At 38.9% G+C, this 72,089-nt stretch overlaps 6 pseudogenes; all 6 read left to right on the forward strand.

Moving 5' to 3' along the window:
- The first annotated feature begins 19,366 nt into the window (after positions 1-19,366).
- On the forward strand, positions 19,367-20,968 carry LOC149184884 (putative E3 ubiquitin-protein ligase ARI2 pseudogene; annotated as a pseudogene).
- A 188-nt stretch (positions 20,969-21,156) lies between these two features.
- LOC149184885 (alpha-mannosidase At3g26720 pseudogene) lies at positions 21,157-35,268 on the forward strand (annotated as a pseudogene).
- An 8,983-nt stretch (positions 35,269-44,251) lies between these two features.
- LOC149184886 (putative E3 ubiquitin-protein ligase ARI1 pseudogene) lies at positions 44,252-45,159 on the forward strand (annotated as a pseudogene).
- Positions 45,160-45,496: 337 nt separating this feature from the next.
- On the forward strand, positions 45,497-46,891 carry LOC149184887 (alpha-mannosidase At3g26720 pseudogene; annotated as a pseudogene).
- Positions 46,892-48,319: 1,428 nt separating this feature from the next.
- LOC149184888 (putative E3 ubiquitin-protein ligase ARI2 pseudogene) lies at positions 48,320-51,716 on the forward strand (annotated as a pseudogene).
- Positions 51,717-52,284: 568 nt separating this feature from the next.
- On the forward strand, positions 52,285-53,507 carry LOC149184889 (alpha-mannosidase At3g26720 pseudogene; annotated as a pseudogene).
- The last annotated feature ends 18,582 nt before the right edge of the window (positions 53,508-72,089 follow it).

Below are 72,089 nucleotides of genomic sequence, written 5' to 3' on the forward strand. Positions count from 1 at the left end.
AAAATATTCTACCACTTTAACCAAACTATCTTTAAAATGAGACTCACAATGTGAAAAAGCATTCTGTCGATCCTTATGTTGTTCTTTTACAACCATGAGTACATATTTCTTACTTGAACTTATTAATCACTTCATTTGATTAATTGAAACTAAATCCAAGTGTGATTTGTGTTTATGTGCCTTGCCAATATATTCAATCCCATCTTTCTTAAGGTGATATTTATGCTCTTTCCTATGAAACATTGCATCATGATCATAGAGATAAGGACTTCCTAGCACTACTCCACATATGTTTGTTGGAATCACATCTAAATCCACTTCATCAATGTAATTAGTTATAATGGAAATTTTTAAATGGCATTTCTTTGTGACATTAATCTAAGTTTCTTTATTTAGCCAACGTAACGGGTATGGTCTTGGATCATTTTGTGCCTCCAAACCCAATTTATTAACTAAATCTTCAAATATTAAATTTTCCTGTGATCCACTGTCAATTAATGTATCTAGTTTCTTGTGCTTAGAATTTATCCTTATATGAAATAATTCAACCCTTTTATCCTCATTCAGAGGATTTATGTTTGAAGAAGGTGAAGAAGTACTAGAACTTGAACCAGTGTCATAATCTTTACCTGTCGAAACCATTGCGGTTATTTTACCTTCATCACCTAAGTCAGAACCCAAATCTTTTTGGGTTGCTGCATTATCCTTCTTTTCACCTTTTTCATTCTAGAAATTCTTTGGTTTGAGTTCTAGGTGAAGTTTCCAACATTTGGATTCATCATGTTCGGTCCTCTAGCAATGAGTACAAGTAGGTCTTTCACTTTCCTTTTGAGTTGTTGGTGATCTCTTTCCCTTCAAATTTTTGTTCCTCTTACTGTCTTTGGAATCCTTGATTTCCAACTATCTGGATGGTTTCTGTGAAAACTTAAATGGTCTGCCACCTGATTCAATATGTATGACTTGAACACACACTTCATCAAAGTCATTAGGATTAAACATCAATAATGTATGCTGTAAATATGAATGTAAATTTCCAATGTACTTTAATAAAGTTTCACATGTATCCAATGGAATACCAAGTGCCAAAATCTTCTTCCCGAACTCCTAAGTAAACTCCTGAACATTCTACACCTTACCTTGCCTCAAATGTTTCCAATCAATAATAGCTTGCTACATGTATCCCAAAGGATAGAATTGTTTCCTAAGATCTTTTAAAAACTTAGACCATGAAGAGATGACTTTACCTTTCCGCTTCACACCTGTTTGAATTTTACTTTCCCACCAGATTAAAGTTGTTCCCCCTGTTATAGACATTTTTGGGCACTGCGACACCAATCATACATGTCCATAAACCAAGGGCTCCTAAGTCCCTAAAAGTGTTGCTTCACACCCTAAAGGAACAAGGTCAACTGATTATATCATCTCCGAGAAGTTCTCCACAGAAAATTGCTCAGAACTGGTCAACGCTGGACCATATAGACTGCCCAATGCAGAGGGTGTGATGCATCTCACCTGCTCAGTGAAAAGGGTGCGATGCATACTGGAAAGCCCTTCTGCAGGGTGCGATGGGCGAGAGTAGATGAATGGCAGAGACAGTTTTCAAGGTGGATCATCATGGAATCTTCCAGAAACTTCTCCTGTGACACTTGCCTCTCTGAATTTTCCCAGGATGAGTAAGAGATCATCAATCTCCAAGTGGAATCAAGAACTATCAGAGAGAGGACACTAATCAAAATCCCAGAAGCTGACTCACCCCCCTACAATCATCTATATATGGACGCCTCATCCCAGAGATCCACAAGCTGGAATTTTGTATCTTGTAAGAAAGTGTTGTTGGTTTCTTTGTGGAATATCATAGTGTTGGGTGATCTAAGCTTTTCATGAGGTGAAGAAGGGCTTTCATGCTGGGAGGATGACGCTGGGTTAGAACAATTGGTTGTAATCATCTTTTCTATTCTTGATATTAATAGAGCTATTCAAGTTTTCCTCCACATTCTTGTATGTTTGATGATATATGCATTTGTGTGGTCAATATATTTGGTCCTATATTGTTTATGATTTTAGATCTCTGTTCTTTGATAGCATTGTGCTACTTTGATCCCACAGGCGCTCTTTGAAGCTGGGTAGACAGAGGAAAAGTGGAAAATATCTGTCAGAAGGGGGAGGAACCAAGCGTAAGACTAAGGTTGATGTCCTTTGTTCCCCTCTTATCTACTTCTCATAAAGGAAAGTGAAAGTAGTTTTAGTTTGTTTGTTTCTAAGATAGATACCAGTCTTAGTGGGACTAGTAGCTCTGAGTGGACACTTGATTTCCTGGTAACAAAATGGCGACTCCACTGGGGAGTGAATAGATTGTTTGCTTGTCTATATTTGTTTGTTTTATAAATTTATAGACGGAGCCTGAAGTCAAGCTAGCTAGCCTTCGAACTGCATTTTTTATGCAAGTGCAAAGTAGATCGATGCTGCTTCAGTTTATCTCCGGGTTTTGTTTATAAACTAAAAAATTGATTTGAAAACCTTCTAATTTCCCTAGTGGTGGCTCTAGTAACCTCATTAGATCAACCCATATGATTTATATTTACTGACCATCACTTGCTCAGCCTAAATCCCTGAACTGAGCTACAAACTATGACCAAAGACCAAGTAGAAGTCTCGTCCTGGTACCATCGCACCCTCTCTTCAATGAAGTTTGTATGCATCGCGCCTCCCATGTGTAGTAGGTGGGATGCATATTGGTTTCCCTATGTAACAGGTGCGATGGTCAGAAATGGCTAATTTTGCCTTCAGAATTTGGTTTTTCTTCACTCTCTTCAGCTCTATTCAAGAGTTTTTCTGTCTGTGATCAGTATACCACTGTGGAAACCTCCTTCCTTTCCATCATTACACCTCCATTATGCAAAGAATTGTAAATTTTTTTTATGTATTGTGTGCCATTTACAGTTCTCTTTTACAAAAAGTAGCATAATCAAACTGTCGTCTTTTGATTTGAAAGTGTCGCAAGTGTCATTTTCAGTCAAAGAAAAGAATTCTGTTGTTCTTAATGGTCGATTATATAGTTACTCTTGTATTTGATTTGAATTAGTAGTTTTTCAAGTGTCGAAAGTAGTTTTTAATTCAAAATAGCAAAGTGTCGTCATTATCTTCCTTTCGTTTTTGAAGAGAAATTTGTTAGTACTGTCGCTTTGAAAAGATAATTTAGATTTGTACTTAACATTATTCTTGTCATTCACACATTAAGAAAGCTGAAAACAAATACATGCATGTGCATTTTCATTTAGACTGCTTGTTGGTTTGATTTAGGATATTGCATCTAGTGTGTGCTCTCTGCTCTATGTTGAAAGAATATCATCTCTCTTTCTTTAGTAGCTAGGATTTTCATTGCAAAAAGAAGATTAAACGATTGTTTATCATCTTAGATTGCATTTTAGGAATTGTATATCTACATCATGTGGTGAACGTGAAAGGCAAATTTCTTAAGAAAGATCAATTGTAAAATAAATTCAATGAACATAAAAATGCTTTGGAACCTAACACACAACATTTAGAAGTCTAGGCTAGCGACATATTCCGGCATCATAAAGCCTGGTAACTATCATTTTCACTGTTGGTTGGGTGATTCCTCCTATTTGAGATGACAAGAGCCAGTACAGACATGTGCTCCCACGTACTGTCGAGTATATATTGGGAGACTACAATAGGCTATATCCTTATCCATAGGAAGCCATGTCTGCCACCCTATCGATCACAATGCACTGAACACAGCATTCGGGAAGATTGACTACCATACCGTAAAAAGTATTCTGCAGTTTTGCGATTGGTTTGGTATCCCTCTGTCTAGATTTCCAGAGTAGTCCCTTTCGTTCCTTTTCAAACTCCTTAAAGGAAAAGGTCCATCTGAGCACTTGTCACTTCAGTCTCATTAAAAATCGAAGGTGACTAGAGTCATATTTTGTTTTTTCTCGACTCTTGAAAATTGAAAAAACAAGTTGTGTCAAAGTGTCTAAAATTTATTTTAATCGGAATAATATCACCATTCCCACGTTGGTCTTAGGTTGAGCAAAATGGAGTCCACCAACCAAGGATTTCCCCTTGGAGGAAATCCTAGTCCTTTCTCCTCTTGGGGAGATGTTGGTGCCCCTCATATGGCCACATTGTCACTTCCAGGATTGACGATTGGCTTGCCAATCTGACTCTTCTCGATCCCCGTCGTTCAGAACACTGTGATTACTGAACAATTGAGTCAGAAACTGGATGATGCTAAAGCTACCCCCAACCTTCTACTTCGTCTGATTCTCCCTCTCCTCCTTCCTCTTCACTTGATAAAGATGGTAATGAAAAAAGTCAAGTAACTAAGAAGGAGAAGAAGGGGAAGGAGAAGAAAGAGAAGAAGAAGAAGGAGCCGAAGGCGAAAAGGGGTAACCGGGCATCGTCTAGTGAAAATACACACACTGCACCGTCCAAGCCTAAATCTCCATGTGTCATTTGCGAAGGAGACCACTATCATCAAGATTGTCCTTGCATCCCTTGGATCTTAAGGGACTGGTTTTCTCGTTTGCACAATCCGGTGTCATCAACCTCTGAAGATCATGTTGAAAGTACACCATCAACTAGTGAAAGCGAAGCATTTGGACAGAAAAGGAAATGTAAGTTTCCTTGCAAACTGTGTGATGGCGATCAGGTCGTCCACCATTGTCCCTTCCTAAACGAAGCTAAAAGAGTCTTGGATAACCGTACTACTTCACCGCTACGGCTTCCTCCTAGATACAAGAAACTCTTGCCAAGTCCATCACTAGTTGAAAATCTGACCGACACGCCATTGAGGTCAGTCAAAGCATCTGTCATTGAAGATAAACCTTCTGAATCCATACCAGATGAAAGCCAAAAGGTTGAGGCGGCAGTTGACCCGGTCTTGTCTTCGGAAGGTCCATCTTCAGATGATACAACCATCGAAGAGAATGAGAACGACGCCGTTCAAATTCTTTTCATAAACACAGACTCCGATGAATATGGGGGCAATATACCGGTTCCTTTACCACAGGAAGGAAGTTTGTCAGAGTCATATCTGGTCATCTATTCGGTCCCACCTCCAAGCAACCTAGTCATTTCCTTCGATTGGAATCTACTAGGCAGACCCCGTTTACCGGCTAATGTGCCATTCCAAATCATTGTACAAGTTTACAAAATGATCATGCTAGGTACCATCATAGATGAAGGGGCTTTTGTGAGTATCCTTTCCTCAACTGCTTGGGAAGCGCTTGGTTCACCATCGCTTTTGCCTGAGATGAGAAATCTGACAGGCTTCAATAAAGGAAGTAGTCAACTGTTAGGGATCCTTCCCAATGCACCCATAACGTTGAGAAGGAAAACCGTTTATATGAACGTAATGGTAGTACAAGGACCTCTAGATTATAATCTACTCCTTGGGCGTGATTATATTTATAGGATGGGAGCCATTGTCTCCTCACTCTTTAGAGTAATGTGTTTTCCGCATGAAGGCTGAGTGGTCTAGCTCGTAGACTATCTTTCGTTCCCCAACTCAAACATCTCTAATAGTAAAATGCCATCCTTAAATGGTCTTTTCACGCAAGGAATGTCTCATCAATCCTTAGTCCGTCCACCTGAAGAGCGAGTGATTCGGGAAGACATGACTAAAACCCAGGGGGGCATGCACCCTGGTCTGTTTCGGCAGGGAAACCTTGGGCATAGGGTAGGTTTCTGTGGAGGATATATGGGTATTCTGACACACCCATTCGTTTAGGAAAATGGGACTAGACTAGCATAAGATTCCCTCGTCAAAGTTATGTGAGTGGAGGGGACCGCGCCACTCACCTTTGTCTATTTCGGTAGACATCGCCAAGGAAGTGTTTTTTCTGCAACGAGGATGGAGCAACCTTGCATATGCGAGATCTTTCATATGGTAAACTGGAAACTCTACTTCGCTATGCCTGGGGGAATGCAAACCTTTTTGCCTGGAAGTAAAGAGCGACCATTTATTTTCTTAGTTTGTAGTTTCTCAACCCTTTAAACTCGTAGGATTGGTCATTCCTAGCTTGCATAATGATATGATCCGGAGCAAAGTTTCGAATGGTGCAAGCTCCCTAAAAATTGAACCTATCGATGAGACACCCTTATTATACGACTGGCACGAGCATTTTTTATGTGAAGTTCAAGCTCGTCAAAAATTAAACCTTAACAATGAGCAAATGTTTCCCCCAGAGTTTAAGCTCATTAAAAAATGAACCAATCCCCGATAAATAACCATTGTGAATGCACTATCATCAACTTTTGAGCCCTGGTCATGTTCTTACCATCACCTCCACTCTGTTTTAGCCAATCATTCACCTCCATTTGATTGTTTACCCCTTTTGAGGAACAACAGTGAAGAGTGATCCTGTTAGCCATCCTTGTGACACCGCCGTGATTGGAAAATTCCAAACCTTACCTGGAATCAGCTGCTACCTAAAATTATAACTCGTTCCTCAAAAAATGAGTCTGCTTTAAGCTCTTTTTGTCTAACTCCTAAAAAATGAAAATATTTCTGAGTAGTTGGCCTCTCCAGCTCATTAAAGCTACCGGGAGTGCTATCCCTTCTCTAGATTTTAATCTTTTTGGACCTGAGGGATTATTACGCAAAAAGATCGAGCGCTTGTTTTGTTTAGCTCGTTAAAATTACCGAAAATTCATCCCTTTCTGTTACAGGGAAAAGTTTCTATTTAGAACTACTCTATCCCACTAAGGTGTGACAACTGCCTTAGAAACAAACAGAGAAAAACTACATTTGTATTTCCTTTATGAACTATAGATAGAGAGGAATAGAAAGAACCAACCTGTGTCTTGCGCTAATCCTTTGATCCAATCCCTCTCTTCTTTGACAGTCTCCAGCTACCTACTCCCTTACTTTCCCAGCTTCACAAAGTACCTGTAAGATCACAGAAGAAGAACACTATACAAAGACATGGATCTATATTCATAAACAACTTATGATCAGATTTAAGTTAACCATACAAATGTAACAAGCATCAATGATACAAAAGCATGGAGGAAAAACTCAAATAGCTTTTATTGATAAACAAGAAAAGATCCAGGAGGAGTTACAACCGGTGGTTTCTAACCCAGCATCAACCCCCTAGCAGAGAAGCCCCTCTTCACCTCTAACAAAGCATAGATCACCCAACACTTTGATGTTTGTCTCAAAAACCAATAGCAATTCGTTACAATATGCAAAATTCCATCCCCCGGATGTCTGAGATAAGGGATCCATATATAGATATGTGTAAGGAGGATGAGTCAGCTTGTGATTTGATTAGTGTCTTCTCTCTGTCAGTTCTTGCTTCCACTTGGGGACTGAAGGCCTCTTACTCATCCTTGGTCAAATTCAGTGAGGCAAGTGTCACAGGAGAAGATTCTGGAAGCTTCCATTGTCTCTCCACCTCACGGAATGACACTGCCATTTGTCATTTCTCGCCCATCGCACCCCACAGAAGGGACTTTTGAAATGCAACGCACCCTCACAGTGTATTTAGGTGCAATGCAATGCACCTAGCCAGTGGAGCAGTTGAAATGATCCTGTTTTGACTTATTCTGAGCAATTTCTGGTGGAGAACTTCTGGGAGAAGCTGTAATCTGTTGACCTTGTTCCTTTAGGGGTTAGAACAACACTTTTAGGGACTTAGGAGCCCTTGGTTTATGGACATTTCATGCTTGGAGTTGTAAGGCACAAAAATGTCTATAACAGTTGCCCCCTAAAGTATGAGGCCGTTAACCTTTTGGTGTCGGTTGAAATGCTTTATTATGAGGATCCGAAGTTCTTTCAATGCTGGGAGGAGACCTGTAATAAGATACAATACAATACATTATCTTCATACTGTTTTCATGATCTAGCTGAGGCGGGCATTCCCATGCTCAGCTTTATAAATTCATTTTCATGTACATAGGACAGACAATCGTCTGAGTGTAGACTGATGATTCTGATAGAGCCATCATCCTTTTGGTAGGATGATTATCTGTGCGTCAATGTTGTACATTTGATGTCTTTATTTCCCTGAATATATATCGCAGCCCGGATGGATGAAACTAGATCCGGAGTCTTCAATCTCGTCCGATCTTTACTCAAAGTACAAGTCGATCCATGTGAGAAATGTTTTGAAGTCGAACATGGAAAGACATCGCTTGATTACCAGTCAATGATGTAAACTGTTAACAAGCGTGAGAGGAATCACCGATAATGATAATGATCCTCAAGGTACTACAGTACAATTCACGTGGTGTGAATAAAGGACTTGGCATCGAACACCACACAAAATCTTTCGGTCGAAGGTCATTGATGTAAACCTGTCGTCGGAAGTGAGAAACTTGCCATTGAGGCATGCAAGCTTCAAAGTACTGAATGGGGTGTTCCCAGACCAACTTCTTGGATAATGAGCTGATGTCGACAAGAAGTGATCCGTAAAAGGAGGGCCTTAATGAATCCCACATCAATGACATGAAACGGAGCAAATGATTTTGATGGAGGTGAAAACAATCTGATGATATAATGTTCAGGGTGGCGGTCATGAAAGAATGGAGTATAATGTATGGTAGTGGGTGAGACACAGGTGACTTCTCTGGATGACTTCTCTTGAACATATCAGTGACACTGATGTGATGGATTGGTAGCATTAACCCCAATGTGGATGGTATGGCGTGACCATGGCGATGTGACCGGTGAATGAAACAACCCAACCCGACTCGGACACGGAGTGGAAGTGTCATGTTCAAGAGAAACTTGCTACCAATAAAGATTCTTTGAGTTTTCTTCCCAATTTTTCCCAGTCATTGCTGACCAGTTCCTCTTTATTTTTGTCAAGCTTGAGGAGGATAACATATGCTTGTTCTATAATTTTCCCTTCGGGCAAACCCATCGCTATGTTTTAACGAGCCTAGCGATAGTGAAACTCGTTCTCGTCTAAAGACAAGTTTGTCACTATTAATCTTTTTAACGAGTTTAACGACAAAGATAACTCGGTCCTTTTCAATTTTAGAGAGTCTGAAAAGGAACGTAAAGGTAACTCCAAAATTCATTTTTCGTCATCTAATCCCTTAAGTCCAAAAAAGTATAAAACAATACAGAAGGGATGAATTTTCGATAGTTTTAACGAGCCGAACAAAACAAGCACTCAATCTTTTGTGCAATAATCCCTCAGGTCCAAAAAGATTAAAATCTAGATGAGGGATAGCACTTCCTGTCCCTTTAATGAGCTGGAAGGCCAAGGACTTAGCAATATTTTCATATTTTATGAGTCAGTTGAAAAGAGCTTAAAGGAGACTCATCTTTTGAGGAACGAGTGATAAAACGGGTAGCAGCTGATTCCAGGTAAGGTTTGGAATTTTCCAACCACGGCAGTGTCACAAGGATGGCTAATGAAATCACTCTTCGCAGCTATTCCTCAAAATGGGTAAACAATCAAATGGAGGTGAATGATCAGCCAATGAAAAAGTGGAGGTGACGGTGCAAACACGACCAAGGCTTTAATGGCTGAAGTACTACATTCACGGTGGTTATTTACCGGGGAATAGTTCATTTTTTAACAAGCTTAAATGCGGGTGGAAACACTTGCACATGTCTTATGTTTATTTTTTAACGAGCTTGAACTATGTGCTAAAACTGCTCGATGCGGGTTTATTTTTTAACGAGATTGAACCTTGCGATAACACAGTTCAATTAATCCAGTCGTACGATAAGAATGTCTCATATAAAAATGACAACTTTTAGAGTTTTTCCACACATCCTTTCTTTATGCAAGTTAGGAAACAACCAATCCAAAAAACAGATAAATGATCGCTCTTTGTTTGCACTCCAAAAGGTTCGCATGCCCCCAGGTATAAAACAGAGTTTCAAGGTCACCTTCTATTCGAGCTGACAAAACATTTGTTTTATCAGGAAAGGTATACCTCTTTCAGGTTACCCAAAGATTGTTCTATTCACAGCGCAAACAAAACACTTCTCTGGTGATGTCTACCGAGATAAACAAAGGTGAGCGACGGTGCTCGCCAGCTCACATAACTTTTACAAGAGGATCTTGTTCCAGTCCAACTCCCTCTTCCAATCACGGATGGGAGTACGGAGGTCATATTCTCTCGCGGAAACCTACCCTATACCCGAAGTTTTCCTGCCGAAGCAGGCCAGGGTGCATGCCCCCTGGGTTTCAGTCATATCCCTATGAATCACTCGCGCTCATCGGGAGGACGGACTGGAGATTGAGACATTTCTTGCGTGAAAAGACCATTCAGGGATGGCATATGACTATTTGCTCTGTATGATTCGGGAAACGAAAGCTGGTCCACGAGCTTGACCACTCTTCCTTCATGCGGAAAACACATTACTCTAAAGAGTGAGGAGACAATTGCTCCCATGCAATAAATATAGTCTCGTCCAAGGAGTAGATTGTAATCCAGGGGTCCTTGAACTACCATTATGTTCATGTGAATCGTTTTCCTTCTCAATGTTATGGGCACATCGGGAAGGATCCCTAACAGTCGACTGGTTCCTTTATCAAAGCCTGTCAAATTTCTCATCTCAGGCAAAAGCAATGGCGAACCAAGCGCTTTCCAAGCAGTTGAGGAAAGGATACTCACAGAAGCCCCCTCATCTATGATGGTACCAGCCATAACCATTCTATATATTTGAACGATAATTCGGAATGGTACGCTAGCTGGTAAATGGGGTCTGCCTAGTTGATTCCAGTCGAAGGAGACAACTAGGTTGCTTGGAGGTGGGACCGAATAGACGGCCTGGTATGGCTCTGACGAACTTCCTTCCTACGGTAAAGGAATGGGTAAATTGCCCCCATGTTCGTCGGAGTCTGTGTTTATGAAGAGAATTTGGACGGTGTCATCCTTGTTCTCTTCAGTGACTGTATCATCTGAAGATGAAACCTCTGAAGGAAAGACCGGGTCAACTGCCGCCTCGACCTTTTGACTTTCGTCTGGTATGGATCCAGATGGTTTATCTTCAATGATAGGTGCTTCAGCCGACCACCTGAGCGGGCCAGTCGGATTTTCAACTAGTGACGGACTCGACAAGAGTTTTTTATATCCAGGAGGAAGTCGTAACGGTGAAACCGGACAATCATCCAAAACTCTTTTAGCTTCATCTAAGAAGGGAAAACGTTCGACGGCATGATCACCTTCGCACAGTTTACAAGGAAATCTACATTTCCCTTTTTATCCTAGGGCTTCACTTTCACTAGTTGATGGTGTGCTTTCAACATGATCATCAGAGGTTGACGACACCGGGTTGTGCAAACGCGGAGACCAGTCCCTTAAGATCCGAGGGATGCAAGGACAATCTTTGTGAAAGTGGTCTCCTTTCCAAATGACACATGGCGATTTAGGCCTGGTCGGTGCAGTGTGTGGATTTTCGTTAGACGACACTCGTTTTCCCCCATTCGCCTTTGGCTCCTTCTTCTTCTTCTCTTTCTTCTTCTTTTCCTTCCTCTCCTTAGGAACTTGACTTTTGGCTTTACCAACCCCATCAAGTGAAGAGGAAGGAGGAGAGGAATAATTAGAGGAAGTAGAAGGCTGGTGGGTAACTCTGGACTTGTCTAATTGCTGATTCGATTGTTCAGGAATAGTGGTGTTCTGAACGAAAGAGGTTGAGAAGAGCCATACAGGCAAACCAATCGTTAGCCCTGGAAGCGACAATGTGGCCATATGGGGCGCACCAACATCTCCCCAAGAGGAGAAGGGACTAGGATTTCCTCCAAGGGGAATTCCTTGGTTGGCTGACTCCATTTTCTCAACCCAAGATCAACGTAGGAAAGGGGTAATGCATATTCCGTTTAAAATAAATTTATATACGCTTTGACACAACTTGTTTTTTCAGTTTTTAAGAGTCGAGAAAAAACAAAAGATGACTCTAGTCGCCTTTGATTTTTAATGAGCCTGAAGTGACAAGTGCTTAGATGGACCTTTTCCGTTAAGGAGTCTAAAAAGGAACGAAAGGGACTACTCTGGAGATCTAGGTAGAGGGAGTACCAAACCAATCGCAAAACTATAGAATACTTTTTACGGTACGACAGTCAATCTTCCCGAATGCTGTATTCAGTGCATTGCGATCGATAGGGCGGCAGACACGGCTTCCTAAGGATAAAGGATTTAAGCCTATAGGGGTCTCCCAAAATATACTCGATGGTACGTGGGAGCACAAGTCCGTAGTGGCACTTATCGTCTCAAAGTGGAGGAATCACCCAACCATTAGTGAGGACAACAATTACCAGGCTTTACAACGCCGGAATACGTCTCTAGCCTAGACCTCTAAATGTTGTGCATTAAGTTCCAAAGCGTTGTTAGATTCCTTGAATTTATTTTAAGTTGATCTTGCTTATAAAGTTTGCCTTTTGGATTCACCACGAGATGTAGATGTAATTCCTAAAATGCAATCTAAAGATGATAAACAAACTTTTATCTCTTTTGTGCAATGAAAATCCTAGCTACTAGAGGAAAAGAAAGACACAATCTTTTCACAAAGAGCAAAGGGCACACTGTAAATGCACTTTCCTAAATCAAGCCAAACAGACTGTCTATATGCAAATGCACATGCATGTATTTGTTTTTGAATTTCTTAGTATTGATGCTAAAAATAAAGTTGATGTACAAATCTGAATTTCTTTTCAAGTGACAAATATAAACAAGCTCTTTTTCGAAATCAAAAATAGAGATGATTACAACACCTTGCGATTTTGAAATGAACACTTGTTCTTGACACTAGAAAATCACAAATTCAGACCAAAGGCAATAGTAACAGTATAATCGACCATCAACAGCAATCAAACTTTCTCCTATGATCGAAATCAACACTTGCGACAGATTCAAATCAAAGGACGACAGTACGACTATTCTACTTTTGCAATGGAAAACTATAAACGACTCAACAAACACACAAAAAAATCTACAGTTCTTTTGTACAAAGGAGGTGGAATAACAACAAGGAAAAAGGGGTTTTAAACAGACATATACTGATCACAGGCAGCAAAATTCAGAGATAGAACTGGAAAGAATGAAGCACAAGAACCACAGCTGCATAGGGCTAGTCTGATCAGCGCACCTGTAACACAGAGAATCTGAAATGCAGCACAGGTTGCCCTTTCGGGAAGTGCGCTGAAATTCAGGATCTCTTAACAGTACCTGCGCTGGGCCAGAAACGAGAATCTGTCCGGGTTCCGGGTCACAGTTTGCAGTTCAGTCTTTGGTTTTTGGCCGAGTAAAAGCAATCAGTAATGCACAATCAGGGGTAGATCTAAGGAGGGTCTAAGAGCTAGCACAAGGGCAATTAGATAGTTTGTGAATCAGCTATTCAAATCATAAACAGATCCAGTGAATTGATTGAAGCAGCAGATGTCTACTTTGCATTTGTTATGGCAAATGCAGTTCGAATGCTACTTGTAAGTTTATGAAATAAACAACAAAGAATGATACACAAACAAACTAATTAGACATTCCCCAGTGGAGTCACCATTTTGTTACAGGGAAAAGTGTCTATTTAGAACTGCTCTATCCCACTAAGGTGTGACAGCTGCCTTAGAAACAAACAGAGAAAAACTACTTTTGTATTTCCTTTATGAACTATAGATAGAGAGGAATAGAAAGAACCAACCTGTTTCTTGCGCTAATCCTTTGATCCAATCCCTCTCTTATTTGACAGTCTCCAGCTACCTGCTCCCTTACTTGCCCAGCTTCACCTCCAACAAAGCATAGATCACCCAACACTCTGATGTTTGTCTCAAAAACCAACAACAATTCCTTACAATATGCAAAATTCCAACCCCCGGATCTCGGAGATGAGGGATCCATATATAGATATGTGTAAGGAGGATGAGTCAGCTTGTGATTTGATTAGTGTCTTCTCTCTGTCAGTTCTTGCTTCCACTTGGAGACTGAAGGCCTCTTACTCATCCTTGGTCGAATTCAGTGAGGCAAGTGTCATAGGAGAAGATTCTGGAAGCTTCCATTGTCTCTCCACCTCACGGAATGACACTGCCATTTGTCCTTTCTCGCCCATCACACCCCACAGAAGGGACTTTTGAAATGCAACACACCCTCACAGTGTATTTAGGTGCAATGCAACGCACCTAGCCAGTGGAGCAGCTGAAATGATCATGTTTTGACTTATTCTGAGTAGTTTCTGGTGGAGAACTTCTGGGAGAAGTTGTAATCTGTTGACCTTGTTCCTTTAGGGGTTAGAACGACACTTTCAGGGACTTAGGATCCCTTGGTTTATAAACATTTCATGCTTGGAGTTGTAAGGCACAAAAATGTCTATAACACTTTCATATTAGTTTATACATTTTCGGACTTAATGGATTATATGACGAAAAAGGACTATTGGAGTCTCCTTTACGTCCCTTTCAGACTCTCTAAAATTGAAAAGGACCGAGTTATCTTTGTCCTTGAACTCATTAAAAACCAAAAAGCGACAAACTTGTCCATATAGACAAGAACGAGTTTCACTGTTGCCAGGCTCGTTAAAACATAGTGACGGGTTTGCCGGAAGGGAAAATTATAGAATAAGCATATGTTATCCTCCTCAAGCTTGAAACAAATAAAGAGGTACTGAACAGCAATGACTGGGGAAAAATTGGGAAGAAAACTTGAAGAAACTTTATTGATAGAAAGTCACTCTTGAACATGACACTTTCACTACACATCCGAGTCGGGTTGGGTTATTCCTCTCACCAGTCATGTTACCATTGGTCCATCGCACCATCCATATTTGGGGTTAATGCTACCAATCCATGTCAGTGTCGCCAGTATGTTCAAGACAAGTCATTCAGAGAATTCACTTGTGTCTCATCCGCTGCAATACATTCATGCTCCATTCTTTCATGACCGCCACCCTAAACCCTATATCATCAGATAGTTTTCATCTCTGAAATCATTTACTCCGTTACATGTTGTAGATGTGGGATTCATTAAGGCCCTCGTATGATGGGTCAGTTCTTGTCGACATCAGCTCATTATCCAAGAAGTCGACTTAGGAACAACCCTTTTAGTACTTTGAAGCTTGCATGCCTCAATGGAAAGTTTCTCACTTCCGGTGACAGGTTTACATCAATGGCCTTTGACCGAAAGATTTTGCGTGGTGTTCGATGCCAAGTCCCTTTTCACACGACGCGAATTGTACTGTAGTACCTTGAGGGTCATCATCATTATTGGTGACTCCTCTCACGCTTGTTAATATCTTACATCATTGGCTGGTAATCAGGTGATGTCTTTCCATGTTCGACTCCAGAAAATCTTTCACATGGATCGACTTATACTCTAAGTGAAGATTGGATGAGTTTTGAAGACCCCGGCTCTAGTTTCATCCATCCGGGCTGTGATATATTCAGCAAAGTAAAGACATCAAATGTACATCATTGCTGCACAGATGATCATCTGAATCAAAGGATGATGACTCTATTAGAATCATCAGTCTACCACACAGACGGTTGTCTGTCTTATCTGCATGAAAATGAATTTATAAAGATGAGCATGGGAATGCCCGCCTCAACTAGATCATGAAAAATATTATGAATATAATGTATTGTGTTGTATCTTATTACAGGTCGCCTTCAAGCTCGAAAAAAACTTCGGATCCTCATGATAAAGAATTTCACCCGACATCAAAAGATTAACAAACTCATGCTTTAGGGGGCAACTGTTATAGACATTTTTGGCAACCCCAATCATACATGTCCATAAACCAAGGGCTCCTAAGTCCCTAGAAGTGTTGCTTCACACCCTAAAGGAACAAGGTCAATTGATTATATCATCTCCCAGAAGTTCTCCACAGAAAACTGCTCAGAACTGGTCAAAGCTGGACCATACAGACTGCCCAGTGCAAAGGGTGCGATGCATCTCACCTGCTCAGGGAAAAGGGTGCGATGCATACTGGAAAGCCCTTCTGTAGGGAGCGATGGGAAAGAGTAGACAATTGGTAGAGATAGTTTTCAAGGTGGATCATCATGGAATCTTCCAGAAACTTCTCCTGTGACACTTGCCTCTCTGAATTCGCCTAGGGATGAGTAAGAGATCATCAATCTCCAAGTGGAATCAAGAACTATCAGAGAGAGGACACTAATCAAAATCCCAGAAGCTGACTCACCCCCCTGGAATCATCTATATATGGATCCCTCATCCTAGAGATCCAGAGGCTAGAATTTTGTATCTTGTAAGGAAGTGCTGTTGGTTTCTTGGTGGAATATCATAGTGTTGGGTGATCTAAGATTTTCATGAGGTGAAGAAGGGCTTTCATGCTAGGAGGATGACGTTGGGTCAGAACAATTGGTTGTAATCCTCTTTGCTATTCTTGATATTAATAAAGATATTCAAGTTTTCCTCCACATTCTTGTATGTTTGATGATATATGCATTTGTGTGGTCAATATATATCTGGTCCTATATTGTTTATGATTGTAGATCTCTGTTCTTCGATAGTATTGTGCTGCTTTGATCCCACAGGTGCTCTTTGAAGCTGGGTAGACAAAGGAAAAGTGGCAAAGATCTGTGAGAAGGGAGAAGAACCAAGCAAGGAACCAAGCACAAGACTGAGGTTGGTGTCCTTTGTTCCCCTCTTATCTACTTCTCATAAAGGAAAGCGAAAGTAGTTTTAGTTTGTTTGTTTCTAATATAGCTACCAGTCTTAGTGGAACTAGCAACTCCGAGTGGACACTAGATTTCTTGATAACACCCCCCATTCTAAGTGTAGGTAACTGAATTTTTGTCTTTTCATCAGAAATGTTTTGAATACAACAATACACTTCTAACTACTTAATCCAATTATCTAACTTTTCAAGATTCATTTTGCCATCATAAATAGGTAGCTCAAATTTTACATCAAGTTTCAAAAGAGATGATTTCTTAGGTTTCTTTTCTGTTTCAGAATCTGAACTGGAAGAAGAAGAAGAAGAAGGAGATGATGATGGAGATGATGGAGGAGGAGGAGGTTTATCATCCTTGCCTTCTCCCTTGTCCTTATTTGATGTCTTTGAAGAAGACACTGCATCTCTCGCTTTCTTATCTTCTTAGAGTTCTCCCAACATTTGTTGCATGCTCAAAAATACTTTTTGAAACTGTTCCTTGCTCATCTTCTCTTTAGCACTTTTACCTGCATAAGATACTATCATTGTCAATTTATGAGTGATTTTTTTCTTTCCAATATCTTGATCAAACTCCTCAATTTTTCCTTCTCCACATCATGACTTAGACCTGTTTAACATTCACTAGAAAAAATTATACAAAACACAACCTACTCTAATACCAAATTATATGATCTAATATTGATCATAAACTAAATTGAAGTAGAATTGATTATTTTCCAACAGTGAATTGATCGTTAACCTTATATGTTGAATGTGGAAGACTGAAGGAAAGCAGTTGATTCAAGACTTAATCAAGAACTTAAGAAACATAATTAAACATGAATTTTCAGAAAAAACAGAGATAGAAGACAACAAACATTGATTACAGAGTTGGTCCCTAATGGACTACGTCTCTGAGTCTGCTTTTTAGATGGGCGTCTGCTTTATTAGGATTGATCAAAATAGGTCTGCTACACAGAAAAAACAATAGACTAAATGTGAACATAGGCACTTCTGGTCTCTTCTAATAGAAATCTCTCTCTCCTAGCTTTCCAATGTCTATCTCGGTTCCCAATTTCACCTCCGGACGACCAAGATACGCTAAAAACAATAACTTCCTCTCTCGCTCAGCATCTGCATACAAGTCTCAAAATTACTCCCCTCCCTTCTTCATGAACAAAAGGTTGAATTTATAACTCCTTAGGTTCATTCGAGGCCCTAATGGCTAATCTTAGCATGTATGGGTTGCATTAAAGGTTGAATGTCTCGGTCTTGTTACAAGAGGACACCTTAGGATAGGGTTACATGGTGGTTGCATTACTTTAGAACAAAAACAACAATAAAAACCCAAAATGAACTTTGGATAAGTGATATTCCACTAGTGGTCAGGAAAATTTGTAGAGAATTTAAACGGCCAACATGTGGCTGTCGTGATCTAACTGCAGGCTTCCACCCACCTGGCTTATCCCCAACAGTTCTAGTTGCTTGACAGTGACGGTGCATGTGACAGCACACACCTCCGATGGTTGTAGCTCCACTTGGTGGCTTACCCCTGGTTGTTCTAGTTAGCTATTGTGGCTTTCCCTTGGTGGTTCTGACACGGTTTACAACCCATTCACATATTCACTATAAACCTCCACTGCATTGTTACCCCTGGCGACTTCCAAAACTGTGGTGGTCTTCCTTTACCTATGCAGTTGCAGTCCTTCACCTATTCACATGGCCTGTTTCACTGCAGTCTTCTTCCCGCGCAGTTTAGCTGTGTTTTGGATTGCATTTTTTATTATATGGTTCGAAAGTGGGTTTTGCATTATGTAGTATAGGTTTATAAGCTTAGGTTTTTAGACCTTAGCTTAAGATTTCAACCTTGTTACATCACCTTATTATAAAAAACCATTACAATCGATATCGTTGTTAGAGTCAGTCCTTTGGCCTTCCTACAATGATAAAAAATGGGCCTCTTACTAGGTGTGGTTTGGTTAGATGTTTTTCACATGATCTTCAGCAAAAAAAACATGTCACAAGTGTGCCCATCAGAAGCAACTCGGATAGAGCTTTTCAACTGTATATCACACTCCAAAAACCAGCTCCCAGATCAGAAGATATGGTCAAATGAAGATTGATGCTCATTTGATCGGATGACTGCTTTCCCAACCAGTTGTTGTTTAAATTGGCCAGAAAAAAAGTACTTGTCTGCAGAGATAATATCTTGCTTAGAAATGCTTTTGAAACTGTATATAGAAGGGCTTGCAGTGCAAAGAAGACGATCAAGGTTGCAAAAGGCAATGCCAAATGAAGGTGAACAATTGGTACTAGGTCTAGGTCATGTTCAAAACTCTTTTTAGAGACTCTCTAGATTGGTGACCCTTTAAGGTATCCAGAAATAGCTTGATTGGTTCAAACAAAGAAGGGAAGATGCAAATACTTCTTCGAAAGAGGATGATTCTGATTTGAATTTAAAAAAAACATCATCGCTACAAGCTCTTGAAAACCATGAAGGGGCAGATGGAGCAACCTTCAGACCATCTCCCGATGCAGATAAAATCTCCTCTAAGGTTATCCAGAAGAAATCAAATGAAAGCAAGGAATCAACAAAAGTAGAATATATACAATGGTACAAAGTGCCCAATTTACTTGCATATGTTCCTTTTGGTTAGCTGCACTTGGAAAAATGATCAGTTGAACCATTATCTGCTTCAGAGTATGCTACTCGAACTTCGGCATTTGCAGGTCATCACAAAGGCATCACAATTGGTTGCATAGGGAGAGGATTTGCATAAAGTAATGGAAATGTTTGGATTAAAGGAGCAACATGCTCAGACACTCTTAATTCATCATCCCTGGGATGTTTAAAGATTACTTGATGTACTTGTAGACAAAGGAAAGGATTGGTTGTTTTCACAAGCGAGTGTTACACTTTTTGATGCAGTTGATTCACACCCTACATCCTTTCCTTCTGTTGTTACCTGTAATATTTGTATTGAAGAAAAATTGCGGGAGGATGTGATTATGATGGATTGTGGTCACTATTACTGAAATGATTGCTGGAAAAAATACTTTATTGTTAAGATAAATGAGGGATAGAGCAAGCGTATTAGATGTTTGGCCCACAAATGTAATGCCATCTGTGATGAAGACATTGTTAGAAAGCTTCTTAGTACAAAAGATCTTGAAGCAGCTGAGCGTTTTGAGCGTTTCCTACTGGAATCTTACATTGATGATAACAACAAAGTGAAATCGTCTCCTAGTGTTCCAAATTGTGGAATTGCCATATGGGTTGATGGAGATGTATACTGTGATATTGAATGAACTTGTGGAAAACAATTTTGCTTCAATTTTTTGGCTGTAGCACACTCTCCTTGTTCCTGCTTGATGTGGGAACTCTAGGAAAAAAATGTAAGGATGATTTAGAGAAAGTTAATTGGCTTACAGTTAATAGAAAGGCCTGTCCCAAGTGTCGTAAGTGAGTAGAAAAAATGGTGGTTGCAATTTGGTGAGCTGCATCTATGGCCAAGCTTTCTATTGGTTATGTCGTGGTGCTACTGGTCGAGAGCATACCTGGACAAGCATTGAAGGGTACAGTTGCAGTCGATATAAAGAAGATACAGAGAAGGAGTCTGAGAAGGAGAAACGTGATTTGAAAAGATACATACATTATCAGTCACATTGGAAAGCACATATGGATTCTTTGAAACTTGAATCGAAGTAGAGGGAAACATTAGAGGCAACAATTTCAGATTTAGAAAGGAAGGAATCTAGTGTCAGGGATTACAGTTGGCTAACAAATGGACTGCAAAGACTTTTTAGAGCAAGGCGTGCCCCTTTCTACTCTTATCCTTTTGCATTTCACATGTTTGGAGATGACTTATTCAAGGATGAAATGACACCTAGTGAAAAGGAAATGAAACAACACCTTTTTGAAGATCAACAACAACAATTAGAGAGAAAAGTAGAAAGCCTTTCAAAGTTTATTGAGGGACCTCTTGAGCAGAGTGAAAGACGTGTTATGGATATCCGAATGCAAGTCATTAATCTTAGTGTTCTGACTGATACTTTGTGTAGAAAAATGTATGATTGTATAGAAAATGAGTTATTTTGTTCTCTTCAATTAACAACACATCATATTGCTCCATATAACTCCAAGGGAGTTGAGAGGGCATCGAAGCTTAAGGACCTTAGGGAGCCTGATCCAAGTTTGTCAGTACTAAGACTAATGTAGATGCTGATGTGGCACTTGAACCATGTAACTTAAGATATAGTGGAAATTATGCGGAAGTTATGCTTGATACTTTATACAAAGACCAAGTTATGAAACGAGAGACCTTTCAAATTTCATGCTCAACAAGAAAGCGTTCTAGGGAAGAGAAATGAGGATGCATTCCATTTGATTTAAATATGCCAGCTGTAAGTGATGGATAAAGATGGCGCTTTTGAGTCACCATATGATTTGTAGGCTTAGATCCATGATGTACAGTTTCGAGTGACTTGTAAGCTATAAATTTATCCATTATGCAGGTGCTAGATCCTATGAGCATTTAGGACATCAACTCATACCAAGCATGATTGAACAAATAGTTAGTTTTACCGTCTTGATTATAGTGCCAAGTATAAAATTTGAAAGCTCGGTACGTTCAATATGCTTGCTTGTTGGTGCATGCCAAATCTTGGGTTATGAAGTATCCTTGTGGGGATTCTTGATAAATGAAGAAAAATTTTAATCAGATTGCTAGAGAGGGAATTTGACAGATACAATGATGATGACTGATATGGTAAAAAATTGATTCGGGACAAGGATTATGAAGTTGAGCTACAATGCAAGAAGAAATGGCGTTGCACGTGGCCCATTGGCGTTGTGCACATAGCCTGTGTACCGAAAAGGGACTCGAAAACAACTATGGTTGCGAAATGTTATTTTGTTGCAGAGAGTAAAATGTCAGTTGCATTATTTGTTACTTGTTGGAGGTTACTTTGTGTTTGTCTAAGACTATCGCAAGAGGAGAAGCAGGGACAAGTCAAAAACTAGTTGATTTATGCTAGCTGGAATTCGTAAATGGTGGCTGGTGTATGTATGATGAAGCAGAAACACAATTATATAGACATGATCAATCAGACAACGCTTGGACAACGTTTTATCAAGTAGCAATTTAATAAAACCCCGCGTATTGGATGGCAGATTGATCCTTTTGGGCATTCCGTAGTTCAAGCATATTTGCTAGGTGTAGAGCTTGGGTTCGATTCTCTCTTTTCGCACGGATCGACTACTAGGACAGAGCAAACCAAATAAATCAGAAGACTGTTAGGGCCTCATATTTTCCATTTTTGACCATATATTTTGCTATGATACCATCCCTTTCAAACTTATATTTAAAAGCCTTTTTTAAGATTTTGACCCAATTATCTCTAAGGTATGAAATGATTCCTCTCATCACTATACGTTTAATTATTTAGCATATAATCACGACATCTTCATAGTTAATCTTTGAATTATTAAGTGCTAAACAGTTAAAGGATAATGTGCAGTTTGTGATGCTGAAACAGCCGGAAGACTATTTTTGTAGTTGCTGAAACAACAGGAATGGCATGCGGATCACGATGCTGAAACAGTTGAGATCCGCATTCTAAATATGACATCAACAAAGGAATCGGGATTGATCACCAAAGAAGCTGTTACACGGGATGTAACACTTATGTCTAAAGACAGCATTACTGTAACAACATTTCATGAAAGGGAAGTGACTTCCCTATTTTTGTATAATGGGTTAGAACAATGTAAATCTTTTGTAATAGATGTCTCCTCTATATAAAGAGGAGACATCTACATTAGAGGGGGGATGAACAGACTGTGGAAAAAGGCTTAGCTGAAGGAACAGGACTAGAACTCTTTTCTGTAATATGACATATTGATGGATGAATAAAGTTTTGTTCTGAGCATCTTTTTCTAGTTCTTGTTTCCTGGGGAATCTTGTGAGAAGGACAGGGCCCACCTTCATCACAAGATTCACCCATTACATTTCTACAGTGTGTTAAGTATGCCTTTTATTCATGCCTTGTTAACAGTACTATTTTCTAAACATTGTTTATAATACCTTTGTTGAAACACCGTTTCTGATTATTGTTATATGAGTGTTTCACCAATAATTAAGTTACAGAGTGAATTCGAAAGGTTGAATTAATTAGAGGCAAGTGTTGGAGATTCCCGCTCCGGGGGATAGGGTCCTGACTCTCTGTTACAACATAGCCATTGTTTTCTTTTGCAGATTGATTCTTTCCATTTCCTTATTAGAATTAAGCGTTTTTTCTGATAGCCATCTGCAACAGAGTGTAATTGCTGTAATGCAGAGTGGAGCTTCAGTTTGTTAATTTAAGGCATAATTTGCTTATACTATAACTTCTGTTACTTTTAAAATTAAAGTACATACGTTACGCAGTTGCCTTTGAAATAACAAGACTTCCCTGGGTTGACAATTAATGTCGCACTTTGTTGTTTAATTCAATAAGCAATTAAAGTGGCCAACATTTTGGTGCCGTTGCCGGGGAAGGAAATTATAGATTTTAAAATTACTGATGATTTTTTTGTAGGTATGCAGAATGCATGAGAGGAAGCAAGAAAAATAATCCCACAGGTGGCAAGGGCAAAGGAAGAGGAGGAAGAAAAGCTTTCATCGATGATATTATTTCGAAAGCTGAGACATCCCAGAGGTTAAGCTCTCGAAGGCCATAGACCCAACACTCTTTCGAAACAGACTATCAAACGGAGGAAGTAGCGGGACCTGAAAGGGTTATAGAACCATCAGAATACCCTAAGGAACCAGTGGAAGAAGTCGAAGGACCAGTAGAAAATATTGAGGAGCCAATAGAGGATACTAAAATTGAGGAACTAGTTCAGGACATCGAAAGTCCAACAGAAAGCACTGAAGACCGGGCAGGCACATCAGGAAAACAACCAATGGAGGATAACAGTGAAGGACTTTTCGGTGGAGGTCGTAGAGGAGAAGGAAGGGGAGAGAATTCTCTCTCCACCCTGGAATTCCCTATTGGGGAACTCCCTAGAGGAACAACTCCTATGAAGAATATCCCACTTTCAGCATTACCCAATTTCCATGGTTTATCCTCTGAAGATCCTGATGAGTTTCTTTTGAATTTGATATATTGTGTAGAAGCTATGACTATGTTAATGCTGCTCAGAAATTGAAGTTGTTTCTAGCTACATTAAAGGGGAATGCACTAAGATGGTTTATGAGCTTGGGAGCTCATGTGACCACGACATGGGATCAGATGAAGGAGATATTTCTCGCCAAATACCAAGATTATTGTTGAACAAGGGAAAAAAGGGAGGAATTATTCAAGATGGTTCAAAAGGAGGATGAAAATCTGGAGGAATTTGTGGAAAGACTCTAGTATAATCTGCAGAGATCTGAACACCCCGATGTAAGTAAACATATTCTCAAAACAATATTGTTGAAAGGGGTAAGAGATGATTGTTTAGATATGTTAAATATGCTTGGTAAAGGAGATATATCCAAAGAATCACATGACGAAATTGTTAACCTCTACAATAGGTGTTCAAGAGGAGCTGCAAATAAATCAAAAAGCAGGGATAGTACTTATTCAAGGGTCCAGAAATTAGCTAGTAGTGGAGAAACAAGGGCTGAAATAGGTAATGTACTTGAGGAATTTAAAACTGAAATTTTAAGTTCTTTTGCTTCACAGATTGATACCTTGCAGGTTAACAAGAAGCAGGCAGAGGCAGAAGCTGCTTTGGCCATCTTCTGCTATAAATGCAGGGAAAAACATCTGTTGAGGGAATGCCCACTGGACAAGGTGCCAATCTGTACCATTTGTGAAAAGGGCCACGAAACTCAACAATGTGCCTCTTTACCAGGGATAAAGGCAGCGTTACAACCAACGGAGCAAGAAGCTGAAGCAGTTTATCTATTGACACAAAGGAGGCAATGACAACCACGAGGACAAGGTACGAATTCTAGTATGCCATTTAATCATTGGAATAATTATCCTTCGTTTAATCAAGCAAATTACCCACCCTTTAACCAAATGCAATACCCACCCTTTAGTTTCCCACCCATGCAGCAAACAAACCCTCCCTTTGTAGACCCTACAATGTGGAATCCCTGGCTTCTACAGAAATCCTATTTTAACCAATGGAACCCAAAATGGAGAGCTCAACAAACTCCATTCTCAAATCAATTTCCTTAGCTCCAACAACTTTCTCTTCCGGTAGGTACCTCGTTGAATAATCAGACCATGAAGCCTTAGTTTCCTGTACAACCGAACCCTAACCCAAATAACAATAAAGCTGTGCAAGTTATTGACATTCAGAACCTGCCTACATCTCCTATGCAATGCAATGATATTCATTTACAATCTGGGAGAGTAGTCGAGCAAATTATAGATGATATTACCTCTTCAGACTCTGAGAAAGAGGAAGCAGAATAGAATAAATCATCTAATAAACTGCTGAAACAGTCAAGCCATCCTTTAATGGAACTACTGAAACAGAAAAACCACCATTCCTTGAGCCCTTGGCTCTCACTAAGATGCCTGAGCCGCCTGCTTTTAACCTTTTAGGGGAATTGCAGAATCTGTATGTTAAAATTCCACTCTTACAAGCACTCAGAGATGTACCAATCTATGCCAGAACTGTTAGAGAAATTTGCATTAAGAAACCTGGTAGGAGGGCTAAAGATCCCCATACAGTTCATGTGATGGGAGAGCTAGCTACTTTAATGACACGAAAAGCCCCTCCTATCAAATATGGTGACCCTGGTCACAGTGCAGGTCGGAAAAACTATTGTTTCATTAGTTTTGGTAGAACTAGGTGCTGCTATAAATATCATGACCCTTGAAACTTCACAGTTGTTACAATTGAAAAATGTAATTATAGAAATGCCAACTATCCTGGAATTAGCTGATCATTCCACAATCAAACCAGAGGGGGTTATTGAAGACCTGATTATTTCAGTTGAATCCTGGAAATACCCAACTGACTTTGTGGTGTTGCAGACAAAAGAAAAGTTGGGGGGGCATCCTCTGATTTTGGGGAGACCCTGGCTAGCTACAACAGATGCTTTTATCAACTGTCGATCAGGTTCAATGACAATTTCTAATGGTTGTGAAACCAAGCAGCTTACGTTGTACCCTCATGCTACACCTATGATTAATAATGATGATTCTGTATGGTTAGTCTATGAGGATAATGATACTCAACCCATCTTGACCATTGGACAGGCCTTAACTCTTAAAGATACCATAGAAGACGAAGTAATTAGTAATTTTATTTCTGAACCTTCCTTACTTACTTCTGAAGCACATAATCAGTTAACTGCAATTCTAGATACTGAAGCAAAGCAAAAGCTTAAATCTGGAGATTTACCTCAAACATCAACTACTATCTCCTCTAAAAGCATAACAGTAGAAATTGAACTTAGCAAAACATTAAACATAAACCCAAATTTATCAGATGCTAAAACACAACAGCTAATGAGGTTGCTCCGTGAAAACAAAGAAGCATTCACCTGGGATTACACGGACATGAAGGGGATCTCTCCTGAATTATATACTCATCGTATTTATATTAAGGAGGGAGCTCGACCAGTCTTTCAACCCCAGCGACGAATGAATCCCAACCTAAGGGAAATTGTTAAGGAAGAGCTTCAAAAATTGCTTGAAGCCAGGTTTATATATCCTATATCTGACAGTCAATGGGTTTCGCCATTGGTGATAGTGCCTAAGAAAAATGGGAAATGGAGAGTGTGTGTGGATTATAGAGCATTAAACAAAGCCACCCAAAAAGGTCATTTCCCCTTGCCCTTTATTGATCAGGTGTTCGATAGCTTGTCAGGGAAGAAATTCTTTTTCTTTATAGGCAGTTTTAGCGGATATAACCAAATAAGAATTGCACCCCAAGATCAGGACAAGACCACCTTTACTAGTCCTTGGGGAACTTTTTCCTATAGAGTTCTCCCATTTGGAGTATGTAGTGCTTCAACAACATTTCAAAGAATAGTTATAGGAATTTTTTTTGATATGCTTAATGATTATTTGGAAATATTTATGGATAATTTCACTCCCTATGGTGTGACTTTTGAAGTTGTGCTACAAAACCTTGAAAAAGTACTTAAACGATGTATACAAGATAATCTTTCCTTGAGTACTGAAAAATGTCATATGATGATGAACGAAGGAATCGTACTAGGGCACTTCATTTCATTTCTTGGGATTCAGGTGGATCCATCCAAAGTACAGGTAATTCAAACCCTTCCTATTCCTAAAACACAAACTGATGTAAGAAGCTTTTTAGGACATGCTGGATATTACAGATGATTTATCAAAAATTTCTCTAAAAATAGCCTCCCCTTTGTTTGTGTTACTTATGAAAAATGTTGAATTTAAGTGGACTGATGCCTGTCAGAAAGCATTTGATGAACTTAAGCATCAGTTGTCAACAGCTCCTATTCTGAGGGGACCTGATTGGGCACTTCCCTTTCACATATCCTCTGATGCTTCAGACACTGTAATTGGAGCTGTCTTGGGTCAAGAAGAAAACAATATTCCTTATGCTATCTACTTCATTAGTAATAATATGACCACTGTTGAACTTAATTACAGAGTTACCGAGAAAGAATTTTTAGTAGTCATTTATGCTATTAATAAATTTCGACATTATATTACTGGTTATCCTACTTTTGTTCACACTGACCACTCAGCTATTAAGTATTTAATGAATAAATCCGTTACAAATGCTCGAGTTACCAGGTGGTTATTGTTACTACAAGAATTTGATATTACAATTGTGGATTGACCAGGTAAAGAGAATGTGGTTGCTGATTTCCTTTCTCGGATAAAAACTGATGATAATACTCCAGTAGATGATTCCTTTCCTGATGAATATTTGTTTGCAGTATCTTCTCACTCACCATGGTATGCAGACATTGCCAATTATTTGGTTGCAGGGAAGTTACCATCACACCTATCACATAGGGAGAAAAGAAGGATCATTCAACAAAGTGCTAGGTACAGCTGGATAAATGGGTGTCTTTTTCATACACGACTTGATCAGGAGATCCGGAGATGCATTAGAGAAGATGAAGTTTACGACATATTAAAGGCTTGTCATGATGGCCCTTGTGGTGGGCATTTCGCTGATAAGAGAACAACACATAAAATTCTCAGGATGGGTTATTATTGGCCCTCACTTTTCAAGGATGCAAAGAAATATGTCAGGTCCTGTGACAATTGTCAGAGAATGGGGCAACCCAACCATAGAGATGAAACGCCACTGAAACCTCAGGTAATACTTGAACCCTTTGAAAGATGGTCTCTAGATTTTGTAGGGCCCATCAACCCTCCATCCAACCAAAGAGTTTATATATTGGTTTGTACAGATTACATGACTAAATGGGTTGAAGCTAAGGCACTAATCAAAGCTAATGAAGAATCTGTTTTAACCTTTTTATTTGAAGAAATCTTCATTAGATTTGGGGTGCCTAGAGAATTAGTCACAGATGGAGGACCTCCTTTCAATTCACATGGTTTCAAAGATATGCTTCAAAAATATCATATCAACCATAAAATGACTACACCTTACCACCCCCAAGCTAATGGTCAGGTGGAAAGCACAAATAAAGTCATAGAAGCTATTTTAACAAAAACTGTGAAAGAGAATAGGAAAGATTGGTCTCAAAGACTGCCTGAGGCATTATGGGCTTATAGAACTACTTGGAGAAACACTACAGGTTTTTCACCCTATGAATTGGTTTACGGTAAAAGTGTTGTTTTCCCTGTGGAATTTGAAATTAAAACTTTAAGAACTGCTTTAGCTGTTAACCTTGATTTAACTGATGCACAAACAGCTAGGTTGCAGCAGCTGTAGGAATTGGATGAAAAAAGGTTGGATGCCATCCATCAAACAACTATGATTCAGCAGCAAAGAACCAGGTGGCATGACAAAGCTATTAAACATAAGCAGTTCCAAAAAGGTAATTGGGCTTTACTATATGATTCCAGGTTTGAAAATTTTCAAGGAAAGTTACGAACAAGGTGGCTGGGACCTTACGAAATAGACACTGTTTTTCCCAATGGAACAGTAAGGCTCCTAACAATTGATGGTTCTAGAACTCCATTACTAGTAAATGGGTATCGGCTTCGTCCGTACCAGCAACCAATTTCTAAGGAGGATTTTAAAGCCACTTGCATGGTAGAGTCACACTACATTTTCTTGGGGGAGTCTCTTGCCCCTCATTGCACCTAATTTCTGCATTATTTTTGTATTAGTATTAGATTAGATTACTTAACTAATAATCCCTGTCAAGGGTTGCCATATCACAATTTATTTTGCAGGTATTAATCCGGAGGCTAGTTGAAGGAGTAATGGCATTACAAGCAGGATCGGGTTTCAGTTTGGGAAACATGGCCATTCCATCTCAATTCATTATCCATCAGCAACATTTCCTCTTTAACAACAGCACCTCTTTTCCTGTTGCTAAAACACCAGCTTCGGTCGTTGTTAAAACACCAATCTTCCCCCATCTTTTTCCCATTACTGAAACACCAATCTTCCCCCATTTTTCCCGTCGCTAAAACATCAATTTTTCCTCATTCTTCTCCATTGTGGAAACACCGACTTTTTCTCATTTTTTAGAAAAAGCATCATTTTTTCCCATTTTTCCCGTAATTGAGGCATTAATTTCTCTCAAAAATAATTCATATATAATATTATCCATTCTCAGGGAATCAACGATTTATCCTGATAATTGAAGTTCCTTCGCCATCACCTCCTATGTATAAAGAAATATTTTTATGTAAATACCCTCATATCTTATAACTTGTTCTAATAACCATTGGTGATCCACTAAATGAAAAAAATGGACTTTCAGCACAACAATCAAAGGTAAAACGTGAGGTATGTGTGTTTTTGTGTAAATATTAAACTATAGTTAATGAGAAGATCACGATATGATGGCCGAAATCGTCGTACACTAAAAAACTCATCATTTCAGCCGTAGTTGGGGGGGAATATCAAAGTTTCACAATAATTACCTGATATGCCAATCACTGTCGTTCTTTTAACACAATTGAGTCTCATCATCCCATCCCGGTTTTATTATCCCATTTTGCAATATCTTACTCTGTCTCGGCTGCAGTAACTCGACTCTGTATTGTGCATTTTACCAAACCAGTAACTATGGGAGGGAACACTGTCCGAAATGAACCTGGTTCAACGACTTTATTGGAGCTTTACCCAGAAGCATATCAAATTTTTCTGCAAGTGGGCTGGGTGGATTACTTCCGAAGACTCCAGGAATTTGACTCTCAGCAAGTCCTGGAATTCGCACTTAATTTAAAGGAATACAATTCTATTGTTCGGGGAGTGAAAATTCTGGTAACAGAGGAGGATATAGCACATGTTTCAGGATTACCGGCTAATGGTATCCGCTGGTTCAGCCGAAAACTCTTAATTTTGAATGCTCAGCAAGATTTTCTTCTACCTGGGGAGCAGGTCGAACCTAAAGGCAGAGGTGTTGCACTACGTTCATTACCACCTCCATGGGCAAAGGTTGCAGAGTTTGTCAAGCACTATCTTACCTGCGAAGGACGTTACCAGGTAGTGTACCAACATGACTTTGTATTATTGAATCATTTAAGACATGGTCGTTTATTGAATATGCCGTACTATCTGCTTGGGTGTCTAAAGAATATGTCACATTATTCTAAGGATGCAAGGTACCCACTCCTCTCCATTACTCACCATCGCCTGGTTCAACTCTTAATCCTCAGGGGCTTTTCCCTGCAGAACCCTCTCCCCCTTAATAACCCACCCTAGGAAGCTACTGAAATTCTACAAGAAATCGCTGAAACTTCTCAAGTGGCAGCTGAGACTTCTCAGGTACAGGATGAAATTCCTCAGCCATCCACAACAGCCAGACCAATTGACCCCACTAGTGTATCAACCCTATCCCATAATTCACCTGAATCATCCATTCCCACTATCCATATTCTCAGTGATGATTCAGACGATGACATTCCTTTGGCTAGGCTGAGGAGGAAAAGAAAAATGCAAGAAACGACTGCCCCTTCAATAAAAAGATGAACAAGGGCCTCAGTAAAACAAGCTAGTATTTCGAGTGTTCTTCCCACCCCAGAAAAGGCCATCCATAAAAGAAAAACCTCTCTTTTTTCTGCCTCCTTACCTCGAAGAAGAAGGAGGATGTCTCCCGCAGCAGCAATAGAGACCCCTATCCTAGATACCCCACCCATTATTCTAAAACCCCATACCCCACCAAACCCCGAATCCCTACCTTCCTCATCCTCGGGTACCGAAATGCAAAACATCTAGGATTTGTGACATCATTCATCGTAGAAGACGCAGCTGCTCCACAAGAACCAACTGCTAACTTATCAAAAGTAGATACCCAGGATGATGTACTACATATAGTTGTTACACAAGAACCAGCTACTAGTCCAACAGGTGTTACACAAGAACCACTTGCTGACGACCATGATCTGGAAACACATCAGGACATAGCAGCCACTCTCTCAGCAGGTGTTACACAAGAACCACCTGCTGATAAACAGGCAACGGGTAATCAACATACAGTTGAATCAGCCACTGTCTCAGCAAGTGTCACACAAGAACCACTTGCTGATGACCAGGAATAGGAAACTGAACAAGACTTAGCCATTACTGACTCAATAGATGATACACAAGAACCAGCTACTAGTCCAGTAGGTGTTACACAAGAACCACCTGCCAATGAGCAAAGAATTGATACCCAGGATACTGCTGCTACAGAAGAGCTAGTCACTCAGTTGCTCAGTATGAAAAATTTGCATGTTTAGAAAGAGATAGCTATTGCAAAACCAACCGATGGCCCAGCAATTGTCACACAAGAACCACCTACTGGAGAAATGAATGATGAAGCTACCACCAAACAACCATCCTCCCATCCACCTGAACTAACCACGGAGACTGCAATTTTTACCGAAGGCCCAGTCACAGTAGCTTCCCTTCAACAGGAGAATCAGTTTCTGAAAGCCGAGATTGAGGCCTATAAGCAGGAGTTAATAATAGCAAGGGAAGCTTATGAAAAAGAACTTAATCTGTATACTTTGGCCCAGGTAGCATCTGCAGCCGAGAGAAGTGTGGATAAAGATCGGTATGAGGAATACATGTGCAGCCAATGTGGTGATCTTTGTTCTCGAGCTCGTTATAAGATAGTTGAAGTTCCATTGTCTGGACCTACTCCTGCTGTCACTCCTATTATAGTTAAAAAGGAACGCCCTGCTGTTACACAAGAACTAGCAAGGCCTTCAAAGATTTCTCAAGAAGAAGAAAAACCGCAAGTACACCGGCCTACCCCAGTTGTCAAAGTTTAGAATCCTGCACCAAAGTCTGCAAAGACAGTATTTACCCAGACTGAGCCTCTTCGTGCAGAGACTGTTTTTACTCAAAATTTAAGCATTCAAGAACTCAATGCTATATGGAAGAAAGAGTATGAATTATCACAAGAACGGGCATTTCAGGCACAAAAATCATTATGGCAGAACCATGCATATAGGAATTGGGAAGTCTTGGAACAGTTCCACGTGCAGCAGAAGGAAAATAAAAAGTTAAAAACCAGACTGTCCCTTATCTTTGAATTAGTTCAAAGACTTCTAGCCACTAGGCAACCATCTTTTAATTATTTCGTGTTCCTAGCAGAACGCCTAGCATTCATTAAGATAAAAGCAGTCAGAGATGGACGACCACATGAAGTGACCACACCACAGCAGTTTATTGAAACCTTTGCAACAGCCTCAGTCAGCGAACAGAATCTCTTATGTGAAATTTATCTCCATAACGAGGCCATGCCAGAATATAGGAAGTTTAATTTGATTCCTGTAGCTGGTGATATTCAGATTAGAGCTTTGGTTTCTTTTATGGCTAATAAGCTCACATGGAAAAACACTTTTCTTTCAGCAAAACATAACAAAGAAAATCGCCTTCTGTGGATTCGAGCTGGACCACAGAACACTGCTATTTTCATTGCTGAACATCATAGGATTATAAAAGAACCAGGAATGACTGAGCATATCAGGAAATTACAAGTAGCAATGTTAGAAGAATGTCAGCAGTATATCAAGAAGAAAGGATCTCTTGCCATGCGGACAAACAATTTGTTCTCGGAACACTGCCCTAAGGAGAGAAGGGAATATCATCCTTTTAACCCTCTCAATCTTCATGCAGAAATTTCACGCGTGCCTAATTATGTTAAATGTGTTCAATGATGTGGTAACAAATGGTTAGGTTATCATTTTCACTTTCCCCTTATTTGGTTGCCAGTACAGCAATATAAGGCCAACTTCAAGGTGTCCAAAAAGGAGGAGCTTGCAGCATGGCAGAGATTACAGAGTGTCTAGGGTTTCAAAAATCCGACTGATAGCACCTTTTATACTTACTGTATAAGTAATTTGCACTGTACATCCCAGTATTCTGATTCAGATTCAGAGTAGATGTTGCATGGGGACATGCAACTGCTTCAGTTGGGGGGGATGTTAGGGCCTCATATTGTCCCTTTTTGACCATATATTTTGCTATGATACCATCCCTTTCAAACTTATATTTAAAAGCCTTTGTTAAGATTTTGACCGAATTATCTCTAAGGTATGAAATGATTCCTCTCATCACTATACGTTTAATTATTTAGCATATAATCATGACATCTTCATAGTTAATCTTTGAATTATTAAGTGCTAAACAGTTAAAGGATAATGTGCAGTCTGTGATGCTGAAACAGCTGGAAGACTACTTTTGTAGTTGCTGAAACAGCAAGAACGACATGCGGATCACGATGCTAAAACAGTTGAGGTCCGCATTCTAAATACGACAGCAGCAAAGGAATCGGGACTGATCACCAAAGAAGTTGTTACACGGGATGTAACGCTTATATCTAAAGACAACATTACTGTAACATCATTTCATTGATAGGGAATTGACTTCCCTATTTTTGTATAATGGGTTAGAACAATGTAAATCTTTTGTAATAGATGTCTCCTCTATATAAAGAGGAGACATCTACAATAGAGGGGGGATGAACAAACTGGGGAAAAAGGCTTAGCTGAAGGAACAAGACTGGAACTCTTTTCTGTCATATGACATATTGATGGATGAATAAATTTTTGTTCTGAGCATATTTTTCTAGTTCTTGTTCCCTAGGGAATCTTGTGAGAAGGACAGGGCCCACCTTCATCACAAGATTCACCCATTACATTTCTACAGTGTGTTAAGTGTGCCTTTCATTCATGCCTTGTTAACAGTACTATTTGCTGAACATTGTTTATAATACCTTCGCTGAAACTCTGTTTTTGATTATTGTTATATGAGTGTTTCACCGGTGATTAAGTTACATAGTGAATTGGCAAGGCTGAATTAATCAGAGGCAGGTGCTGGAGATTCCCGCTTTGGGGGATAGGGTCCTGACTCTCTCTTACATCATAGCCATTGTTTTCTTTTGCAGATTGATTCTTTCCATTTCCTTATTAGAATTAAGCGTTGTTTCTGATAGCCATCTACAAAAAAGTGTAATTGCTGTAATGCAGAGTGGAGCTTCAGTTTGTTAATTTAAGGCATAATTTGCTTATACTATAACTTTTGTTACTTTTAAAATTAAAGTACATACGATACACAGTTTCCTTTGAAATAACAAGACTTCCTTGGGTTGACAATTAATGTCACACTTTGTTGTTTAATTCAATAAGCAATTAAAGTGGCCAACAAAGACCTTGGAGGTTGTATGGCAGGGTTCCAAGACATCTAGTCCTCTACTCAGATATTTACTGATGCATTTCCTATTCACTATAATCCTCCAGATCATTTTTGATATGAAATTTTTATGGGGATGATAATTCTCCTCCAATTCAAGGTGATGCTCTGCTTTTTGACAACAATGTTAAACAACGTGTTGATTATTTTGTCAAATCAGCAATAACGCAGGCTAGTGTTAGCCGTAAAAATCATATTATGTGGACAATGGGAAATGACTTTGAATATCTATATGCGGATTCTTGGTTCAGCCAAATGGAGAAGTTAATCCACTATGTGAATAAGGTATGCAGATGGTGAACATTCTTATTGGATAGGATATTTCACAAGTAGGCTAGCTCTGAAGGGATATGTTTGCTTCCTGAGTGGTTACTATGTTGCTGCATGATAGTTTGAGCTCCTAGTTGGGAGAAGAGATTCTGGCCCCAACAACAAACCTTCTAGGTGATGCTTCGGCTATTGCACAACATGATGATGCTATTACTGGCACTAAGAAGAGCCATACAGCTAGTGACTATGCTTAACCCCTTGCAATTGCAGCTTCTTAGGCAAAAGGGGTAGTGTATTCAGCTCTTTCCTACTTGTTGAATTCAAAATCTTATGGATGTCGGAATGCATCGAAAATTTTGAACAATGTGGTAACCTAAACATTAGTTTTTTCCCACCAACAGAAGCAGACCTTCCACTTGGGAAGAGTGTGGTTGTAGTCACATACAATCCTCTCGGTTGGAAGTGCAAAGAGGCTATAATATTTCCAGTAAACAGTGAATCACTAGTTGTCAAAGATTCTGATGGAAAGATAACGGAGTCACAACTTCTACCTCTAGGAAATTCTATAGATATCAAATCATAGGAAGGGACTAATGGTTTCAAAATTCATGAGATTGCAAAACATGTATTTTCCCCATTAGAGGATTTTCCTCCACTTGTCAAAAATAACGAGGGAAAAATTAAGGTCATAGGCGTTGGTGGGGGCATTTCTAACGCTATCAATAGGATGATTGAGAGTGAAATGAAAGGTGTGAAGTTCTGGAGATATTTTATGAATAAAATCGTCGAATAATTAAGTCCCAGAGTCGAGGAAATGGAGTAAAAGAGCAAAATTAGTGGTGAAAACTGAAGTGTTAGAGTTGCCAGGCACAAATCCAATAGTGGTTGAGGAAAATCTCAGATTTTAGGGCTTAATATCAGCAACCAAAGGGTGAAATAGTAGTAAAAAGGAAGATTTTGTGGAATATGGTTCCACGCTTAAAGGAGCAGATACAATGATGTTAACCCACTTGGAAAACCTTCACTTAAGTTGGGTTTTAGAAAACTATTTCTCATGGTTCTCGAGATAGTCTGGAGATTTAGTTGCAAATTAGTTTATAACATTGTTTTATGATAGGATTTTATTATTAAGTTTATTTTATTTTTTATTTTTTATTTCCTATTTCCTATGTTGAGGAAATCAAAATAGATTTGTAATTTAGTATATATAGGATTATTTTTAAAAGATAGAGGTTCGATTTTTTCAACAAGAAGAGGCATTTGGACTGTGTAAAGCTTTATTGAATATAATAATAAAGCAGTTTTTTCCCTTTAGGCCTGGGATCCATCATGATGCTTAAATGTGTTGGGTTGTGTTATATTCTTTCCACGACTAAACTATGTAGTGAACCGGGGGGTTGGGGTGGGGGGGGGGGGGGCAGAGCCCCCCCTCCGTTGCGCCGACTGCGCAGCGGGGGGGTCACAAGGGGGGCAGCAGCCCCCCTTGTCCGGGGCATGGGTAGCCACCCTCTACGAGGTCCAGGGTAGCGCCCTGGGAAAAACGTTTTTTGGACCCTATATTAGGTTGGGCGAACCTACCTTTGGTTTTCGGTCCATGGTTTTGGACGCAATGGTTTTCGGTCCATGGTATTGGATGCTTCGGCATGTATAAATATGTATTGTAACATTGAAAGGAATATAATGAAAAATCAAGCTGGTAGTCCCGGTTTTGGGATCCAGGGGAAAATATCTGTGTATATGTGTTTTATGTGTTATGCTCTCGCATTGTTTATTTTCTGTGTTTTAGAATTCATATGCAGGTAATTTCTGTACAAGGTTAAAACCTACATTTGGTATCGGAGTTATTTTGGCTTCAAGGGGACACCTTTGTTGCTGAGGGGTTTCACTCAGGCCTGTGGTAGACCCTGTTCAGTGGGAGATCTGTGAGATCGATTTTGGTGGTGAAAGAAGATGGAGAGCAGTGGAAAGATAGAGATTGAGAAGTTCAATGGTCAGAGTTTTGAGTTGTGGAAACTCAAGATGGAGGATCTGTTGGTGGATAAGGATCAGTGGATCGTGGTAGATCCAGGTACTAAACCAACGGGAGTGACCGATGAAGAATGGAAGAAGTTGGATCGGAAGGCAAAGAGCACAGTATGATTATGTGTCTCAGATTCAGTATTGCTGAATGTATCAGGGGAAGCTACGGTGGAGGCTTTGGGGGACAAGTTAGGGACTTTGTACCAATCTAAGTCTCTGGTGAATAAACTGTTCCTGCAGGAAAAGCTGTATAACCTGAGGATGAAAGATGGAGACTCAGTGACAGAGCATGTGAATGCATTTAATACTGTGATAAGTCAGTTAGCGTCTTTTGATATTAAAATTTCAGATGAAGATAACTGCATCAGTTTGTTTTGTTCTCTACCAGATTCATGGGATAGTCTAGTTATTGCAATAGGTAGCAATGCAATTGCTTTGCAGTTTGATGAAATAGTCTCATCCTTGCTGACGGAGGAGATGAGATGGAAAAATATGGAGAGCCAGAATGGTGATGCCTTGTCTGTACGAGGACGGTCCCAGAATAGAAACAAAAATAAGTCATCGAGTGGGAGATCTAAATCTAGAGGGAGATCTAAATCTTCAGGAAAACCTGTTAAGGTGGTGTGCTGGAAATGTGGAAAGGAAGGGCACTTCAAAAGGGACTGTAAATCTAAAGCTCCTGATAAAGGAAAGGGATCTGATGATGCTCCTTCTGCAGAGGCAAAAACCACTTCAGATGAAGGTGGGGATGTGTACTTGGCTTCTTCAAGTACACATGTAGATCATGAGGCATGGTTGATTGACTCAGGTGCATCCTTTTACTTCAATCCCGCATAGAGAGTGGTTCTGCAAGTATGAGAAATATGATGGTGGTGATGTCTTCTTAGGAGATGATAGGAAGGCTAGAATCATTGGTCGCGGAAACTTAAAGTTGAAGTTGCAAGGTGGAAGGGTTAGAACACTTCCGGGTGTTCTGCATATTCCTGTATTAGCCGGAAATCTAATTTTCGTAAGCAAGTTGGATGATGCAGGTGTAAATATAGTGTTCGAGAAAGATACCTGCAATATGGTTCTGGGAGCACTGGTATTGATGCGGAGAGTTCGGATTGGAACTCTGTACAAGCTGCAAGGTAGCACTATTGTTGATAGGTGCAATAGTTCTGTGGTTCCTGAAAATGGAGCAAAAAATCTAGTGGTCTCCAGAGAGAAGACCATGTGGTGGCATCAAAGGCTTGGACATATTGGAGAGAAGGGCCTTCGAATACTTCATGGTAAAGGTATGGTAGAAGGTATGAGTAATAGCTCTTTGGATTTTGATTTCTGTGAAAATTGTGTATATGGGAAGCAGAATCGGGTGAGTTTCCCCTCTGGTGGTAAGAGGGTGAAACAGATATTAGAGCTTGTGCACAGTGATGTGTTTGGACATGTGAAGGTTCCATCACTGGGTAAGTCTGTGTATTATGTATCATTTATAGATGAATTCTCAAGGAATACATGGATATATTTCCTTAAGAAGAAATCTGAAGTCTTTGACAAGTTTAAATAATTTAAGGCTTTGGTGGAAAATCAGACAAAGAATAAGATAAAGGTGTTGAGGACAGATAATGGTGGAGAGTTTTGCAGCAAGCAATTTGAAGAATTCTGTAAGAAGTGTGGTATAGCACGGCAGAAGACTACTCCATATACACCTCAGCAAAATGGAATTGTAGAAATATTGAATAAGACGTTGATGGAAAGGGCAAGAAGCATGCTCAGTGCTGCCGGGTTAGGACAGGAATTCTGGGCAGAGGCGGTGGATACTGCATGCTACCTCGTCAACAGGTCACCTTCATCAGCGTTGGAGGATAAGACTCCACAAGAAGTATGGACTGGTAAGAAACCCTATCTTTCACATCTAAAGGTATTTGGATGTGATGCATATGTACATGTTCCAAAGGAGAAACGAACCAAGTTTGGATAATAAATCTGAAAAGCGCATCTTTATCGGGTATAAGGATGGTTTAAAGGGTTATAAGCTTTGGAACCCAGTCACACGGAAGGTTGTGTACAACCTAGATGTGGTGTTCAGAGAGGTAAAAGATGTTATTAAACATGAACTGCAACCAAAGGAACCTGAGAAGATAGAGTTTGAGCTAAAGGAGGAAGAATCAGACTCTGCAACAGAGGAGGAATCAGAAGATGAAGAGCCACAAACTCCGGCTGTGAGAAGATCAGTTTGAGAAAGAAGGCAGCCAGAAAGGTATAGTCCATCTGCTTTCTATTCAAATTTTTCTTTGTCTATTACTGATGATGATCCCGGAACTATGAAGGAAGCAGTGGATTCAGAGGATGGAAAACCCTGGAAAGAGGCCATGGTTGATGAAATGGAATCTTTGCACAAAAATGAGGCTTGGGATCTGGTGGAGTTGCCAGCTGGAAGGAAATCCATTGGAAACAAATGGTTGTTTAAAAAGAATACAAATGCAGAAGGGAAGGTGGAGATATACAAAGCTCGGTTGGTAGCAAAAGGTTATTCCCAGGTGCCGGGAATTGATTTTGGTGATATCTTTTCTCCTGTTGCCAAGGTAACTTCTATTAGATTACTTTTATCTATTGGTGTTGTTTTTTATTTTGAGGTAGAACAGATGGATGTGAAGACAACATTCCTTCACAGGGATTTGGAAGAGGAAATCTACATGAAGCAACCTGAAGGCTTTACGGTGAAGGGTAAGAAAGAGCTGGTATGCAAGTTAAAGAAGTCTCTATATGGGTTAAAACAGTCACCAAGGATGTGGTATCAGAAATTTGATACATTTATATGGGGACTTGGCTTCACCAGAAGCAAAGAAGATCACTGTGTGTATTTTAAATTAAATGGTGACCGTGTTATTTATCTAGTCTTGTATGTGGATGATATGTTGCTGGTTGGAAATGACAAAGAAATTATCCAGGATTTGAAGACCCAATTGTCCTCCAAATTCGACATGAAAGATCTTGGTGCTGCAAACTATATTTTGGACATGGAAATTAAAAGAGATCGGGAAAAGAGGAAGCTTTGGTTAAACTAGAGGAAGTGTGTCGAGACAATACTGCAGAGGTTTAATATGCAGGATAGTAAACCGGTGAAGGTTCCTATTCCTGTAGGTGTGAGGTTATCTGCTGAACAGTGTCCCAAGACACAAGAAGAGGAAGAGGACATGTCCCATGTTCCATATGCAAGTGCAGTCGGTAGCCTGATGTATGCAATGGTCTATACTAGACTAGACATTGCACATGCAGTGGGAGTATTGAGTAGGTTTATGTCAAAACCAGGGAAGGAGCACTGGACAACAGTGAAGCGGCTTTTCAGGTATTTGCGTGGCACTAGTGATTATGGTTTGTGCTACCAAGGAAGACCAGGATTGGAAAGAGTGGTGGATATTCACGGCTTTGTTGATGCAGACTGGGCTAGAGATCTGGACCAGAGAAGATCTACAAGTGGGTATGTGTTTAACCTATTTGGAGGTGCAGTCAGTTGGATGAGTAAGAAACAATCTGTAGTGGCACTATCAAATACAGAGGCAAAATACATGGCAGCCACTCATGCAAGCAAGGAAGCAGTTTGGTTGCAAAGATTGTGTTCAAGTATGGGGTTAGTACAAGGAGATATAAGAATAGACTGTGACAACCAAAGTGGAGTTTTCTTGGCAAAGAACCCTGCTTATCATTCAAAGACAAAGCACATTGATGTTCAGTATCACTTTGTGAGGGATATGATAGAAGACAAAAAGGCGTTGCTGGTAAAGGTGGACACCTTGAAGAATACTGTAGATGCATTGAAAAAATCTGTGAGCTCTGAGAAGTTATCTTGGTGTAGAGAAACAATGGGCATTTCAGGGCTGGAAAAATGACTAAGCTCTCCTGTGGCCCCGTGTGGAAAGAAAACAACCAATGGGAGATTGTTGGGTTGTGTTATATTCTTTCCACGACTAACCTACGCAGTGAACAGGCTTCGTTGTGCCGATTGCGCAGTGGGGGGGTCACAGGGGTTTTGAGGGGGGTGGGTAGCCCCCCTCTACGGGGTCTGGGGCAACGCCCCAGAATTTCTTTTTTTTGGACCCTATATTAGGTTGGGCGAACCTACCTATGGTTTTCGGTCCATGGTATTGGATGCTTCGGTATGTATAAATATGTATTGTAACATTGAAAGGAATATAATGAAAAATCAAGCTGGTAGTCCTGGTTTTGGGATCCAGGGGAAATCTCTGTGTATATGTGTTTTATGTGTTATTCTCTCGCATTGTTTATTTTTTGTGTTTTAGAATTCGTATGGAGGTAATTTCTGTACAGGGTTAAAACCTACAAAATGTCTAGTACGTTTTTCTCATAAATTCATTTATACATTATGTCTTTTCTGATATTTTGTGTTGCAGCATTCTCTAATTGAAATGTTTGGAATCCATCAATGCCATGATGATCCTTTCATAATAATTATGTTGTTAAATGTGTGGTTATCTTCTCAAAATCCATCCCCTGATAGATGATCTATTGAGTAACCCTGTGCTTCTCTTTCGTCTAAAATTATTGTTGCAGATCCATCCCTTGTTTGATGCCTGTAGGGTAGCAGGATTTCTCCCCTATTCTTCTCACATTCGCAATCTTTACCTGGTTGAACATTGCACTTACTTTCCCCCAAGTTTGCTGGCAAAAACTGTCATCGTCTCCATAGCCCAAACGGTCCTTTCTCTTCTTATTTTTGACCCAAAAAATTTCAAACAAAGTCCTCGCACTCCATAGCTAGCCTAAGATTTCATTTATTGCAGCCACATCTTGTTGGAAAAGAGAGCTCTTTCTAGTCTGGCAGGGCTAGGTGCCAGATCGAAATCTTATTCTGTGGTTATCTCGGAATTGCCTCTTCTCAGCCTTGAGGTTCATTTTGAGTACTAACATATTGGTGCCGTTGCCGAGGACGAGGTGACAGATCTTCTCTGGGAAAGATCATTCAATTTGTAGATCTAATTGTTGATGGTGGACAATAGTCAGACATATATGAAGGTTGAAATCATCTACTTGATCACTCCATTGTTCAAGATCCTGAGCTTCAACTTCACTACCAAAAATCTAGATTTCACAACGTTGATGGTAATCACCGATGACAAGGTATGTGGCAAATCTGTTATCCAGTGAAATGTTATTGATTTTAAGGCATGAGTTAGCAAAACTTTAGATTGATCAGAGTTTTTCAACATCATTGTTTATTAGCTTGAAATCTAGTCAACTCACACCTGAAAGTAAATATTGTTTTCTTGGCTTAGTTGTTGAAAGATTAGAAAATGAAATTGAACTATTGGATGTTGAAATTAAATCATATGATTTCCAAGATCCTAAACAGTTCTTGGAAACTCTTCCTCCTCTCAAAGAAGAAAAGGTAAGGTTGCACTTGGATGGTTGGATTGAAGGATGTTATGATTTACAGCAAGGTTGTGACAATCTGCAACCTAGTGCATATGTTAATGAGTTGGGGCAGCAGTTAGAATCTAGTTTCTTTGATCCTATTGCAGCGTACATGGAAATTTTTTTCATTTTGAATGACAAACCAGATTTCCTTTTACAGAGCTAGAGGTACTATGTGTATATATTGCTAGTAGAATTTCCAATTATGTTTTGATTCAAACAACCGCATCATTGTCACAGTTGCTTGATTGGTTGGTTTGGCATTAAATCATTACTTGATTTATTGATTTTGCTACAAAGTAGGGTAGGATAGGTTTGTGCATAAATAAGCTACCTAAAGCAGCATTTCAGTTTTCGACATTTGTTTTAGTTTCCAAATGTATAGGTTGTAGTATGTATATGATTTTGGATTGGTATGAGTTGTTTTGGGTTTGCAGTGTTTGACCGTATTTCCCAATGGATGAGGCACTAATCTACAAGTTGCCAGAGATCTGAGGTTCTTGGCACCTCCAAGGAGCTACCATCCCCGATGGCGCCACTGTTAGAGTCAGTCCTTTGGCCTTCCTACAGTGATCAAAATGGGCCTCTTACTAGGTTTGGTTTGGTTAGATGTTTTTCACATGATATTTAGAACGAAACATGTCACAAGTGTGTCCATCAGAAGCAGCTCAGAAAGAGCTTTTCAACGGTATATCACACTCCAAAAACTAGCTCTCAGATCAGAAGATCTGGTCAAATGAATATTGATGCTCATTTAATGGGACGACTACTTTCCCAACCAACTGTTGTTTAAATTGGGCAGCAACAAAGTACTTGTCTGCAGAGATAACATCTCGCCTAGAAATTATTTTGAAACTGTATATAGAAGAGCTTGCTATGCAAAGAAAATGAGTAAGGTTGCAAAAGGCAATGCCAAATGAGGGTGAACAATTGGTACTGGGTGTAGGTCCTGTTCAAAACTCTTTTCAGAGACTCTCTAGATTGGTACCCCTCTAAGGTATCCAGAAACAACTTGATTGGTTCAGACGAAGAAGGGAAGATGAAAATAATTCTTTGAAAGAGGATGATTCTAATTTGACTTTAAAAGTAACATCATCGCTACAAGCTCTTGAAAACCATGAATAGGCAGATGGGGTAACCTTCAGACCATCTCCCGATGCAGATAAAATATCCTCTGAGGTTATCCAAAAGAAATCAAATGAAAACAAGGAATCAAGAAAAGCAGAATATATACAATGGTACAAAGTGCCCAATTTACCTGCATATGTTCCTTTTGGTTAGCTGCACTTGTTGGAAAAATTATCAGTTGAACCATTATCTGCTTTAGAGTATGCTACTCGAACTTCGGCATTTGTAGGTCATCACAAAGGCATCGCTATTGGTTGCATAGAGAGAGGATATGCATAAGGTGATGGAAATGTTTGGATTAGAGGAGAAACATGCTCTGACACTCTTAATTCATGATCGCTGGGATGTTGAAAGATTACTTGCTATACTTGTAGACAAAGGAAAGGATTCACTGTTTTCACAAGCGGGTGTTACACTTTTGGATGCAGTTGATTCACACCCTACATCCTTTCCTCCTATTCTTACCTAAAATATTTGTATCCAAGAAAAATTCCGGGAGGATGTGACTATGATGGATTTTCGTCACTGTTATTAAAATGATTGCTGGACAGAATACTTTATTGTTAAGATAAACGAGGGATAGAGGAAGCGTATTAGAATTATGGCCCACAAATCTAATGCCATCTATGATGAAGACATTGCTAGAAAGCTTGTTAGTACAAGAGATCTCAAAGCAGCTGAGCGTTTTGAGCGTTTCCTAATGGAATCTTACATTGATGATAACAACAAAGTGAAATGGTGTCCTAGTGTTTCAAATTACGGAAATGCCATACGCGTTGACGGAGATGCATACTGTGAGATTGAATGCACTTATGGAAAACAATTTTTCTTCAATTGTTTGGTTGTAGCACACTCTCCTTGTTCCCGCTTGATGTGGGAACTCTGGGACAAAAAAGTGTAAGGATGAGTCAGAGATAGTTAATTGGCTTACAGTTAATACAAAGGCCTGTCCCAAGTGACGTAAGCCAGTGGAAAAAATGGTGGTTGCAATTTGGTGAGCTGCATATATGGCCAAGCTTTCTGTTGGTTATGTGGTAGTGCTATTGGCCGTGGGCATACCTGGACAAGCATTGAAGGACAGAGTTGTGGTCGATATAAATAAGATAGATAGAAGGAGTCTAAGAAGGCATGATTTGAAAAGATACATACATTATCAGTCACGTTGGAAATCACATATGGATTCTTTGAAACTTGAATCGAAGCAGAGGGAAACATTAGACGCAACAATTTCAGATTTAGAAAGGAAGAAATATAGTGTTATGGATTACAGTTGGCTAACAAATGGACTGCAAATACTATTTAGAGCAACGCGTGCCCCTTTCTACTCTTATCCTTTTGCATTTCACATGTTTGGAGATGACTTATTCAAGGATGAAATGACGCCTAATGAAAAGGAAATGAAACAACACCTTTTTGAAGATCAACAACAACAATTAGAGAGGAAAGTAAAATCCTTTCAAGGTTTATTGAGGTACCTCTTGAGCACAGTGAAAGACGTGTTATGGATATCTGAATGCAAGTCATTAATCTTAGTGTCCTGACTAATACTTTGTGTAGAAAAATGTATGATTGTATAGAAAATGAGTTATTAGGTTCTCTTCAATTAACAACACATCATATTGCTCCATATAACTCCAAGGGTGCTGAGAGGGCATCGGAGCTTAAAGACCTTAGGGAGCCTAATCCAAGTTCATCAAGTAATAAGACTAATTTAGATGCTGATGTGGCACTTGGACCCTGTAACTCAGGATCTAGTGGAAATTTTGCAGAAGTTATGCCTGATACTTTATACAAAGACCAAGTTATGAAACGCGAGACCTTTGAAATTTCATGCTCAACAAGAAAGAATTCTAGGGAAGAGAACTCAAGACGCATTCCATTTGATTTAAATATTCCAGCTCGAAGTGATGGATAAGGATGGTTCTTCTGAGTCATCATATGATTCGTAGGCTTAGATTCATGATGTACAGTGTCGAGTGACTTGTCATATGTCAAGTTATCCATTATGTAGGTGCTAGATCTTATGACCATTTAGGACATAACTCATACCAAGCATGATTGAACAAATAGTTAGTTTTACCATCCTGATCATAGGGCCAAGTCTTAAATTTGAAAGCTCGGTGCATTCAATATGCTTGCTTTTTGGTGCATGCCAAACCTTGGGTTATGAAGTATCCTTGTGGGGATTCTTGATAGATGAAGAAAACTTTTAATCAGACTATTAGAGAGGGAATTTGACAGATATAGGGATGATGACTGATATGGTAAAAAAATGATTTGGGACAAGGATTATGAAGTTGAGCTACAATGCAAGAAGAAATGGAGTTGCGCGTAGCCCTTTGGCACTCCGCGTAGAGCCTGTGCACTAAAAAGGGACTCGAAAACAACTATGGTTGTGAAATGTTGTTTTGTTGCAGAGATTAAAATGTCAGTCACATTATTTGTTACTTGTTGCAGGTTAATTTGTGTTTGTCTAAGACTATCACAATAGGAGAAGCAAGGACAAGTCAAGAAACTAGTTGATTCAGGCCAGTTGGAATTTGTAAATGGTGGTTGGTTATGCATGATGAAGCAGCAACACAATTATATAGACATGAACGATTAGACAACACTTGGACACCATTTTATCAAGCAGAAATTTAATAAAACCCTGCATATTGGATGGTGGATTAATCCTTTTGGGCATTCCGTAGTTCAAGCGTATTTTCTAGGTGCAGAGCTTGGGTTAGACTCTCTCTTTTCACACAGATCGACTACCTGGACAGAGAAAACTAAATAAATCAAAAGACCTTGGAGGTTGTATGGCAGGTTTCGAAGACATTTGGTCCCTCTGCTCAGATATTTACTGATACATTTCCTGTTCACTATAATCCTCCGGATCGTTTTTGATATGAAATTTTTTATGGAGATGACAATTCTCCTCCGATTCAGGGTGATGCTCTGCTTTTTGACAACAATTTTAAAAAACATGTTGATTATTTTCTCGAAGTAGCAATAACTCACGCTAATGTTATCTGTACAAATCATATTATGTGGACAATGGGAAATGACTTTGAATATCTATATGCGTATTCTTGGTTCATCCAAATGGACAAGTTAATCCACTATGTGAATAAGGTATGCAAACGGTGAACATTCTTATTGGATAGGATATTTCACAAGTAGGCTAGCTCGGAAGGGATATGTTGGCTTCCTGAGTGGTTACTATGTTGCTAAACGACAGTTTGAGTTCCTAGTTGGGAGAAGAGATGTTGGCCCCAAAAATAGACCTTCTAGGTGACGCTTTGGCTATTGCATAGCATCATGATGCTATTAATGGCACTTAGAAAAGCCATACAGCTAGTGACTATGCTAAACACCTTGTAATTGGAGCTTCTCATGCAGAAGAGGTAGTGAATTTAGCAGTTTCCTGGTTGACAAGTTCAAAATCTTATGGATGCCGGAATGCATCGACAAAGTTTGAACAATGTGGTAACATAAACATCAGTTTTTTCCCACCAACAGAAGAAAACCTTACACTTGGGAAGAGCGTGTTTGTAGTCGCATACAATCCTCTTGGTTGGAAGCGCAAAGAGACTATAAGAGTGCCAGTAAATAGTGAATCACTAGTTGTCAAAGATTCTGAAAGAAAGATAATAGAGACATAGCTTCTACCTCTAGGGAATTCTACAGATATCAAATCACAGGAAGGGGCTAATGGTTTCAAAATTCCTGAGATTGCAAAACATGTACTTTCCCCATTAGAGGATTTTCCTCCACCTGTCAAAAATAATGAGGCAAAAATTAAGGTCATAGGAGTTGGTGGGGGCATTTCTAACACTGTCAATAGGATGATCGAGAGAGAAATGAAAGGTGTGAAGTTTTGGAGATATTTTATGAATAAAACCATCGAATAATTAAGTCCCAGATTAAGTGTCAGAGTTTCTAGGCACAAATTTAGCAGTGGTTGAGGAAAATCTCAGATTTTAGTGCTCAATATTGGCAGTCAAAGGGTGAAATAGCAGTAAAAAGGTAGATTTGGTGGAATATGGTTCCACACTTAAAGGAGTAGATATAGTGATGTTAATCCATTTGGAAAACCTTCACTTAAGTTGGGTTTTAAAAAACTATTTCTCATGGTTCTCGAGATAGTCCTGAGATTTAGTTGCAAATTAGTTTATAATATTGTTTTATGATAGGATTTTATTATTAACTTTTTTTTTATTATTTCCTATTTCGTATGTTGAGGAAATCAAAATAGATTTCTAATTTAGTATATATAGGATTATTTTTAAAAGATAGAGGTTCGATTTTTGCAATAGGAAGAGGCATTTGGACTGTGTAAAGTTTTATTGAATATCATAATAAAGCAGTTTTTTCCCTTTAGGCCTAGGATCCATCACAGTGCTTAAATGTCCAGTATGTTTTTCTCATAAATTGATTTATACATTATGTCTTTTCTGCTATTTTGTGTTGCAGCATTCTCTAAATGAAATGTTTGGAATCCATCAATGCCATGATGCTCCTTTAATAATGATTATGTTGTTAAATGTGTGGTTATCTTTTCAGAATCCATCCCCTGATAGATACTCTGTTGAGTAACCCTATGCTTCTCTTTCGTCTAAAGTTGTTGTTACAGATCCATCCCTTGTTTGATGCCTGTAGGGTAGTGGGCTTTCTCCCCTATTCTTCTCACATTTGCAATCTTTATCTGGCTAAACATTGCACTTACTTAGCCCCAAGTTTGTCAGCAGAAACTGGCATCATCTCCATAGCCCAAATGGTTCTTTCTCTTGTTGTTTTCGACCCAAAATTTTCAAAAAAAATCCCTACACTTCGTAGCTAGCCTAAAACTTCATTTATTGCAGCCACATCTTGGTGGCAAAGAGACAGCCCTCTCTAGTCTGGTAGGGCTAGGTTCCAGATCGAAAGCTTGGTCTGTGGTTATCTCGGAATTGCCTCTTCTCAGCCTTGAGGTTCATTCTGAGTTCTAACATATTGGCGCCATTGTCGGGGATGAGGTGACAGATCTTCTCTAGGAAAGATCGTTCAAGTTTCAGATTTGATTGCTGGTGGTGGAAAACAGTCACACATATATGAAGGCTGAAATTAGCTACCTAATTACTCCATTGTTCAAGATCCTGAGCTTCGACTTTACTACCAAAAATCCAGATTTCATAAATTTGATGGTAATCACCGATGACAAGGTATGTGGAAAATTTGTTATCCAGTGAAATGTTATTGATTTTAAGGCATGAGTTAGAAAAATTTTAGATTGATCAGAGTTTTTCAACATCATTGTTTCTTAGCTCGAAATCCAACTGACTCACACCTGAAAGTAAATATTGTTTTCTTGGCTTAGTTGTTGAAAGATTAGAAAATGAAATTGAACTATTGGATGTTCAAGTTGAATCATATGATTTCCAAGATCCTAAACAATTCTTGGAAACTCTTCCTCCTCTCAAAGAAGAGGAGGTAAGGCTACCCTTGGATGGTTCGATTGAAGGACGTTATGCTTTACAGCAAGGTTGTGACAATCTCCAGCCGAGTGCATATGTTAATGGGGCAGCGGTTAGAATCTAGTTTCTTTGATCCTATTGCAACGCACAAGGAAATTTTTTTCATTTCAAATGAAAAACCATATTTCATTTTACAGAGCCAGAGGTACTATGTGTATATATTTCACGTAGAATTTCCAATTATGTTTTGTTTCAAACACCGTCAAACAATCGCATCATTGTCACAATTGCTTGATTGGTTGGTCTGGCATTACAACATTACTTGATTTATTGATTTTTCTGCAAAGTAGTGTAGGATAGGTTTGTGCATAAATAATCTACCTAAAGTAGCATTTCAGTTTTCGGCTTTTAGTTTCCAAATGTATAGGTTGCAATATGTATATGATTTTGAATTGGTATCAGTTGTTTTGGGTTTGAAGTGTTTGACCGTATTACCTAATGGATGAGGAACTAATCTACAATTTGCCAGAGATCTGAGGTTCTTGGCACCTCCAAGGATCTGCCATCCCCAATGGCGCCAATGTTAGAGTCAGTCCTTTGTCTTTCCTACAGTGATCAAAATGGGCCTCTTACTAGGTTTTGTTTGGTTAGATGTTTTGCAAATGCTATTTAGCACAAAACATGTCACAAGTGTGTCCATCAGAAGCATCTCAGAAAGATCTTTTCAACATTATATCACACCCCGAAAACTGGCTCCCAGATTAGAAGATATGGTCAAATGAAGATTGTTGCTCGTTTGATGGGACTACTACATTCCCAACCAGCTGTTGTTTAAATTGGGTAGAAACAAAGTACTTGTCTGCAGATATAACATCTCGCCTAGAAATGCTTTTGAAACTATATATAGAAGGGCTTGCTGTGCAAAGAAGATGATCAAGGTTGCAAAAGGCAATACGAAATGAAGGTGAACAATTGGTACTGGGTCTAGGTCCTATTCAAAACTCTTTTCAGAGACTATCTATATTGGTGCCCCTCTAAGGTATCCAGAAATAGCTTGATTGGTTCAGACGAAGAAGGGAAGATGCAAATACTTCTTTGAAAGAGGATGATTCTGATTTGACTTTAAAAGAAACATCATCACTACAAGCTCTTGAAAACCATGAAGGGGAGGATGGAGTAACCTTTAGACCATCTCCTGATGCAGATAAAATCTCCTCTGACGTTGTCTAGAAGAAATCAAATGAAAACAAGGAATCAAGAAAAGAAGAATATATACATTGGTACAAAGTGCCCAATTTACCTACATATGTTCCTTTTCGTTAGTTGCACTTGTTGGAAAAATTATCGGTTGAACCATTATTTGCTTCAGAGTATGCTACTCGAACTTTGGCATTTGCAGGTCATCATAAAGGCATCACTATTGGTTGCATAGAGAGATGATTTGCATAAAGTGATGGAAATGTTTGGATTAGAGGAGAAACATGCTCAGACAGTCTTAATTCATCATCGCTGGGATGTTGAAAGATTACTTGCTGTACTTGTAGACAAAGAAAAGGATTGGCTATTGTCACAAGTGGGTGTTACACTTTTGGATGCAGTTGATTCACGCCCTACATCCTTTCCTTCTGTTGTTACCTGCAATATTTGTATTGAATAAAAATTGCATGAGGATGTGAATATGATGGATTGTGGTCACTATTACTGAAATGATTGTTGGACAGAATATTTTATTGTTGAGATAAATGAGGTACAGAGCAAGTGTATTAGATGTATGGCACACAAATGTAATGCCATCTCTGATGAAGATATTGTTAGAAATCTTGTTAGTACAAAATATCCTGAAGCAATTTAGTTTTTTGAGTGTTTCTTATTGGAATCTTACATTAAGGATAACAACAAAGTGAAATGGTGTCCTAGTGTTCCAAACTATGGAAATGCCATACGGGTTGACAAAGATACATACTATGATATTGAATGCACTTGTGGAAAAAACTTTTGCTTCAATTGTTTGGCTGTAGCACACTCTCCTTGTTCCTGCTTCACATGGGAACTCTGGGACAAAAAAGTGTAAGGATGAGTCAGAGAAAGTTAATTGGCTTTCAGTTAATACAAAGGCCTCTCCCAAGTTTCATAAGCCAGTAGAAAAAATGGTGGTTGCAATTTGGTGAGCTGCATCTGTGACCAATCTTTCTATTGGTTATGTGGTGGTGCTACTAGCCATGAGCATACCTAGACAAGAATTGAAGGGCATAGTTGCAGTTGATATAAAGAAGATAGAGATAAGGAGTTTGAGAATGCAAAACGTGATATGAAAAGATACATACATTATCAGTCTCATTGGAAAGGACATATGGATTCTTTGAAACTTGAATCGAAGTAGAGGGAAACATTAGAGGGAACAATTTCAAATTTAGAAAGGAAGGAATCTGGTGTCAGGGATTACAATTGGCTAAAAAATGGACTACAAAGACTATTTAGAACAAGGCATGCCCCTTTCTACTCTTATCCTTTTGCATTTCACATGTTTGGAGATGACTTATTCAAGGATGAAATGACACCTAGTTAAAAGGAAATGAAACGACACCTTTTTGAAGATCAAAAACAACAATTAGAGAGGAAAGTAGAAATCCTTTAAATGTTTATTGAGGGACTTCTTGAGTAGAGTGAAAGACGTGTTATGGATATCTGAATGCAAGTCATTAATCTTAGTGTTCTGACTAATACTTTGTGTAGAAAAATGTATGATTGTATAGAAAATGAGTTATGAGATTCTCTTCAGTTAAAAACACATCATATTGCTCCATATAACTCCAAGGGAGTTGGGAGGGCATCGGAGCTTAAAGGCCTTAGGGAGCCTGATCCAAGTTCATCAAGTACTAAGATTAATGTAGATGCTGATGTGGCACTTGAACCCTGTAACTTAGGATCTAGTGGAAATTGTGCAGAAGTTATGCTTGATACTTTATACAAAGACCAAGTTATGAAACGAAAGACCTTTCAAATTTCATGCTCAACAAGAAAGCATTCTAGGTAGGAGAACTCAGGATGTAGTCCATTTGATTTAAATATGCTAGCTGGAAGTGATGGATAAAGATGGTGCTTTGGAGTCACCATATGATTTGTAGGCTTAGATTCATGATGTATAGTTTCGAGTGACTTGTCAGCTGTCAAGCTATCCATTATGTAGGTGCTAGATCCTATGAGCATTTAGGAAATCAACTCATACCAAGCATGATTGAATAAATAGTTATTTTTACCATCCTGATCATAGTGCCAAGTCTAAAATTTGAAAGCTCAGTGTGTTCAATATGCTTGCTTGTTGGTGCATGCCAAACTTTGGGATATGAAGTATCCTTATGGGGATTCTTGATGGATGAAGAAAACTTTTAATCAGGCTATTAGAGAGGGAATTTGACAGCTACAAGGATGATTACTGATACGGTCAAAAAAAGATTCGAGACAAGGATTATGAAGTTGAGCTACAATGCAAGAAGAAATGGCACTACACGTAGCCCTTTGGTGCTACGCGTAGAGCCTGTGTACTGAAAAGGGACTCGAAAACAACTATGGTTGTGAAATTTTGTTTTGTTGTAGAGAGTAAAATGTCAGTCGCATTGTTTGTTATTTGTTGCAGGTTACTTTGTGTTTGTTTAAGACTATCGCAAAAGGAGAAGCAAGGACAAGTCAAGAAACTAGTTGATTCAGGCCAACTGGAATTTGTAAATGGTGGCTGGTGTATGCATGATGAATTAACAACACAAATATATAGACATGATCGATTAGACAACACTTGGACACCATTTTATCAAACAACAATTTAATAAAACCCCCTGTATTAGATGGCAGATTGATCCTTTTAGGAATTTCGTAGTTCAAGCGCATTTGCTAGGTGCGGAGCATGGGTTTGACTCTCTATTTTCACATGGATCAACTACCAGGACAGAGCAAACCAAATAAATCATAAGACCTTTCAGGTTATATGGTAGGATTCCAAGACATTTGGTCCCTCTACTCAAATATTTACTGATGCATTTCCTTTTCAGTATAATCCTCCAAATCATTTTCGATATGAAATTTTTTATGGGAATGATAAATCTCCTCAAATTCAAGGTGATGCTCTGCTTTTTGACAACAATGTTAAACAACATGTTGATTGTTTTGTCGAAGCAACAATAAATCAGGCTAATGTTACCCGTACAAATCATATTACGTGGATAATAGGAAATGACTTTGAATATCTACATGCGGATTCTTCATTCAGCCAAATGGAAAACTTAATCCATTATGTGAATAAGGTATGCAGACGGTGAAAATTCTTATTGGATAGGGTATTTCACAAGTAGGATAGCTCTGAAGGGATATGTTCACTTCTTGAGTGGTTACTATGTTACTGCACAACAATTTGAGTTCCTAGTTGGGAGAAGAGATTCTGGCCCCAACAACATACCTTCTAGGTGATGCTTTGGCTATTGCATAACATCATGATGTTGTTACTGGCACTGAGAAGATCCATACAGCTAGTGACTATGCTAAATGCCTTGCAATCAGAGCTTCTCAGGTAGAAGAGGTAATGAATTCAACTCTTTCTTGCTTGACGCTTTCAAAATCTTATGGATGCCGGAATGCATCGACAAAGTTTGAACGATGTGGTAACCTAAACATCAATTTTCTCCCACCAACAGAAGCAGACCTTCCACTTGGGAAGAGCATGGTTGTATTCACATGCAATCCTCTCGGTTGGAAGCGCAAAGAGACTATAAGAGTGCCAGTAAACAGTGAATCACTAGTTGTCAAAGATTCTGATGGAAAGATAATAGAGTCATAGCTTGTACCTCTAGGAAATTCTACAGATAAAAAATCACAGGAAGGGGCTAATGGTTTCAAAATTCCTGAGATTGCAAAACATGTACTTTCCCGATTACAGTATTTTTTTCCACCTGTCAAAAATAGCGAGGAAAAAATTAAAATCATAGGAGTTGGTGGGGGCATTTGTAACACTGTTAGTAGGATTATCGAGAGTGAAATGAAAGGTGGGAAGTTCTGGAGATATTTTATGAATAAAACCATCGAATAATTAAGTCCCAGATTCGAGGAAATGGAGTAAAAGAGGAAAATTAGTGGTGAAAACTGAAGTGTCAAAGTTGCCAGGCACAAATCTAGTAGTGGTTGAGGAAAATCTCAGATTTTAGGGCTTAATATCAGCAGTCAAAGGGTGAAATAGCACTAAAAAGGCAGATTTTGTGGAATATGGTTCCACACTTAAAGGAGCAGATACAGTGATGTTAATCCACTTGGAAAACCTTCACTTAATTTGGGTTTTAAAAAACTATTTCTCATGGTTCTCGAGATAGTTTGGAGATTTAGTTGCAAATTAGTTTATAATATTGTTTTATGATAGGATTTTATTATTAAGTTTTTTTTATTTTTTTTTATTTTTTATTATTTCCTATTTCCTATGTTGAGGAAATAAAATAGATTTGTTATTTAGTATATATAGGATTATTTTTAAAAGATAGAGGTTTAATTTTTGCAACAGGAAGAGGCATTTGGACTGTGTAAAGTTTTATTGAATATCATAATAAATCAGTTTTTCCCTTTAGGCATGGGATCCATCATGGTGCTTAAATGTCCAGTATATTTTTCTCATAAATTCATTTATACATTATGTCTTTTTTGCTATTTTGTGTTGCAACATTCTCTAAGTGAGATGTTTGGAATCCATCAATGCCATGATGCTCCTTTCATAATGATTATGTTGTTAAATGTGTGGTTATCTTCTTAGAATCCATCCCCTGATAGATGCTCTATTGAGTAACCCTGTGCTTCCCTTTTTTCTAAAGTTGTTGCTGCAGATCCATCCCTTGTTTGATGCTTGCAGGACAGCGGGCTTTCTCCCCTATTCTTCTCACATTTGCAATATTTATTTGGCTGAACATTGCAGTTAGTTTTCCCCATGTTTGCTAGTAGAAACTGACATCGACTCCATATCCCAAATGGTCCTTTCTCTTGTTGTTTTTGACCCAAAAACTTTCAAACAAAATCCCCGCACTCCATAGCTAGCCTAAAATTTCATTTATTTCATCCACACCTTGTTGGCAAAGAGAGAGCCCTCTCTGGTTTGGCTTGGCTAGATGCTAGATCGAAAGCTTCGTCTATGGTTACCTCGGAATTGCCTCTTCTCAACCTTGAGGTTCATTCTAAGTGCTAACAATCGTGACAATTATCATAAAAAAACATATCGAGAATTTGGGCCACATCCACCATGAATAAAACTGAAGACCATACTGGTGAGCTGATGAAGCTGGAGATGACCTAAACTCCCTGAATACACTAGACTAACAAGATCATCCTGGATCACCATCCTTCGATCCGTAGTACGAATCTACCCATGCGAGTAAATGTTTCATAATCAAACATGGTAGACATCACTTGATTACCATTCAATGATGTGAAACATTAACAAGTGTGAAAGAAACCCCCAATAATGACAATCGCTCTCAAGGTACTTCCAGTACAATCTATGAAGTGCAAATAGATTTGATGATGTCAAACACTCATAACACTATGTTTTAGAGGTAATAATGGAAATCTATGTAAAGGTAGAATAAACCATATCTCCTGCTTGTCTGTGCACACCTATTTGACATTAAGGATAGACATCCTTTGCCTCAAATTCAAAATTAGTTTGCTTGAAATCTGCAGCCGGCTTCGGTTGAGGGGCCTGGGCCTGAAAGTATGCCTCATGCATCCTTCCCTTCTCTGTATCATATGCTTAGATGAGTCTGTGCTAGATATTTCTGGTGTCTGAGGGACAGTAGCTGGAATCTCTTTAGTAACAGAGGAATATGGGGACTCTATGGTACCAGTTTCTAACTTGAAATTCTTCAAACATGAGAGAGAAATAGTGCCTTGTGTGTCCTCCAGTGATGGAAATTCTATTTTAGAACCTGAGCCTGCTTTAAGCTTCATAGTATATATTTTGAATCCCTTGGCTGAGAATTCGGTGAATGAGGGAGAATAATCCTCTCTTGCTTTCTTATATGCTCTCTCTTTGGGTATGGGAGTCTCTAAATTTTTCCTGGAAAGTACCTGGTCCTCGACCTCCTTCAATTTATTTTCCACCCAAGTGTGTTGGCTCATATATTTTTTTTATCTTAGGCCTTCGAGTGTGCATATATGGTGTATCTTTTTGTTCCACTCTCAACTTGGAAATTACCCCAAAGGGGTCATAAGAATAAGTAAAATTGAGAGGGAAGTTCATATGTTTTAGTAGGAGGTCTGCTTCATCTCTTGCTGCTCTACTATTGTAGATAAAGGGTCCCACCTATGTTTTGATGCAGAAGTGAGATTTCTTCATAGTTGCCACAAAATGGATGTTATCAGAATGAATTATTTGTTTGATGTATTCTAAGGAAAATATCCTCATTGGCAAGTATTCGGGAATTTTGTATGGCGGAAGCTCTGAACCATACAATCTAATCTCTGCAAATGATTGGTGAAGGTACCAGTTCCCTATTTGGACCTATTCACTGAGCTACAAAACCTTCTGAATGTCTTCACTAATCCTCAGAACCAACTCGACACTTAACAAACAAGTGTATGGATACACAAAGTGGTCTATGAACTCTGAGAAGCTATATTCCTGTGATCGTTTTATGACTAAGGAAGTCTAGAAAACAATAGACTGAGGCTCTCCTAGTTGATCAAGTTTCTGAATTGAGAATGGAAATTTATCTGTTTGGAAAAATATACACATATACATAAGAATTGATGAATATATGAACATTCATTCAGTTAAAAACTGAAGGAATTTTTCATGAATGACATTTGATAAGTGACCATAATCAAAGGTGACGGATGGTCCTTCTTCTAAAGAAAGGGTGGATAGAAAGCCTAGAATAGGCTCATCCACTCACTCATTTGAATAATAACCAAGAATGGATGACAAGACAAAGATAATATGTCTTGTACTTTAAGGGAACATAGAAGAGAGATATGGGGAATTTTTCTGAGGGAGTTGAGAGTCTTCAGTGAGGAAGATTTAAAAAATGGTAGCTCTCTGGGGGAAGGTTAAATTCTGGTAAATTTCCCTCAGAGCTTCAACGGAGAAAGGGGAGAGGGAATCACAGTGGGGAACCTACATCATTTGATTTATGTTGTCATTTATGAAGGTGAAGAGAATTTCACCATTTGGGGAGATAATTTCCCTCTTGGAAGGTAAGAGGCTTGGAATTTTAGAAAGAATTCTAGGAAATGATAGGATTGGGAAACAACAAATAGTGGAAGTTTGGATTGCCAGAGGTGTATCTCATCATATTCTTCAAGGAAATTATCTCGAAACCAGCAGCATAATTCAAAAAGGCCGAATTACACTATGTTTTGGCGATTTTGTAATCTCTCTCTATGAGTGGGGTAACTATGTTTCGGTAATTTTGTAATCTCTCTCTATGAGTGGGGTATGGTCTAATTCAATAGAGAGAGTGAGCATCAAATTGACTACTGGGTGAATTTAGGGGACACGATAGTTCCATATTGAACAGAGGAAGGGTGAAACAAAAGGAATGGGAAATGTTTTCAATAATTGGCGAGAAGTGATAGTGGGAGACCTTTGTGAATTCACTTAGAGACAAGCCATTGAAATGCTGGTGTAACATCCGAGCACAAAGGGGTAGGAGAAAATGAATTAGAAAGGAAGAAAAGGTGTAATCATAGAGTAAAATTTCATATTTATCAACCGCAAATTGGCCTTAACTATTTGATCAACAATATTTTACCTGGCATTAATTATTGTAATGGCATGGGAAAACGGATAGGGGATCTATGGATGCTGCAATCGTCTCAGACGTGGTAGCTGAGGATTGGTGGAAGAATGGAGCACAATCATTGGTGGGAGTGATGGGGGTAAGGTAAGGTGGCATGACGGGGTGGTGGCCGAGATGGGACGTTGGGGTGACACATGGCAGGAATTCAGGTTAAGGCTGAATGGCAATAGTTCTTTTGGAGGGGTGGGAGGGGGTGGCAGTGTCCAGTTTGTGGAAGGAGTGGTCCAAAATCACATCGTGGTGACATGTAAGGGGGCAGTAAACTGCTTTTTGGTCCCCCTTGTTGTTAAACGTTATTGTTTCGGAGGGGTCAAAAACATATCGTAGGCCATCAGATCAATATTATGTTAGATCGAGAGGTCGTGAAATGGGGGGACATTAACACTAGAGGGCCCCGGAATATGTTTCGGGCTCGTGAAGTATAATCTAAGGCCCAAAACTTATGACAACGAAGGAATTCAAATTTATTACATCACAAAGCTTTATTTTCCTATCTTAATGCTATTCTAAGGCAAATGTGGGTGCATTTAGGCATGAAAACCCTATCAATTTTTCCTTTTAAATAATCAAAGAATATTTATTTCAACACTAAACTATTCTACTCAACTATAGTAATCCAGATTAAACAGTTGGATTAACTTTATTAACCTATTCTACCTATCTAATCTTAGCCAAGATTAAACTGTTTGGCTAAGTTATTCATTCTAACCTAATTAACATAAATTGAAAACAACTTGAACATGATTAAATTGTATGTCTCAAGTAGAAAGGGATTGTGGTGTTTTAAACAAGGTGCACACAATTTCACAAATTTATTCTTTACAAAGCCAAAAGGCTAGAAGTGGCACTTAAGCTAGCATCATTGTCATATTTATTCATTTTTGTGGGGTTCATTTATCATTTCTTTTCTTTTCCTTCTTTTTTTCTATTTTTTGTATTTATACAGTCTTTTCATTTTTTATTTTCATTTTTCTGTCCATCTTTTGGAAATCATTTGCAAAAAGCTATATTATGTACAATCTGAAATACTGAAAGAAATTACTCGATTTTCAATTTACCCTATAAATTATAGGACCCTAATGGAGAGAACACTCATGATCTTAATTGATACAACCTTATAAATAACCTTATAAATAAGGTTTCATAATGATATTGACTAGTAATCATCAAAAGTATGAGGGTTGGAGCATTAAGGGATGAGCACTAAAAAAATAACATTGATTGCCCCTGAAACCTTACATGTGATAGATATGACTTGTAATCGATCTGACCTGAAATTATATGAAATCATCTAATAAAATAATTCCAAGATCCAATACAGAAATAAGATAGAAATACTCTTCTTTATTTATGAAAACCCTTAAGGTAGGGTAATGCTATACAACTACTCCTTAAGGAAGGAGAATACTCCATAAGCTAATGCCTATAATTACAATTCAATACTCGACATCCCTCAATAGAGAGTCTATGGCATCTATATATGCTTCATACATGAAATACCATGGGTAATTACCATGGGTCTCTCAAAATCATACATCCAATACCATGGGCTTATCATATTATTTCCTAACTACTTGTGGTCCCTTGCACAATATAGGTTAACCACTTAATTTATTAACTATGGCTAATTTATTTATCATCCTTAATCATTACATCATATTATTCCCTTGGGTACCTCCCTCTGTACCCCATATTATTCCCCTTAGGTATACTATATTCCATCCCCCTTAAGCATGTTTCTTCCCTGAAACAGGAGAAGAACACAAATAATAAGATCTACTGAAAATAGTAGTCCACTGTTACCATGCATGTACATATAGCCATCCACGAGAGATGTGAACATGTGATCTAGCGAGTGCCTCTCTCTCCTGAGATGGAAGTTGGTCCTTGTGGTTCCTCTGTGTTGATGTGTTGTGGGTGTATCGTCGCACTTCTTTGTGTGCTTTCCAGGGGTTTTCGCCCTTTTGGCTAGTTTGTTGTCTCCTTGTTTGTTGTTGTCTTGTTGGGTGGTGCAGGTGGTGATATGTTGAAGATTTAACTAATAGTGTAATTTATTCAATTCTCCATCTGATGGAGTCTCAGTGGTACCAGGTTCCTTTGTGGTACCTTATCTTGTTTCCTATCTTCCATTATTACTTCCACCAAAAAATCATCGTCTGATGTGTTAGTAGCTATAGAGTTTTCTGCTTAGGCCTCCTTGGACTCAACCTATTTACTAGAAATATCTTGTAATGTAATTTTCTTCTTTTTATACGAAATCTTAAGGATTTTCTTCTATGGATTAATATTGATAGTACTAATGGATTCCATCCAAGGGTTTCCAAAAACAACATCCACATCATCCATATCTAGAGCATAAAAATCACAATGAACCACATACTTATGCATAAAAATATTCAAATCTTTATAAATTTGAACCTCCTCCTTATCAACCTGTGTGTTTTTAAAATGTTTTGCTGGAATTTGCAATTGTTTAACCAAATTAATATTGATCAAAATATGTTTGGAAGTAGCATTTATAGACACATTGATCTTATCTTTTTAAATACATCCATGAACATACAATAGGGAGTTACTAGTAAAAAATACCCCCTAATATTTCTCATTTTCTTCTTTTCTAACATGAGAAGATTTTTCCACGAAGAATTTTTCAAAGCCTTCATCATAAAGTGTTGCCAAGTGCTTAAAGTCGGGTGTGTTTGCCCGTATAGCTGCCTCATCTACCAAATTTAGCTCTGGTGCCAATCTCAAATTTCTTTGGAAGTGAGATTTCATGTATTTGAGGAATTATTCGATAGTAGGACCATCATATTTACCTATAAAAACTACCTCAATGGAACCCATGAATTAGAATGAGAGTTTTGAAAAAAATTACCTACTTTGTGCGAAATATTTAAAATGGACACAACTCAGTGAATATGGCTCATAATATTTTTTATAGCCTATTTTCGACAATGGAATAACCATTCCCCATATTCCCATGTGATTGACATCATGATATGGGCCCTCTTGAAACTTAGATCCGTGGTGCAATTGTCTTGTCGTCAAACAATTATGAAAAATGAGAAGATTTTAAATAAGTGATATCGCCTTCATATAGACTCTAATTCAACTAATTTTTTTTTTTAATTGAGTGATTTGACGAGAGGAGCTCAGATTTGCAATTATTTTCTTGAAATTTTGCACAAAAATGTGCAAAAATGGACTAAAGAGCCGCCATCTATGAATTAATATCAAAAACATTTCTACATAATAGTTGATTTTAAATCAACAATATCTCCTCTATGAGGGCTCTAATTCAGGTGATTTTTTGGGGGATGGGGTATTTCTTTTAAAGGAATTCATATCTACAATTGTTTTTTGACAATTTTCCACCCAAATTTTCAGATATGATATGTAAACTCCACATCCACGATTTTCCCCAACCAAAATCTGTAAAAAAGGAAAAAACAAATCTCCCTTCTTTACCCAAGAAGAAGGTCTAACACCACTTGTAATAGATTTGACTTGCAAATATATGAAATCTTTTGATAAAACAAATCTAAGAACCAATACAAAAATAAGATAGAAATGTTTCTATTTATTAATCAAAACCCTTGAGGTAGGGTAACACCTTAGAATACTCCTTATGGAAGGAGAATACTCCACAAGCTAATGTCTATCAATACAACTCAACACTTGAAGTCCCTCTATGAAGAGTCTCTAGCCTCTATATAGGCTTCCTACATATGATACCATGGGTCTCTTAAAATCATACTTCTAATACCATGGCCTTATCATATTATTTCCTAACTACTTGTGATCCCTTGGATAATGCAGGTTAACCACTAAATTTACTAACTCTAGTCCATTTATTTATCATCCTTAATCATTACATCAGATTATTCCATTGTGTACCTCAATCTGTATCCCATAGTATCCCCCATAATTATACTACATCACTTGAGATTTATTCCTCCTCAATAACATTCAAAATATCCAATCCAATCAGATCAAAGAATGCTATATAAAACTCAACAATCCATTCATCGGGGCCTGGAATTTTATCTTTTGTAAAATATTTGAGTACCTCTTTGATTTCATCTAAAGAGATTGGTTCTCCAATCTTGGAAGAATCCTCCACACATAAAAATATATGGAAATGTCTTAAAACCTTCAATTTCTCTTGAATCGAAACATCTCTCGGATCCCTGAAAATCCCAAAGAAATGTTGGGTGTGGAGCCTGATTATCTTCTATATTCAAAGGTATCACCACATTGCACCCCAGTTCAAAATGGGGGCGGCAATGCCGCCCGTAAAATATTCACTGCAGGGGGGGTCTGGGGGGGGCGGTTGCGAACTTTGGGAGCCCCCCCTGGCAGGGGGTTTCGGGGGCAGCGCCCCCAAAGCTAAAAACAAATATAAAATTTCCCTGTAAAAGTATAGTAATTTCTAGTCAATCTGGGCCGTTCATTAGGCGGATGATCTGACGGTAGAACTTATGTTTAGTTTAGGGTTTTTTTCCCTAGAAGGCAACCCCTCTCTTTGTATGAGGGCATTGTATTTGAGGCTGTGTGATAGATGTGTATTGTGTGAGCGGGAAATAGAGAGGGGAGATTGTGAGAGAAAACATAGGATATTATAGTAGATCTGTTGTAGGTTGTGTCTCTTCATTTTGCTGGATAATAGAAAGGAAGGATTGGCTGTTCGGGGTGGACGTAGCCCAAACTGGGTGAACCACGTATATTTGTGTCTCTTTTGTTTTATGCGCTTTCTATGTTTATATTTTTGCAATATTTTATGTGTTCCATTGCTCCATAATATATAATTTTCTAACAATTGGTATCAGAGCCGAAGGTCTATTTGGCTGATAAACTTGCAGGAAAGAAGGGTTCCTGGTTCGAGTGGGAGCAATGGCAGAAGATGGTAAGATTAGGGTCGAGAAATTTAACAGCCAAAAATTCTCGCTGTGGAAGATGCAGATGGAAGATTATTTGTATCAGAAAGATCTATACCTACCATTGGGTGGAAAATCAAAGATGCCGATGGGTATGACAGATGAAGAATGGAACCTTCTCGATAGAAAGGCACTCGAACAATATGGTTGTGCCTTGCTACGTCAGTCACCTTCAACATTTCGAAGGAAACCACGACAGAGGGTTTGATTCAGATGTTGTCGAAAATATATGAAAAACCCTCGGCCTCAAACAAGGTATTTCTTATGAAACAGTTATTTAATATGAAGATGTCAAAAGGTGGATCTGTTGCAGACCATTTAAATGATTTTAATACAGTTACAAGTCAGTTAAGTTCTGTAGGGGTAAACTTTGATGATGAAGTTACAGCTCTGTTATTCTTGTGCTCATTACCAGAAAGTTGGAATGGTTTGGTAATGGCCATTAGTAACTCCGTTTCTGGATCTAGTACTTTAAAGTTTGATGATGTTGTCGGTGCTATCCTTAGCGAGGAAATGTGACGGAAAAGCTCCGGTGAGACATCGGGAAATGCTTTGAGTGCAGAGTCTAGAGGAAGAAAAATGGAAAGAGGAAAGAGCTCAGGATATCGCAGTAAATCAAGGAAAGGCAGATCCAAGTCCAGATCGGGGATAGTGTGCTGGAAATGTGGAAAGAAAGGATACCTAAAGAAAGACTGTAGATCTCGGAAGGGAAAAGAAGGAGATGCACAGCAAGAAAACAATCATGAAGCAAATGTGACAGGCGAGGTGTTACAAGATGCTCTGATTCTTTCTTTTGAAAATATTACTGATTCCTGGGTGTTAGATTCAGGGGCTTCATTCCATGCCACACCTGATAAGAAATACTTTGATGACTATATTCAAGGAGATTTTGGACAAGTTCGTCTGGGTGATGATAAACCCTGTAAAATCGTTGGAATGGGTAAGGTCCTTGTAAAACAGCAGAATGGAAACCAATGGCTATTAAAGGAGGTAAGGCATGTTCCAGATCTAAAGAAAAATCTGATTTCAACAGGGCAGTTAGGCGGTGAAGGTTGTGTGACAACATTCACAGATAAATCTTGGAAGGTCACCAAAGGAGCCTTGGTAATAGCAAAGGGTGAAAAGCTTGGTACATTGTATTTATGCAATGGTATTTCTAACTCTGTTAATGCTTTAACCTCCAAAGGAGCAGATGCAACATTATGGCATCATAGGCTCGGATACATGAGTTAAAAGGGGATGAAGATTCTTCACTCAAGGAATTTGTTGCCGGGTTTGAAGAGTGTTGATTTGGACTTCTGTGAGAATTGCATTTATGGAAAACAGAAGAGAGTTAGATTTCTCAGAGTTGGGAAAGAAAAGAAGAATGAAAAATTAGAGCTTGTGCATACAGATGTATGGGGACCTGCTCAGGTATCATCTCTCGGTGGCTCTCGTTATTATGTTACTTTTATTGATGATGCAACAAGAAAAACTTGGATTTATTGTATTAAGAATAAATCTAATGTATTTGATACTTTCAAGAAATGGAAAGCTTTGGTTGAGATTGAGAGAGGAAAGAAATTGAAGTGTCTTAGATCAGACAATGGAGGTGAATATTGCAGCAAAGAGTTTGATAGGTACTGTTCAGAGCATGGAATTCACAGAGAGAAGACAGTTCCAAGAACACCACAAGGAAATGGTGTGTCAAAAAGGATGAACAAAACAATCATGGAGCGTGCAAAGTGCATGAGATTGCATGCAAGATTGCCTTTACAGTTTTGGGTAGATGCTGTAGACACTGCTGTTTATCTAATAAACAGAGGGCCTTCAAGTTCCTTGGATGGTGGTGTTCCAGAGGAAGCATGGACAGGTAGAAAGGTAAACTACTCTATTTTAAAGCCTTTTGGTTGTGAGGCCTTTGTCCATATTGATAAAGAAAATAGAACAAACCTTGAGGCAAAGTCAAAGAAATTTACCTTTATTGGATATGGTGTTAATGATTTTGGTTATCGCTTATATGATTATGAAAATCACAAAACCATTAGGAGCAGAGATGTAATATTCAATGAAAAGGTCTTGTATAAGAATCAGTTGCAGGAAAAGAAACAGGAAAAGGAAAACAAGGAATATGCAGTTCTTGATGAAATCACTGAAAAAGTAATGTGCCTGAAAATAATAATAATCAACAACAACAACAACAACAACCACCACAACAACAACAGGCACCCCAAACACCTGCAAGTGGTGTTAGAAGATCTACCAGGATAAGTAGACCCCCTGAACGATACTCTCCTTCATTATATTATTTATTGTTGACTGATTCCGGTGAACCCGAATGTTATGAAAAAGAAATGCAGGTTGAAAGCAAGAAGAAGTGGGAGGTAGCCATGGAAGAAGCGATGGACTCCTTAATGCATAACCAGACTTGGGATTTAGTCAGGTTGCCTGTAGGAAAAACTACATTGAAGAATAAATGGGTTTACAGGCTGAAGGAAGAAGACGGAGGAAAACAAAGGTATAAAGCTAGACTTGTGGTGAAGGGGTTTGCACAGAAGAAAGGTATTGATTTTGATGAAATATTTTCTCCTGTTGTTAAAATGACTTCAATCAGAACTATTTTAAGTCTTGTAGCAGCTGAAGATTTGCATCTTGAGCAGTTAGATGTAAAGACAACCTTTCCCCATGGGGATTTGGAGGAAGAGATATATATGCAGCAGCCACAAGGATATGAGGTGAAAGGGAAGGAGAAACTAGTGTGCAGGTTGAAAAAGAGCTTGTATGGCTTAAAACAGGCTCCAAGGCAGTGGTATCTAAAATTTGACAAGTTTATGTCTGAACAAGGTTATACTAGATGTCACTCTGATCATTATGTTTATTTGAAAAAGCAAAATGATGGCAGCTATATTATATTGTTATTGTATGTAGATGACATGCTTGTTGCAGGATCTAACATGCAGGAAATAAATGTGCTCAAAAGAAAATTGGAAAATTCATTTGCAATGAAGGATTTGGGAGCTGCAAAACAAATCCTTGGTATGAGAATAACTAGAGACAGGAAAAATCGCAAATTAACATTGTCTCAGAATGAGTACACACAAAAGGTGCTGAAAAGATTTAACATGCACAATGCAAAACTAGTTAGTACACCTTTTGCTAGCCATTTCAAACTTAGCAAGGAAATGTGCACAAAGACCCAAGAAGACATGGATTATATGTCTAAAGTTCCATATGCATCAGCAGTTGGAAGCTTAATGTATTCAATGGTCTGCACAAGGCCTGATATTGCACATGCAGTGGGAGTTGTAAGTAGGTACATGAACAATCCAGGAAAGGAACATTGGATGGCAGTGAAATGGATTCTCAGATATTTGAAAGGTACCACAAATCAAGCATTATGCTTTGGTGGTTCAAACATCTTCCTACAAGAATATGTTGATGCAGATATGGAAGGTAACAGAGATAATAGGAGGAGCACTACAAGATATGTATTTACTGTTGGAGGAATAGCTGTCAGTTGGGTTTAAAAAATCCAAAGTGTTGTTGCACTTTCAACAACAGAAGCAGAGTATGTTGCTGCTACAGAGGCTAGTAAAGAAATGATTTGGTTACAAAGGTTTATGGGTGAATTGGGTAAGGAGCATGATATGGGCACGTTATACAGTGATAGCAAAAGTGCCATTCATCTTGCAAAGAACTCAGCATTTCATTCCAGGACTAAACACATACAGCTCAAGTACCATCTCATACGATCAGTGTTGGAAGATGGAGAGTTGAAGCTGGAAAAGATACACACTAGCCAGAATCCTGCAGATATGCTAACAAAAGTTGTAACTAGGGAAAAACTGAGAATATGCTCAGTTTCAATTGGTCTTCAAGGATGACGATGAAGATGAGAAACAACCAGGTCCAAAGAGGAGTCATTGTCCAGCAAATGGAGCAGTGGTGGAGTTGCTACAATCAGTCTCCAAGTGGGAGATTGTTGGGTGTGGAGCCTGATTATCTTCGATATTCAAAGGTATCACCACATTGGACCCCAGTTCGAAATGGGGGTGGCAACTCCCCCCATAAAGTATTCGCTGCAGGGGGGTTTCGGGGCAGCGCCCCCGTAGCTAAAAACAGCTATAAAATTGCCTTGTAAAAGTATAGTAATTTCTAGTCAATCTGGGTCGTTCATTAGGCAGATGATCTGACGATAGAACTTATGTTTAGTTTAGGGTTTTTTTCCCTAGAAGGCAACCCCTCTCTTTGTATGAGGGCATTGTATTTGAGGCTGTGTGATAGATGTGTATTGTGTGAGTGGGAAATAGAGAGGTGAGACTGTGAGAGAAAACAAAGGATATTACAGCAGATCTGCTGTAGGTTGTGTCTCTTCATTTTGCTTGATAATAGAAAGGAAGGACTAGCTGTTCAGGGTGGACGTAGCCCAAACTGGGTGAACCACGTATATCTGTGTCTCTCTTGTTTTATGCGCTTTCTGTGTTTATATTTCTGCAACATTTTATGTGTTCCATTGCTCCATAATATATAATTTTCTAACAAGAAATGTTCTCTCACAACCATTTTCAAATCATATAGGGACCTAAACAAATTTCCATCACAATCTTATAAATCCCAAATGTCAATTTTATTTTTTTGATGGGATGCAAATTTATGAAAATTTTTATTATTCCCATTGCTCTCCTTAATCTAGATGGCCCTACTCTTTAAGCGCCATTTTTCTTCCTTGAATTTAAGAATATATGCCTTCTTCTCAGCTAGGGAACACAGGTTAATTTTGATATCTTCCAAGAAACCTTAAGAGATAAAAGAAAAATGATAGGAATAAATGAGTGCCTCAATACATTCCAGTTCATTTCTTTGATCACGAATGAATGTTCCTACCCACCATTTGAAATGATATTTTAAGAAAGACATATTGAAGTACTACCTTTCCATGGAATATAGGGATAGATCAACCTAAAATATCTATCAATAATCATAAACCTATGCAAGAAAATACTCCTCTTTTAACCAAGAGTGGTTGAATTTTAAAAGATTCTTTTCTTCAGGATCATTAAAATCAAGTTGGTGGACAATGGGAGAATAATTAGAAATGGTACCATGGAAGAACCATGAGAAGAATTTAACCACCCTAGTAACCAAGGATTTAGAAAGAAGAAATATATCCAAGCACTTGATAACCCCATCGGCCCCAGATATCCCATTTCTCTAGGTCGCACCTAGTGGTCTAGGATCGATGTCAACAAAATTTGAGTAAAAACATAACTGAGAAATCACCCAAGTAAAGGGATCAAGTCGAGTAGAAGCACCCAAAAATTCATTAAATCATGTCATGAAATTTAAGTCTCCCACAAAAACTAGACTATGTTCACAGAAAAGACCACTATAAAGTGTAACCCTTCAATTAAATCCCTAGAGAGAACCTTCAAATATAATCCCATCCAGAGAATAAAAAGGTCTTGGAGAGCCATCCATATGGTTCCAAATCACAGAGGGGCCCCCAAAATGCCCTGCGGTGTCAACTACACAAATTCAACAGTTTGGACATATTCTTAGAAGGACTTCTCTACCTTTTTTTGCAGGAACCATAGTTTATTGAAAGAAAATAATTCTTAGGAAGAGACCAAATTGGTCCAAGTTTTGGGTAAAAGACCCCGCGAAAGGAGTGGACTGCGTAAAGCTAGCGAAGATATATTTATCGTGCAGACTTATAAGGATTTTGGGATCGGATAAAGCCCTTATTTTGTAATGGGTATTAGGTACTAGTCCTTGTTTTATGGATCCATGGTATGTGGACCAAGGTTTTTTTATAGATGAATTGTATAAAAGGATATGTAATACTTTAGTGAAAGAATAAGATATAGCAGGAAAGTAATGAAATGTCATTGAATCTCTATTTTTGCATCTGTAGTCTGTAGTTTTGGGAGAAGGCTCCACAACTGAGAGCGCGGAGACCTTGAAGATTCTGTAGTTGAGTGCACAGACCACATGCAACTAGGTGCACAGGTAAGAAAAGGGAATGTAATTGAAGATCTGTTTAATAAAGAAGAATTTTTGGCAAAGTATTGTATCTTTGTATATGTTAATTTTTACTATTATGCATCTGATTATGTATGCTTTTACTGAGTTATGAGAAGATCTGTAAGATATATTGTTAGGTGTTAGATTTTATGCATTTCTGTCAATTAATAATTTGTTCGAAGTTATTATGAATGTGAAGTTACAGTATTTATATATAGTATAAGTAAATACATGATGCCACTTCAGAGATATCCCTTTGGTTTTGGAAACTTGGTTTTCAACCTTTCATAACTGCTTCAGATGAGACTACAATGTGTTTGTTGGTTGTTCCCAGAAGAGACAGTAGTTGAGGGTTTTATTGGTGCGCAACAAACTCTGAACCCAGGTCAAACCCCCTCAAACCAACAAATGGTTCCATTGTCAGGACCAGGATCTACTAAAAGCAATAGGATTTGGCATCCATCGAAGAAAGAACTCTAGGAGTGGGTAGAATATAAAGAAAGACAATTTGTAGAAAATGTGAATATAAACCTTCATTTATCTATTGAAGCTTGGTTGTAGAGATATATCTTTGAATATCAATATGAGATTTATTTGGTTCATTCCACATTCAATTCATTCAGTGGATATCTAAGTTAGCTGAGCATAAGAATTGTTTTAGAGGTGATGAACCTAAGAAGTGGACCCTGATTTGATACTGTTGCTCAAGATAATCGATAACAGTATCTCAAGGGTTGTTAATTTTTGGATTGATAGCATTTTTGGAGGATTTATCACTGTGTTCACAATCAACCAAATCATGTCCAATGGTGAATCTAAAAGAATATTATTCAAAGCACCATGAGGTAAGATTCTTCAAAGCACCACGAGGTAAGTTTTTAAATTCTCTAAAGATCTGTATTAAGATGTTATTGTGTGAAAAATGGATTCTGTAGATGCAGTAAAATTAATGTTTGGGAAAAGAATAAATAAGTTGGAACCAAGAGCTAAGCGAAGTGGAAAATGATACAAAATAGATCAAAATAATTTTATTGAGGATGACTATAGCTCTCCGTTGGGATTTGAGAACAAAGAAGAAAGAAGTAACACTACAACCCCCCGATATTCCCCAACCATCTTGAAGGTGCGTCGAAATTAGGGACTGAAAATAACTAGGGCATCTTTGGGATTCCCAATCCATCCGCCCCCGTCACACCCCCTCCCCCTCCCCATACTTCCCCTACACCTCCCCCTCCCTCTCTACCTATTCCGTCAAGAAAAAGAAGAATGGTTGATGACATTGAGCTAATTGTCTTTAGAGGACTCGGAATAGAGGACCCTCACTAGTTTTGGTTCATAGTTGATGCAGTATGGATGACAATAAAAATTAATAATGATGATGTAAAGAAGGTGTAGCTCTTCACGTCACTAAGGGAGAGAGCGCTGACATGGTATATGAAATAATCCGTGTGTAAGTTGAATGCTAAATTTGATGAAATTATGAAAGTCTTGGTATCAAAGTTCAAGAAGCCAAAATCAAAATCGCAGTGTATCACAGAGTTGAAAGAGATCAAGTAAGCACCGATTGAATGTGGGTGGAAATTGGACCAACGATTCAAGGTTTTTATGGGTAAACTGAGCTTTGATATACCCCCACAACAACATAAGGACGGTTCATAACCGCACTATTGCCACATATTAGGTTACCATTAACATAGCAGAAGATCGAGATGCAATCTGAAGCACTCAAGATTACGATGAATTTGGAAGCCTCGTGGGTTGGAGATACTCACGCTGGAGTACAACAGATACAAAATTAGCTAGCTACATTGACTCTAGAATTGCATGATCTGAACAAAGGTAAATAAGACAGACCAGAAAGATCAAAATTTTTGTGTACGAAGTGCAAAGTGGAAGGTCACTATAAGGATCAATGCCCAATATTTAGAGATTATATTGCAAGTAGAGTGCCTAATCCAGTAAACATTGGTATGTGGTGCAAAATGTTGAAAATAATACTGAGAGGGGGGGTGAATCAGTATTATCAAGCAATTTAACAAATCTTCCTTATTTGATCTTTGAATTATTTTTGCATGTCAGTACCATAAAATAATGAGCATGAAAAACAGATAATCACACCAAAGAACACAAGATGTAAGGTGGAAACCCAATGTGGGTGAAAACCACCTGCTGCAATATGTCTCTATCTTCTTTCAATTTAGAAACTTCTTTTACAATGATTTTGTACTGGTGCAGTCCTTTACCAGTACGCAGGCTGCAACCTGCAGAGAGCTACAACTCTCTCTCTTTCTCGTTTTCCAGTCTACTCCTGGAAGGGAGCTACAACCCCCTACTTCTTTTCATAAAGCATCAGATGATCAACAAGTACATAACAGATATAGATTACTACAGATATCAGATCAGCAACAACAGAACTAACCCAGAACACCTTATCAATAGAGAAATTCAATCAACAGAACATCTTAAAACAGAGACGCAGTTTTCCTTTCTGTGGCCTGCGACCAGACGTTGTTAACCTTCTGCTACTCTGCGTCCACCCGCAGATATCCTTCTGCTCCGCTGCGTGCCCACGCACTGTTCCTTTGACTGCTCTGTGTTCTGTTGCTTCAGGGACGCACCCAAGGATACTATCGCGCCGCGTCTTTCGCTACAGAGACGCACTTGAAAACACTATCGCGCCGCGTCCTTCTGCTTCAGAGACGCACCTGAACCTTGATCGCCCTGCGTCCCCACGCAGGTCTCTCTCTACTGTACTGCGTCTCGGCGCACTTGCCCTTTACAGTACCTGCGTTCCGGCGCACTTTCCCTTCACTGAACCTGCGACCCTTCAGATATAAATGATATGAAGACTTCAGAACAAACCCAAACAGTCAGATCTATCGATCTGTTCATGCGCCATAGAGATCACAGTCCATTAGAAGATTCGCCTTTTAGATCTGGACTAGATCTCACCAAATAAGATATTCAACCCAAGACTCTTGCTCAATCCAAATGAACTCCTTTGCTTTATATAGGCAAGCTTCTCCCCAAAACATGGAACAATACCACGAGCCGACACCATAGAAACACAAAACCGTCGGCTAGATACCACACAAGAAACCCCCACGTGCTTTTCTCTGCCTTGAAATGTGTGCACTGGGTAGACACACCCCCTGAACGGCTGGCCGGCGTCCCTGGACGCGGGTTCTGCATGGTATACCTGTGGGGACGCACTTTCTGAACCGATTGCTTGCGTCCTTCTTAATTTTCAACAAACTGAGAGCCTTACCACTGGAGTTGCCATCAAGTACAACATCTGTAACATACAGTCATACCAGAAAACATAATGCCAACAATCTCCCCCTTTGGACTTGATGGCAACCTCACAAACTTCAGCTTCATTCTCCCCCTTTGACATCAAGGGCAAAGGGTATGCTCCCCCTAAGCTCATGCTCCCCCTGAATATGAACCAGATCTGTAGCAACGCACCACCTTGAAAGAGATAGAGACATATTGCAGCTATTTCCAAGATCTCCTTCTCCATAATGCCAACAATGCATTATGTGCTCCCCCTGAGCCTGTACCACCAATAAGAAGAAGTTCAACAAGATGATGCATCAACAACCCCCAGCTTTTGCCTGAGGTATTCAAACGTGTCCCTGGGCA

The sequence above is a fragment of the Pinus tabuliformis genome, chromosome 3_2 (genome assembly GCF_031772625.1).
Source record: "Pinus tabuliformis cultivar Carrire ecotype Pingquan chromosome 3_2, CPIR1, whole genome shotgun sequence".
Lineage (NCBI taxonomy): Eukaryota > Viridiplantae > Streptophyta > Pinopsida > Pinales > Pinaceae > Pinus > Pinus tabuliformis.